This window comes from Calliphora vicina, chromosome 3 (assembly GCF_958450345.1).
Source record: "Calliphora vicina chromosome 3, idCalVici1.1, whole genome shotgun sequence".
NCBI lineage: Eukaryota > Metazoa > Arthropoda > Insecta > Diptera > Calliphoridae > Calliphora > Calliphora vicina.
In genome coordinates, this window is record NC_088782.1 from 35,386,571 (window position 1) to 35,458,659 (window position 72,089).

A 72,089-nucleotide genomic window follows, 5' to 3' on the forward strand; every position below is an offset into this window, starting at 1 on the left:
ACTATCTATTCGAGTACAATTATAAATTTTAGTTGATTCAGATCATAAATGGATTTTTGATTTTTTGAAAAATCCCTCAAAAGGTGACCAAATTTTAGGGGGCAACCCACTGGCCCCAATTCCACCTAAGAAGTTGAATAACTGCAAAGTAACTCGAAAACACCTCTGCTCTAACCATGTGAAATTTCGTTCGATATCTCCAATAGTTTACGAGACACCGAGTTATTTACAAAAAAAAAAAAAAAAGTTTCTAAACCACTGTGTGATCGCCACAAGATTGATTTTTGAATACAACTAATCTGTGTAAAATAAAATTTTTGTTCGATATCGACATTTACAAGATTTGTATTTAGTTAAAGATATTTATCGGAAGTGGTCCTTCATAAAATTAGGTACATTGATGATCAAATATAGACGGATATACACAAAATCCAGAAGATTGGTGTTGTATGGATACTGCTATTCCGGAAAAAAAATTTTCATGGGGGCTGGGAAAAATTATGGACCGATTCCTGCCATTTTCAATAGAGCTTTTCTTTTAACAAAAGACCAATGTGTGCAAAATGTCATGGTATTATCTGCTTTATAATTTAAAGAAGATAGCAAATAATTTGTTTAAAATATTGTCGTTATGACTTCAAAATGTCGGATTTATAATAGATGGCGTATCTTATGAAAGCGGTTAATGTTTCTAATAAATTATATATCATTTTGAAGGGTACACATCTGTCATATATTTTCACTTAGTCATTGAACATTATACTCTAAACGACAGAGTTTTTTTTTGTTTTGAAAATGTCGAATTTTGTGCCAACAAAACGTCATATGCCGGAAGTTTTGCTTTACTTCTTTAATAAGAAAACAAGTAAGAAAGCATGGTCGGTCAAGCCCGACCATATAATACCCTACACTAAGTAAAAGAGCAAAAACATTTTTCAATAATTTATATTTTTGAGTGATTTTCGGAAGTGGGTCTTATATGGTGGCTATGACCAATAATGGACCGATCACCATGAAATTAGGTCGTGTGATTTGTGTCTATATGAAAGTTTCCTATGTTGAATTTTGTGAGTCTACCAACATTTTTAAGCGATTTATGCACGTTAAAGTGATTTTCGGAAGCGGGTCTATATGGGAGCTATTACTAATTATGGACCGATCGTAACAAAATTTGGTAACATGAATTTTGTTTATATAAAACTTATTTGGAGCGCAATTTGTGGAGATACATTTATAAATTAAACATTTATGACCCATAAAGTCCAATTTCGGAAGGACATTTGTATGGGGGCTAGGTGAAATAATGGATCGATTTCAGTCAGTTTCAAAAGGCTTGGTCCTTGGGACCAAATTTTATCGAAATATCTTCAAAATTACAACCTGTACTCTGCGCACAAGGTTTATATGGACAGCCAGCCAGCCGGACGGACATCGTTTAATCGACTCAGAAAGTGATTCTAAGTCGATTGTTATACTTTAAGGTGGGTGGTTAGACTAATATTTTTGGGCGTTACAAACATCTGCACAAACGCATTATACCCTCCCCGCTATGGTGGTGTAGGGTATAAAAAGTGCCGCTGAAGCACACCGATTGCTCACCAATGCTTAGGGTGAATGTGTCCAACCAAAAAAGTTTGAAGATCATAAATTGGAGACGTTACTCCATGAAGATTGTTACCAAACTCAGCAATTTCAACAAGTTTTCAAGCAGCTGGATTCATACCATACGAATTGAAGCCGAGAGACCTTGAAAGTCGATTTTGCATGTCCGAATATGATGCTTGAACGACATAAAAGTAAATAATTTTTCCACCGAATCATTACATGCGATGAAAAATGATATCCAGTAAGTGATCGTATGTGAAGCCCGGCCAACCAGCCGAATCGACTCCAAAACCAAACATTCATGGCGCTAAAGTAATTTTCTGTGTTTGGTGGGAGCAAAAGGCTCCTATATATTATGAACTATTGAAATCTAACCAGGACATGAAAGGGAACCTGTACCCAACACAACTGATTTGTTTGAAGCAAGTATTGACCGAAAAACGTCCAGGCTACATGTTGCAATACCTGTTAAAAAGTATTTATAATGAAGTGTTTTAGAAGTTTTGCATCACCCACTTTATAGTCGCGATCGTGCCACGTCCGACTACTATTTGTTTCGATCGATGCAGAACGCTCTCTTTGGGATATGGTTAATTTTGGATCAGAGTATCCTATACTGGCTTGGTTCGTTTTTGGCCTCAGAAGATGTGTAGTTCTTTGGCTCGGAATCCATATGTTGCCAGAAAATTGAGAAAAGGTCATAACTAACAATGGCCAATACTTTGAATAAATTTATATTGTACAAATGTTTCAAACTAAAAAAATAAAAAATAAAAAAAATCCGTATTTTTAAGCACACCCTATATCACATTTGGGTCCATATTTTGATCAATAAGTCTGGTCGTACTTGACCGATCTCTCCAATTTTCAATACCAAAAAGTATAATAAAAATATTTGGGGAAAATAACATCTCTTATGCGTCCTTTACTCGAGGCCTTATCGTGCTAACAACAAACAGACGGACATAGCTAGATTGTCTTAGAATTTTATGAGTACCCAGAATATATATAGTTTTTGGTTTGATGACCAATATCTTGATATGTTACAAATGGATTTGCAAACTCAATAGACACATTGTTTTTTTTGAAAGTGGGTATACAAAACTAATGATGGGCTTATGTAGAGAAAAGGGGATGGGATGATATAGTTATAGTTTAAATACCGACAATATTCTCAAACATTTGAAACAGCGAAAAGTTTTAAACAAAACAATATCAGAGGAACTTCTAAAGTTTTTATTAAGTTAAATGATTTTAAATAAATCCATTAATTATATTCAAGCAATACTCAAAGTTTAAATTGAATCATTATCATAAATTAAAACTCATGAAAAACAAAAAATACTTATTAACAAACTTTAGCCATACCCTTTTAGCCATCTATCTTAAAATTTATTTACCTTAACAAATACTTAAACAACAACCAACAAAAAAGGACATCAATATTACCCTAATAATCTTTTTCGATTGACACTAACCATAAATTAAATCCTCCGTCTTAGGAGTAGGCACAAATTTTCAAATAATTTTCACTGCAAAGCTGTAAATAACACAACCTAAGTATGGTAAATATGGTCTTGTTAAATTTAAATTTCATTTGCATAAAACCTAACCCCACAATATTGAAAAATAAAATGAGGTTTTTTTTCCCAACTTTTATCTATTTGTTTCTATCGTAGATGGAAATAAATTTACAGGTGCTAAGTAATATAAATCTGTTTACTTGACCTACCTTTGGATGTTTTATATTGTCTTTGCAAATAATCAAATTCAGTTCGAAGTTTATTTGTACAACAATTCAAGCTTTACGTTTGTTTAACCTTTGAAAAAAAAGCACACACAAAATCTTTTACGTTTTTGTTGTATTTGATTTGAATTTGAAATGTTGGGGTTTGTTTAGCAAGAAAAGGAAGTTTTAAATAGCGTACAGAAGAGGATAACTACAAAGTTTTGATGTATATTTGTAGATAGACAGTTTTAGCAGATGCTACTGCTTAGTAATTTTTTCTGAAAAAACAATATAATCTCTGAAATAACAAGTAAAAGAGCTATATTCGGCTTCAAAATACAAATTCTAAATATTTTTAGGTAAACAAAATTTATTTTTTTTTTCAAAGTTGTTTTTTTTCATTTTTTAGAAAACAAAATTTTCGAATTGTTATTTTAAAATTTTTTAAATTTAAATTTTCTTTTTTTAAATTTAAAAAAAATATTTTGTTTTTGGTGAAAAAAAATTCGGGTTAAAAAATATTTTTTCCGATTTTGACCCATTGTAAGTCCAAATTACTATGGTCTTATATACGTCGTTGCAAAGGTCTTTGAAATATCTATCATTAGATATCCATAATGTCTATATTAATGTCTTAGTTATCCAGATAGATATAGGTCAAAAATCGAGGTTGGCCTGTTTTTTTCCTCATATCTCAGCCATTTGTGGATCTACAGATATAAAGACAGACAGACGGACATGGCTTAATCGACTGCGCTATCTATAAGGATTCAGAATATATATACTTTATAGGGTCGGAAAATTATATTGTGGAAATTACAAATGGAATGACAAACTTATATATACCCTTCTCACGAAGGTGAAGGGTGTAAAATCATAGTTTTAGTAATAGGCTTGGTATATGTTTCGTAATAACTTCAGACATGAAGCATATTACGGCCTTTGACCTCAACTATTTTAAGTTTAGGAAGAGGATATTTAGTGCGAGTTTTAAACCACTGTTTTCAACAATGCTTTAATTAGCATTTCTATTGATGGAATATATTTTGATATTGTCGGAATTTTTAATTTTGTTAGCACTGGAAATATATTTTTTGGTCATTAGCACCTTCTTCCCTTAAACAAATCTTATATCAAAACAAAACAATCCACAAATACAATACAATATTCATACCTTTTCTTCTCAAGTTGAAATGAAAAACTTTCGAAAAAACAAAACAAATAAAATAGTAAATAGCAACGTGAGAAAATTCAAAAATTTTTTTAGTTCAACCAAATCCTATTTAAAGTCAATACTTTGAGACATGAGAACAACAAGTTGCAGCGCATAAAAATGAAAAATGCCAGCAAGATGTTTAAAAATAAAAAAAGGCTATCAAGTCTTATTTTTTGTTTTGGGAAAATAATAGACTTGAGATATTGAATTTAGAAAGAATGAGGTAAAAACAGTTGAAATCCTTTAAAAAACAAACAAATATAAATGATTAGAGTTACATGAAAAAGTAATAAAAAACACATTTTAACAAGGTTCATCGTTTCTTCAATGTCCGGCATTTACATAGTCTTAGTTTTGCCTTAATTTTAGGTCTTTACACTCTCTTATTATAGCTTCTATCGTGGCCATTTATATGGTCTTCGTGTTACTTTAATCTCAGGCTTTTTAAAGTTTAAGTATAGCTTCCATCTCAGGTCTTTAAATTATCTTAGTATAGCTTCAATTTGTTTTTCTAATACAGTCTTAGTATTGTATCTATATTTATATTAATGCGGGATTTTTTTTTAAATTTTTAGCTTTTAGTTTGAAACATTTGTACAACATCAATTTATTCAAAATATTGATCATTGTTAGATTTCTAGCCAAAAGAACTGCACATCAAGCCAATATCGGACACTCTGTTCCAAAGTGAAGCTAATCCCAGAGATAGAGTTCTGCATCGATAGAAACAAATAGTAGTCGGACGGGGCAAGGTCTAGACTGTAAAGAAGCTGAGGAAAAACTTCACAACCACTTCATTCTAAATACTTTTTAACAGTTATTGCAACATATGACCGAGCGCACAGGGCTTTGGAAATGTTTTTTTTTTGGAAATTATTCGTTATCTCGGTAACAAATAGAGATATTGTTACGAAATTTCACATGGTAGGCGCTGAGGTCTCTTTGAGTTGATTTAGGTTTAGTCAGCTTCCTGGAGCTAATGGGGGTCAATGCGTTGCCCCTAAAAGTTGGTCACCTCGAGTCTCAAATTTGTTTAAAAAATCGCCAAAAATCCATTTAGAATCTTAAAGAGCTGAAATTTAAAATATAAATAGACCTTTAGAAGATTTATAGAAAATACTCTTACATATGTAGGTTATGTCTATTAGTTGAAGAGATATTTAGGTTTATTGATTTATTTTTTTTTTTAATTTTGCTAGATATTTTTATGTTTTTTTTAGATATAGCGGGAATATGGAGGGTCGAAATTTATTTTTAAAATATCAGCTATATTGGTGATAAAATTCTAAATAAAATAAGTAAAGCTTGGTAACATTTATCTCGTCCCTATAAAAAGTTACACGCATCCAAATTTGGAGCATGTAAAAAGGGCCGTAATTTTCTTTTGTAGAAACAAATTTCTTCTGGACTATATATAGTTTTTAAATGATTCGGAAATAGAACTTAATGCAAAAGTGTGTGAAGTAAAATTTTGCTCACTTAGAAGGACACAACACACACCAGACCTATCCAAACTTAGCCAATATATAAAAAAAATAGGTTTGAATAAAAAATTCTAAAAAGGCAAAGCATCGATCCTCGAAAAAGCTCCATATTTGTATAACCCTATATGTATCTTAAATACTGGCAAATAATTTGTTACTATCACACAGTTTTCTAAAAAAACTCAGTTTTTGGAACATATTTTCAACGTTTTAGGAATTTCGATATTTAAAAATTAAAAATTTAAAAATTTCTAATGCCTTTGATTTTAAAATTTTACGTTAATAAAAATTTTATATTTTTCTTCATGGAAAATCACCATATTATATATTTTTTTTTAGTTTTTAAGGTAAATAACGTCTCAAGAAATTTTAGAATTATTTAGTATTACTAAAATTTTAATATCCAAGTGCGAAGGTTTAAACCAATATTAAGCACTTGTATAAAAAACTTTTATTTACTCCTCAGAAGTTCCACAAACCTTGCCCCTTTGAAAAATTTGTACGTTTTTTCATATATTGTATGCTGAACAAACGTAATTTAAACGCCTCAGCTCTAATCACGTGATATTTCCAATAGTTCCCGAGATACAGAATTATTTCCAAAAAAAAAATCGTTTCTAAATCTACTTGGTCTGCAAAATTCATAAAACACATGAAAATCTATCATTAAATCCATGAAACAATTTAGTCTAATTAACGCAACAAAATCATTGAATTAATGAAACAATATCATGTTATTAATAAAATAAATTCGTTTGTGCAATGAACATGTTTTATTGCTTTCATGAACTATTTTCATTGATTTTATGACTAATTTCATTCCATTAATGAAATAATTTCATATTACAGCTAAAAATAAAAGTCCATGAAAAATTCTTCATTAATACTTTTAATGAAATGATTCATTAATTGATGCAATTACGAAATTCACGTCTGGAATGAAGGTTTTTCTATCAGTGCACAGTGGTATAGAAACTTTTTGGGAACTATAGGAGATATTGTTACAAAATTTCACATGGTTTGAGCAGAGGTGATTTCGAGTTGATTTACGCTTGTTCCTAGCGATATTGGGGACCTTTTTTAAAAAAATCGCCAAAAATCCATTTATGATCCGAATGAGCTCAAATTTTAAATATAAATTGTCCTTGAGAATGTCTACAAAATACAATTGTAGGTTATCTCTATTAGTTGAAGAGATATTCAGGTTTATTGATTTTGTTTAATTTAGCTCGATCTTTTTATGGTTTTCTAGATATGGTGGACCTACGGAGGGTCGAAATTTATTTTTAAAATATCAGCTATATTGGCGATGAAATTCTAAATAAAATAAAAAGAAGTTACTAACAGTTATCTGTTCCCTATAAAAAGTTATATGCATTCAAAATTATAACCTGTAATAAGAGCCTTACTTTTAACGTTTATTCCCAAAAAAGCTCATATATTTTTTCTTTTGTAGAAAAAATTTTTCTTCGAGACTATCTAGAATTTTTATAGGATCCGGAAAGATATCTTAATTCAAAAGCGTGTAAAGAAAAATTTGGCTCACTTAAGCGGACATATCACCCCCCAGAGGTATCGTGAAATAGCTCCCAAATGAAATAACTCCCAGTGAAATAACTCCCAATGAAATAATTCCCTTCAAAAATTAAATAATTCCCAAACTTGAAATATGAAATAACTACCAAAGGGTAAAATGAAATTACTCCCAATAATCGGCGGTTTCATAATTTTAAAAATATTAGTCCCAAAAAAGCGAAATAACTCCCAGTGAAATAAATCCCAATAGAAATGAAATAATTCCCAATGTAAAGCTATTTATTTATGCAATCTAAAAAAACGAACTACAAAAGTGAAATTATTCTTCGCCTATCAAACATTTTTTGCATTGCGGGCCTATAGCGTAGCGCAAAGTTTTACTCCTCTGGGATGTGTCAAAAACTGGCTTCACTCAGAGGAGAAAACCTTTTCGCCCGGCCGAATGTCGGCAATGCAAAAAACTTTTCTGAGTGAAGCCAATTTTTTTATATTTATGCGTTCTACTATTGCAAAGTAGAACCCAACAAAAATTAAATAACTCCCAATACAGTGAAATAACTCCTAATTCCCAAAATAAAATGAAATAAAACCCAACAAAAAATTCATTGGGAATTGTTTCATTGGGAGTTATTGCATTATGAAATAACTCCCAACAAAAAATTATGAAATAACTCCCTATGCGTTAGGAGTTGTTTCATAATGAAATAAGTCCCAAGTTGTATGGAAAATTTGTTGGGTGTTATTTCATTTTTTCGTGGGGAGTTATTTCATTTGGGAGGTATTTCACGGTACCCCCCCAGACCTATCCAAACTTGGCCATTTTTAAAAAAAAAATCTGTTTGAGTAAAAAATTCTAAAAAGGCAACGCACAGATCCACGAAACAGCTCCATATTTGTATAACCCCATATGTTTTTTAAATATTTACTAAGTGTTTTTACTATCACACGATTTCTGAAAAAATCAGTTTTTAGCACACATTTTCCCCGTTTTAGAAATTTCAGTATGTGAAAATAAAAAATGTCAAAAATTCTAATGCCATTGATTTAAGGACATTTGAGTCTATATTGGTTCCAAATTTTGTTATGATATCTTTAACTATTAAAATTTTACATTAAGTCAAATTTTATATTTTTATTCGTGAAAAATCACCAAATTATATTTGTTTAGTTTTTAAGTCCCAAAATTTTACAAAATTATTTAATTTTACTAAAATATCAATCCTCAAGTCATAATGTTTTCAACGGTATCAAATACTTATATAAAAGGCCTTTATTTACTCTTCAGAAATACCACAAAGCTTGCCCCCTTTGACAAATATGTAGGTTTCTTCATACCTAACACGTAACAATATATCCAATAATTTCCAAGATACCAAATTATATCCAAAAAAAAGTTTCTTAACCACTGTGCAGTGTACTGTTTATTGGATATCTAAGCACCTCTCGAGTAGTAGAACTAAGAACATAGAGACATTGGATATTTGCAGTAAGTATTATCGCCGATCATTGTATGAAAGGTCGCTCAAATAGCTTTTGCTTCCAAAAAATTAAGTTTAGGGTTTTAACAGCGTCTAATTGATAGTTGGTTTTTCGAATTGCTTCTTTTGTTTGTCCAACAAATTTTGTATACATTCAAAATTTTAAATTTGTCATGCGATTAACTTTATAAAAAACCTATCAAATCCCCTTAAATTACTTAACTATAGCTGTGTAAACTGTTTGAAGTATTACTATAAGTTAATATATCAATTTAAGATTTTCCCCACAAATCTCAAGAAACTGTAATTACATTTCCTACAAAATATTAACAAATTGCCTAATAACCCCTAAATACATTGAATTTTTTCTGTTTGCCTTCTTGTGTATTAAACAACAATTACTAAAGTTAAACCCGTAGAAGAAGAAAAACTACATTTAACCAAAAATTTCAAATTAATTAAATGACCAACAACATCATATTACTAAGACACATTTCTAAAAATCTTCTACTATGTTTAGTTCAGTTCAATTCAATTCGGTTTTATGTTTAGTGTTGTGTTTTGTTTTGTTTTCTTAAGGTTTTTGTTAAAATGCCATTAGCACTGAATGTCATAATCAAAACTTTCTTACAATTTTCAAGAATTTCCCTTTGTAAACATGTGTGTGTGTCAGATGTTTGAAGGAATTGTGTGTGTATTTGAGATATTTGTAAGTAATTGTGAAATACTTTTAGGGGACCAAAGTAATTAACGAAATTTTGTTGCAAAAAAAAAAAAAAAAAAAAAAATATATATAAAGTAAATGTATAATAAAATATTTATTGTACATGTATGATTGTAAGTGTATTTGTAAATGTTTAAATGGGAGTATGTGTTTGTGAGTGTTAAAATACAGTAAATGCTTTTGTGTATATTTTAAATTTTAATTACCACATTTTGTCAACTGTGTCAAAAATGAATCGATCGATACGAACAGCTGTGTTGGAGGTAAATAGCAGTGTTGGAGAATTCCTGCTATTTATATCGCTAAATAGTTATAATTCAGAGAAACATCATATTTTTGTTCTTCTTGAACAATCAAAAGGGGCATTCATCCCAACTCCAGATGAGATCTAGTCTGGTTTTTAGTAGATAAGTAGAGAATTATTCATTTATCCGTAGCCACTGACGATAATCCTGGAGGATTATGACTATATAGATGTTGCATATGCTGGTTTCTCTCTACTTCAGGGATATTCTATTGAATGAGAACAGTTCACAGCGAAATGATACTCGTTCTCTTTACGAGAACGCAATTGTGGCTTATTCATATAGACCTGCGAAAAGAAAACTCCACAATAAAGAAACAGTTCATATTACCTTGCCGCGAGATGACCTTGCCTTCAAATCGCTAGTGCAGATTGTGAAATGTGGCATCATGAGCTGAAACCACATGTCGTTGGTGTCTATATCATCCAATTCAGTTCAAAAGAAGTTGGTAATCATCGACCTATAGCACTTGCCGTTAAAGGAGATGGGCAACATCGTGGACAATTTAAGTTTCGGTGAAAATTTCCATTCCGGGGAACTTGCATTTAACCCAATATTTAAAAATTTGCTACAAAATCATCATTAAAAATATTCAGAATCAATTTTGAAACAAAATCCACTTTGAAAATTTAATTTCCAAAACTAATTGAAAAATCCCCAACTCTGGGGAACTATCATTTAAGCCAATTTTTAAAAATTTTATGCAAATTCACCATAAAAAAGTATTAAAATTTAATTTTAAGAATTAAATGTGTTTGAAATTTAAATTCCCAAAATTAAACTAAAAATCTCCGAACTGGGAAACTTTCATTTTAGCCAATATTTCAAAATTTTATACAAATTCATAATAAAAAATATTCAGAATTAATTTAAAAACAATATCCAGCTTAAAAACTAAATTCCCAAAATTAAACCAAAAATATCCATTCCCGGGAACTGCATTTAACCCAATATTTAAAAATTGTATGCAAATTCATCATAAAAAATATTCGGAATTAATTTTAAATAAAATCCAGTTTGAAAATTAAATTCCCAAAACTAATTGAAAAATCCCCACTCTGGGGAACTATCATTTAAGCCAATTTTAAAAAAAATTTATGTAAATTCACCATTAAAAAGTATTAAAAATTAATTTTAAGAATTAAATTTGATTGAAATTTAAATTCCCAAAATTAAACTAAAAATCCCCGAACTGGGGTTTTATATCAGGTTTAGTTTTTTTTAGGAATATTCTAAACAAAACATGTTAAATGTTTTATTAAAACTAAATGTGTTTGTTTATTGGTAAAAAAAATAAGTAATTTCTTAGTTTTTCCCGTTTTTGTGGCAACAAAATATATTTTGTTTTAGAAAACAAAACAGCATAAATAGAAAATCCAATCCAAAATTTATTATTATTATTTCCATTACTTAAGCACATATTGCTATGACTTTATGAATATAGCAATGAACTTTTAATAACCGCCACTTCAACGATCTCTAACCGCTGCTACTTTTAAGCTCACACTTATCCTATGTATGTGATGTGTATTGTGTTAAATATAAAATATTTACTTTGGCCAACGCCCAATACGATATGAATATAAAAAAAGCTGGAAATAAAGTGTAAAAAATGTCAAAGTGTTAAATAATCCAAAAAATAAAATACTATATTCGATACATACAGGCAGTCAAACGTATATAAAGACACATACGCATACAATAGCGCGGCAAGAGTAGCAATAAAAACAAATTTTATACATAAGATGAGTGTCAAAATTATACAGTCATTTAATTTAATATAATATGAAAAATCGATTTTTGGTACGAAATATGAGTGATCACAGATCGAGCTCGTTTTCCCGATTAAACGCTTATTTACAAAGTTATTAAGGATTTTAGATTTTAGGATTTTTCTTATGAAAAATCGATTTTTGGTACGAAATATGAGTGATCACAGATCGAGCTCGTTTTCCCGATTAAACGCTTATTTACAAAGAAATTAAGGATTTTAGATTTTTGAGTTTTTTGATATGAAAACTTGATTTTTGGTACGAAATATGAGTGATCACAGATCCAGCTCGTTTTCCCGATTAAACGCTTGTTTTGACTTTTGGTACGAATTATGAGTGATCACAGATCGAGCTCGTTTTCCCGATTAAACGCTTATTTACAAAGTTATTAAGGATTTTATATTTTAAGTTTTTTCATATGAAAAATCTACTTTTGGTACGAAATATGAGTGATCACAGACCGAGCTCGTTTTCCCGATTAAACGCTTATTTGCAAAGTTATTAAGGATTTTAGATTTTTAAGCTTTTTCATATGAATCGACTTTTGGTACGAATTATGAGTGATCACAGATCGAGCTCGTTTTCCCGATTAAACCCTTATTTACAAAGTTATTAAGGATTTTAGATTTTTGACTTTTTTCGTATGAAAAATTGATTTTTGGTACGCAATATGAGTGATCACAGATCGAGCTCGTTTTCGCGATTAAACGCTTATTTACAAAGTTACTAAAGAATTTAGTTTTTTGGTTTTTTCATATGAAAAATTGATTTTTGGTACGCAATATGAGTGATCACAGATCGAGCTCGTTTTCTCGATTAAACGCTTATTTACAAAGTTATTAAGGATTTTAGATTTTAGGATTTTTCACACCAAAAATCGATTTTTGGTAAGCAATATGAGTGATCACAGATCGAGCTCGTTTTCCCGATTAAACGTTTGTTTACAAAGTTATTAAAGAATTTAAATTTATGGTTTTTTCATATGAAAACCCGATTTTTGGTACGAAATATGAGTGATCACAGATCGAGCTCATTTCCCGATTAAACGCTTGTTTACAAAGTTATTAAAGAATTTAGTTTTTTGGTATTTTCATATGAAAAATCGATTTTTGGTACGAAATATGAGTGATCACAGATCGAGCTCGTTTTCCCGATTAAATGCTTATTTACAAAGTTATTAAGGATTTTAGATTTTAGGATGTTTCATCTGAAAAATCGATTTTTGGTACGAAATATGATTGATCACAGATCGAGCTCATTTTCCCGATTAAACGCTTATTTACAAAGTTATTAAGAATTTTAGATTTTAGGATTTTTTCATATGAAAAATCGATTTTTGGTACGAAATATGAATGATCACAGATCGAGCTCGTTTTGCCGATTAAACGCTTATTTACAAAGTTATTAAGGATTTTAGTTTTTTAGTTTTTTCATATGAAAAATCGATTTTTAAATATGAGTGATCACAGATCGATCTCGTTTCCCTGATTAAACGCTTATTTACAAAGTTATTCAGGATTTTAAATTTTTGGTGTTTTCATATGAAAAATCGACTTTTGGTACGAAATATGAGTGATCACAGATCGTGCTCGTTTTCCCGATTAAAGCCTTATTTACAAAGTTATTAAGGATTTTAGATTTTAGGATTTTTCATATGAAAAATCAATTTTTGGTACGAAATATGAGTGATCACAGATCGAGCTCGTTTTCCCGATTAAACGCTTATTTACAAAGTTATTAAGAATTTTAGATTTTAGGATTTTTTCATATGAAAAATCGATTTTTGGTACGAAATATGAGTGATCACAGATCGAGCTCGTTTTGCCGATTAAACGCTTATTTACAAAGTTATTAAGGATTTTAGTTTTTTAGTTTTTTCATATGAAAAATCGATTTTTGGTACGAAATATGAGTGATCACAGATCGAGCTCGTTTCCCTGATTAAACGCTTATTTACAAAGTTATTCAGGATTTGAAATTTTTGGTGTTTTCATATGAAAAATCGACTTTTGGTACGAAATATGAGTGATCACAGATCGTGCTCGTTTTCCCGATTAAATGATTATTTACAAAGTTATTAAAGATTTTAGATTTTAGGATTTTTCATATGAAAAATCGGTTTTTGGTACGAAATATGAGTGATCACAGATCGAGCAAGATTGCCCGATTAAACTATGGTTTACAAGGTTACTAAAGAATTCAGTTTTTTGAGTTTTTTCATATGAAAAATCGATTTTTGGTAAGAAATATGAGTGATCACAGACCGAGCTCGTTTTCCCGATTAAACGCTTATTTACAAAGTTATTAAGTATTCTAGATTTTTGAGTTTTTTCATATCAAAAATCGATTTTTGGTACGAAATATGAGTGATCACAGATCGAGCTCGTTTTCCCGATTAAACGCTTATTTACAAAGTTATTAAAGAATTTAGATTTTTGGTTTTTTCATATGAAAAATCGATTTTTGGTACGAGATATGAGTGATCACAGATCGAGCTTGTTTTCCCGATTAAACGCTTATTTACAAAGTTATTAAGGATTTTAGATTTTTGAGTTTTTTCATATGAAAAATCGATTTTTGGTACGAAATATGATTGATCACAGATCCAGCTCGTTTTCCCGATTAAACGCTTATTTACAAAGTTATTAAGGATTTTATTTTTGAGTTCTTCCATACGAAAAATCGATTTTTGGTACGAAATATGAGTGATCACAGATCTAGCTCGTTTTCCCGGTTAAACGCTTGGTTACAAAGTTATTAAAGATTTTAGATTTTTAGTTTTTTCATATGAAAAATCAATTTTTGATACGAAATATGAGTGATCACAGATCGAGCTTGTTTTCCCGATTAAACGCTTATTTACAAAGTTATTAAGGATTTTAGATTTTAGGATTTTCCATCTGAAAAATTGAATTTTGGTACGAAATATGAGTGATCACAGATTGAGCTAGTTTTCCCGATTAAACGCTTATTTGCAAAGTTATTAAGGATTTTAGATTTTTGAGTTTTTTTCATATGAAAAATCGATTTTTGGTACGAAATATGAGTGATCACAGATCGAGCTCGCTTTCCCGAATAAATGCTTATTTACAAAGTTATTAAGGATTTAAGATTTTTGAGTTTTTCCATATGAAAAATCGGTTTTTGGTACGAAATATGAGTGATCATAGATCAAGCTCGTTTTCCCTATTAAACACTTATTTACAAAGTTATTAAGGATTTTAGGATTTTTCATATGAAAAATCGATTTTTGGTACGAAATATTAGTGATCACAGATGGAGCTCGTTTTGCCGATTAAACGCTTATTTACAAAGTTATTAAGGATTTTAGATTTTAGGATTTTTCACACCAAAAATCGATTTTTGGTAAGCAATATGAGTGATCACAGATCGAGCTCGTTTTCCCGATTAAACGTTTGTTTACAAAGTTATTCAAGAATTTAAATTTATGGTTTTTTCATATGAAAACCCGATTTTTGGTACGAAATATGAGTGATCACAGATCGAGCTCGTTTTCCCGATAAAACGCTTATTTACAAAGTTATTAAGGATTTTAGATTTTTAAGTTTTTCATATGAAAATCGGTTTTTGGTACGAAATATGAGTGATCACAGATCAAGCTCGTTTTCCCGAATAAATGCTTATTTACAAAGTTATTAAGGATTTAAGATTTTTGATTTTTTTCGTATGAAAAATCGATTTTTGGTAGGAAATATGAGTGATCACAGATCGAGCTCGCTTTCCCGAATAAATGTTTATTTACAAAGTTATTAAGGATTTAAGATTTTTGAGTTTTTTCATATGAAAAATCGATTTTTGGACGAAATATGAATGATCACAGATCGAGCTCGTTTTCCCGATTAAACGCTTATTTACAAAGTTATTAAGGAATTTAGATTTTTGAGATTTTTCATATGAAAAATCGATTTTTGGTACGAAATATGAGTGATCACAGATCTAGCTAGTTTGCCCTATTAAACGCTTGTTTACAAAGTTATTAAGAAACTTAGTTTTTTGGTTTTTTCATATGAAAAATCGATTTTTGGTACGAAATATGAGTGATCACAGATCGAGCTTGTTTTCCCGATTAAACGCTTATTTACAAAGTTATTAAAGAATTAAGTTTTTTGGTTTTTTCATATGAAAAAACAATTTTTGGTACGAAATATGAGTGATCACAGATCGAGCTCGTTTTCACAATTAAACGCTTATTTACAAAGTTATTAAGGATTTTAGATTTTAAAGTTTTTTCATATGAAAAATCGATTTTTGGTACTAAATATGAGTGATCACAGATCCAGCTCGTTTTCCCGATTAAACGCTTATTTACAAAGTTATTAAAGAATTTAGTTTTTTGGTTTTTTCATATGAAAAATCGATTTTTGGTACGAACTATGAGTGATCACAAATCGAGCTCGTTTTCCCAATTAAACGCTTATTTACAAAGTTATTAAAGAATTAAGTTCTTTGGTTTTTTCATATGAAAAATCGATTTTTGGTACTAAATATGAGTGATCACAGATCGAGCTCGTTTTCCCGATTAAACGCTTATTTACAAAGTTATTAAGGATTTTATATTTTTGAGTTTTTCCATATGAAAAATCGATTTTTGGTACGAAATATGAGTGATCACAGATCGAGCTTGTTTTCCGGATTAGACGCTTATTTACAAAGTTATTAAGAAACTTAGTTTTTTGGTTTTTTCATATGAAAAATCGATTTTTGGTACGAAATATGAGTGATCACAGATCGAGCTTGTTTTCCCGATTAAACGCTTGTTTACAAAGTTGTTAAAGAATTTAGTTTTTAGGATTTTTCATATGAAAAATTGATTTTTGGTGCGAAATATGAGTGATCATAGATCGAGCTCGTTTTCCCATTTAATCGCTTATTTACAAAGTTATTAAAGAATTTAGTTTTTAGGATTTTTCATATGAAAAATTGATTTTTGGTACGAAATATGAGTGATCACAGATCGAGCTCGTTTTCCCGATTAAACGCTTGTTTACAAAGTTGTTAAAGAATTTAGTTTTTAGGATTTTTCATATGAAAAATTGATTTTTGGTGCGAAATATGAGTGATCATAGATCGAGCTCGTTTTCCCATTTAATCGCTTATTTACAAAGTTATTAAGGATTTTAGATTTTTGAGTTTTTTCATATGAAAAATCGGTTTTTGGTACGAAATATGAGTGATCACAGATCGAGCTCGTTTTCCCATTTAATCGCTAATTTACAAAGTTATTAAAGAATTTAGATTTTTTGTTTTTTCATATGAAAAATCGATTTTTGGTAGGAAATATGAGTGATCACACACCGAGCTTGTTTTTCCGAATAAACGCTTATTTACAAAGTTATTAAGGATTTTATATTTTTGAGTTTTTCCATATGAAAAATCGATTTTTGGTACGAAATATGAGTGATTACAGATCGAGCTCGTTTTCCTGATTAAACGGTTGGTTACAAAGTTATTAAAGAATTTAGATTTTTTGTTTTTTCATATGGAAAATCAATTTTTGATACGAAATATGAGTGATCACAGATCGAGCTTGTTTTCTCGATTAAACGCTTCTTTACAAAGTTATTAAGGATTTTAGATTTTTTGAGATTTTTCATATTAAAAATCGTTTTTGGTACGAAATATGAGTGATCACAGATCGAGCTCGTTTTCCCGTTTAATCGCTTATTTACAAAGTTATTAAGGATTTTAGGATTTTTCATATGAAAAATCGGTTTTTGGTACGAAATATGAGTGATCACAGAACGAGGTCCTTTTTTGATTAAACGCTTATTTACAAAGTTATTAAGGATTTTATATTTTTGAGTTTTTTTATATGAAAAATCGATTTTTGGTACGAAATATGAGTGATCAGAGATCGAGCTCGTTTTCCCGATTAAACGCTTATTTACAAAGTTATTAAGGATTTTAGATTTTAGGATTTTTCATATGAAAAATCGATTTTTGGTACAAAATGTGAGTGATCACAGATCACAGATCGAGCTCGTTTTCCCGATTGAAAGCTTATTTACAAAGTTATTAAGGATTTTAGATTTTAGGATTTTTCATATGAAAAATCGATTTTTGGTACTAAATATGAGTGATCACAGATCCAGCTCGTTTTCCCGATTAAACGGTTATTTACAAAGTTATTAAAGAAATTAGATTTTTGAGTTTTTTCATATGAAAAATCAATTTTTGGTACGAAATATGAGTGATCACAGATCGAGATCGTTTTCCTGATTAAACGCTTATTTACAAAGTTATTAAGGATTTTAGAATTTTTCATATGAAAAATCGGTTTTTGGTACGAAATGAGTGATCACAGATCGAGGTCCTTTTTTGATTAAAAACTTATTTACAAAATTATTAAGGATTTTAGATTTTTGAGTTTTTTCATATGAAAAATCGATTTATTGCACGAAATATGAGTGATCACAGATCGAGCTTGTTTTTCCGATTAAACGCTTATTTACAAAGTTATTAAGGATTTTAGATTTTTAAGTTTTTTCATATGCCAAATCGACTTGTGGTATGAGTGATCACAGATTGAGCTTGTTTTCCCGATTAAACGCTTATTTACAAAGTTATTAATGATTTTTGGATTTTTGAGTTTTTTCATATGAAAAATCGACTTTTGGTACGAAATGGAGATGGAGATCACAGATGGAGCTTGTTTTCCCGATTAAACGCTTATTTACAAATTTATTAAAGAATTTAGATTTTTGGTTTTTTCATAGGAAAAATCGATTTTTGGTACGAAATATGAGTGATCACAGATCGAGCTTGTTTTCCCGATTAAACGCTTATTTACAAATTTATTAAAGAATTTAGATTTTAGGATTTTTCATATGAAAAATCGATTTTTGGTACGAAATATGAGTGATCATAGATCGAGTTCCTTTTCTCGATTAAACGCTGATTTACAAAGTTATTAAGGATTTCAAATTTTTGTGGTTTTTATTAGAAAAATCGATTTTGGTCAGAAATATGGGTGACAACAGATCGAACTCCTTTGCTCGATTAAACTCCTATTTATACAAAGTCATTAGGGATTTTAGATTTTTGAGTTTTTTCTTAAGAAACGGCATCAAATATTGCCGGCTATGTTCTTTCAACAGTGAGAAACTGACAGTAACTCTACGTCATTTCTTTGTTAGCAATTGAAAATTATCATTTCAAAAAATGTTAAAAAAGTAAGTGGCCTTATAATTTCGACATTCACTTTACATGGCTTATGTGCAACACATACATACACAATATAAATGTACATATACATACATATATGTATGCATACGGTTACATATAAGCTCACTTATAAGCTCATGTAAATGTTGCATATATGTACGTACATAGACGTATATTATATACAAATCTACCCGTAAACATTTATATGTATGTTTGTTTGTATGCCTGTATAGTGGAACAAATATTTATTTATGAAAAACAGCGAAATAAAATGAATATGTATTTATATGTACATAAATATAAAAAATGCAAAAAATGTGCAATGAAATTAAATGCAATAAAAAAATCAATAAAAATATGTTATATACATTCATACATACATAATATGCACCATATACATATGTATATATAAACATACTTATGTACTTGATACAGATAAAAATTCGTACATATTTAAATAAAAATAAATAATAAAAACTAAATAAACCATAATAAAGGCGCAGTGATTTAACCACATTTGTATACATATATTGGCAATTACAATTAAAATGAAAAAAAAAAAACAAAATTATTAAATATAATAAAAAAAAAAAACTCATTCAGCAAATTAATTGAACTTTAAAGCACACTGTACACTGTACATTGTACAATGTACATAAATATTTTAAATAAGTTTGACCTGCTATCCTGGGCGTATAAGCAATATTTATTAATATGCTTAATAATCATATTAAGTATACGTATAGTGATGCTATGTGCTATTTTATTATTATATTTTCTCCGTAAACTACATGTTGTTTTCGCTTTTGTATTGAAGGACTGTTAATATTATTCGCCATCTTTGTATAATGATGTATGTAAATACACAATAGTGAGGTATAATTAAATGAAGATACACATTTTATTCATTTTAATTAAGTACTTCAAAATATGTATGGAGGGCAAATGAGGTCAGCAATGTGGTACAATATATGTGGTCGAAGGGTTTTTGTTAATATTTAAATTTTTTTTTTTAATAATTACACCCATCGAAAAACTGCACTCTGCCTATATCAGTACAACCTTCTGGTATGTATAATTTTATTGGTTAATGTTACATAATATGTTATCTAGACGAACTATAACTTTATGTCCAGATAGTTAGCTATCTACAAATCTTTATCTATATATATGAGTAAACTAAAACAAATTGTGGAATTTTGCTAGAAGTATTTTCAAAATTAGTTTTATTATGAACGCCATTTGGTAGTTTTATACGCCGATAATTTATTATGCTAAATCTGTTCACATTAATTAGACTAGTATATATAAGGTTTTTGATCATGCTATGAAACTTCAGGCTAAATATTGAAAACTGGTTTTGATTTATTTATTAGGAAAGAAAATACTAAAAATAATATTAAAATTTAAACAAAAAGTTAACAATGTTTATACTTTTTTTATAAATATTTTAATAAGTCTCTCGTACAACACTCCAACTATAACCTGCTTGCATATTCTGGTCCCCAAAATCTTAAAAAGTCCTTTAAAATGTGGCACACTGGGTTCGATCGGAAAAAAGTGGAAATAAATCATTCCCTTCTGAACTACTCATCCGATTGCAAAATGATTTACAAACATTTCGTACAGGAGGACACAGACTTTAAGACTAGAGGTGTATTCTAAACACGTTGCACACATTTTACGAAACGATGAAAATATAAATCGTCTAAAATTCGCAAGAATATATATGAAATGGACAGATGAGTGGAAAAAAGTAATTTTTTCTGACGAAAAAAAATTTAATTTAGACGGTCCTGACTCATACTCATGCTATTGGCACGATTTAAGATCAAACGATGTTCGGATGTCAAAACGTAATTTCGGTGGTGGCAGTTTTATGGTTTGGGCAGCGTTTTCTGCAGTTGGCAAGTCGAAAATATGTTTTATTCCGACAAAAATTAATAGTGCGATTTATAACGAACTGTTGGAAGATGCTCTCATTTATGGATGAAAAAATGGATGAAGATTGCATATTCCAACAAGATAATGCTGCAATCCATGTTTCTAAGCAATCGAAATCTTGGTTTAATGAACATAGCATTCCTCTGTTGGACTGGCCGGCATGTAGTCTGGACTTAAACCCAATGGAGAACTTGTGGGGATACATGGACCGTAAAGTTTATGCAAATAATGCCCAGAATGAATAATGACTGTGACAGAGCTGAAACTAAAAATTAAACAAGTCTGAGAGAAAATTGATTCCGATCTGCTTAAAAAATTAGTGGAATCAATGCCAGACCGTATTTTTGAAACAATCCATAACAAAGGTTCATCCACACATTATTAATAATGCTACAGTGGCCCATAAATTAAAGAGAGTTTATAGGAAAATACCCTTAAAAATAAAGTACAAATGATTTTTTTTTGTAAACAATATTTTAAGTGAAGTCTTAACTAATTTAATAAACAAATCTGTATCCCCCTAAATATGTTCTTGTTTAATTTTTACAATTTTTTTTTAAAAAAAGTAGTGTGCGTTTATAGGAATATTGAGAGTTACATATCTCTGTAACAGCTATTGTCCTAGGAGGGGGAAATTCAAACCTTTTGTATACTCTGTGAAAGGTCTCGGAAGTAACCTAAATGAACAAATTCTATTTTGAATATTAATTCATAATGTTTTTTTTAACATATTTGTTATACATATTTAGTTTTTTTCCAATAATTGAACATCACACCGTTGTATGGCATTTTTATCTCATGCATCATGTCACGCCTTTCAAGTGCCACATGATACCATATATTTAACAGCTTAATTTTACTGCACAACATTGACAACTTTTGTTTGAGACCACCCAATAGAAAACCATTCTAACTGAACTTATAAAAACCATATTATGATACCTAGTAAATAAATTATTTTCACACTCACTCATTTTGTGTGCAATATGGTTTTAAAATTATTATTATGTTGGTCTACAGTTATTTAGAGTTACATGTGTGTAAGCAAAAAGAAAAAATAAACTAACTTGTATTTTCCTCCTGCTATAAATATGAAAAACATTGTGTGTCTTGTTGTGCCTGCTAAGAATGAAAACCTGTAGAGGCAAAACCAAGAAGACAAGCAATACCACTAATGAGCTTGAAAATTGTGCAACTTTGTCAAACTTATATTCAGCCATAACTAACCAAATACACACACTTACACACAATCATTTTCTCACAAATAATAAAGTTTTTTTGTTGTTTCTCTTTCTCTCTCCCCTGCTCCTGCCTTACATTTACACAAATGCATACAACATTGTTTACCAAATATTATGAATTTACTAGACACGATACGACACCCATGCTTACTCGTAGAGACATGTTTTTATTGTTATTATTATAATAATATTTTAGTTTAGGTTGTTCTCTTTTTTCATCTTTTTATTACAATATCAAATGATGCATTGTTAGAAGTTGTAACATGAACTTTGTCGTAGCTGTTTGTTGCTACTGTATTTTTTATTATTATGGTAAAGCATCTGCAACCTGTCCACAAAAGTGTGAAGACACATTTACCCAAACAAAGTGGCAGTTTATTATACCAAACATTATAATAATAAATGTTTTCTTTGGGGTTCCTCTCTATACCCCTTCCTTTTCATTTTCTATTCCATTGTATTTTATTAAAAACAATTATTTATTTGTGTAAAATTGTTCTTGGTATTTTTTGGTTAATGTAGACTTTTTTGTTTCTATGAAAATTAATGTGTCTCACATTTTGACATTTTATGTATAGAATGTAAAAAGAGAAGCATAATAAACGACAAAAGTTTGTTGCAGAAGAATAGAATCATGTTGGTTTGTTTAGAGATCAAGGTCTTTGTGGTTAGTCATATATTGTTTTATGTTGGTAAGTAGTTATAAGGTCATATACATATATTGTTTAACTTAAATATTGTGAAAGAAAGAAGTAAGTAGTAAAATTTTATGATAATTTAGGTTGGCAAATCAAAAAATATTCCGATACTGATAACAAAAAATAATTGTGTGGTAAAAATAATGTGATAGAAATTAAAAAAATGGATGTACATACTGTACCGCAATTCTGTAACTTTTTAACGACAAAATTTTGTCGTTAAGTAATCAAAATTCGTTAGTTAACAATATTTATCGTTAAGAGATATTCCGAATTAAATTTTACCGATTATTTTCGTTAAAAATAGTCGGTAGATAACGACATTTGTCGGTAGGTTAACGACAAATAAAATGATCTAGTTAAGCCCTAGCGATAATTGTTTAGGAGTTAGTTTTGTAACATAAATATTCGAAATAAGCTGTTCTTTGAAAGAACGACTGGTCAACCCTTTTGTGTTTGTTAGATACGGACTGATTTGAGTTTTAAATATACAAATTAACATACCTTAATTATCATTTTAAGATAAATTTGGATATAGATTATATTGCTTTTAGAAAATAGTATTCGAATTTTAGGAGCAACTTTTATATGGGGCATAATATCCATATTTAACATATTTCTGGAGTGTATAATGTTTATCCCTATATTCAATTTCCATTTTTGACGATTATAGACTTATATAAAAGTTATAAAATCGTTTTTAAAACAGTATTCTAAGAAGGAAATTCATCAGAATTTGTCGACTGTCCTTAAAACAATCAGTGATCACTTGTGGTAGCATAGACATATGGATTACACTGGGTTACTTTTAAAAAAACTCTTGTTCTTCTGTTTTCAGTAGGTTTCGCGACCACATTTGGGGGAGCTGGTGTTTGATTTTTATATACAAATGCGATTATTTATTCACACTACTACGAATTTATCTGCAAACACGAACAAATAATAAACATTATAATAAACAAAAATAATTTTTTTAATTTTAAAAATATTGAAATTTATATTCATTGTTAAAATGTAAAGCAACCGATATTTTTCGTTACTTAACGACATCGGTAGGAAAGTATAAAAAGTTACAGAATTGCGGTACTGGAGTACTTAATAATCTCGTTTTTGAAAATTGAGGTCACCAAAAAATTACTAAAAGTACTGGACATTGTTAGCTATGACCTCTTCCCATCTTTCTGGCGATATATGGATTCCGAGTCAAAAGAAATGCTCATCTTTTGAGGCCAGGTATGAATCAAGGTAATTTCGGATACTCTTTTCCAAAGTGAAACGTATCCCACAGAGAGCGTAATGATTCGATCGAAATAAATAGTAGTCGGACGGGTCACTGTCTGGACTATAAATTGGGTGAGTCAAGTCTTCCCATGCACTTCATTATAAATACTTTTTTACAGGTATTTTAACATGTGGCCTAGCGTTGTCATGATGGTCGAATACTCTAAGCGTTTCTTGGCCAATGCTCGCTTCAAACGAATCAGTTGTATTCGGCACAGGTTCCCTGTGAGGGTCTTAATAGAAAGTACCCTTTTGCTCCAACCAGATACAAAGAGTTTACCTTAGAGCTATGGATATTTGGTTTTGGTGTCCGGGCTTCATATACGATCTCTTACGCTTCGGGTCATTATAATGGATCCATTTTTCATCGCATATAATAATTTTCAAGCGTTATTCCGAACATGCAAAATCGTTTTTCAATGTCACTCGGCTTCGATTCGTATGGTACGCAAATTCCCTGCTTTTGGATGAATCCTGCTGATCGTAAACGTTTGGAAATTGCTGCTTGGGTAGGTCCCAATAATTTTGCAAGCTCTTGTTGAGTTTGATAACAATCTTCATGAAGTAATGTCTCCAATTGTGGGACTTCAAACATTTTTGGCTGGCTTGGAAGATCTTTATCTTCGAACAAACCATCTGTTGCTCATTGATACCGATGGAACAAATTTATCATGAGCTTTGGTGAGCAATCGGTGTTCTTTTTTGGTACCAAATTCGATATTTTAGAAGCAAAAAAAATTTTTGCTTACACTATAATGCACAGTGGGGCAGAATCAAAATTTTTTTGGAAATAAATTTGGCATTTCTAAATGGTTAGTCCAATCAGAATAACGTTTGAAGTGGGTGTAGCCAAGGAGTATCAAATTAGGGTACCTTCGACATGTAAAATTTTTAAACACGTGGCTTTTTTTTGTTTCTCATCCTATTTCAAAGATTCGGTTTGGTCTTGTGCTATTTTTCTCTTATAATTTCCGAGTTATAGGCATTTCAAAATTTAAATTTTAAAATTTTGCCATATAGGGCGTACTTTGGGACTGAATTGATAGTTACACAACTCAATTACTAATAACCAGGGAAACCAAAATATGCAAATGCATGTTTTTTCTGGTGAGTCTAATGAGCACATGGATAAGATATTTACACGTTTCAGAACTATTTAAGAATTTTGGCATCGATTTGTTAGTGCATATTTTTGCATATTTTACCCTTAAATACATATTTTTGCATATATTTGTTTTAAGAGCATATTTATGTCATATTTTGCGTTTTTAGAGCATATTTTACTGTTTAATAGCATATTTTGAGTTTATCAAAAACAAATTTTGTCTTACTTATTTTTCGCTGTTGTGTTACAGGTTTTTACTTCCTTTGTTTAAAATTCAAAATTGAAAAATAGATGGCTTTTCACCAAAAAAAAAAATTTAAAAACAGAAATGTTTTTTTAAAATTTAAAATAACAATTCGAAAAATTTTTTTATCCAAAAAATGAAAAAAATGTTTACCTAAAAAAAAAAATTTTTCCAAAATATTAAAAAACTGAAAAAAAATGTTTGTTCACCTAAAAATATTTAAATTTTTTATTTTGAAGTATAATTAGGTGAAGGGTATATAAGATTCGGCACAGCCGAATATCCCAGCAAAAAATTGTGCTTCCTCGGAAGCAGGTTTGTAAGGCAGAGAGCACTTGTATACTGCTACCACTTCGCATGAAAGATTACATGATTTTTATATGGGATTCCTCGCATAGAGGCTCTGCATAAGGAATCCAAAATAGGCATATTTCACAGCTTTAAAATAACCTGATTTCATCGAATTAAATATGTGCAAACAATTGTGCGCATAGATTTTAGAGCTGTTGAGAAGCAATAAAATCTTACAGACCCAGTGATTGCCTAACAAGAAGCGCTGATTTTGTCTAAGTTCTTTACGAATAGCTTAATGTATGCCTTCCAAAATCATTTTTGTAAGGCAATAATTTTAGGATGCAATTAATGTAGCAGTAGAAGATGCAGTAATCATTTTTATTGCTTCCAAATCCGAAATATTTTTTGCTGGGATAGCTCTCTTACTTGTTTTAATATAAAATAAGCACTATTTTAATAATAGCTCCATCTAAATATCAAATTTTAGTTCTAATTCAAACTTAACCGTTCTAAGTGTTAAAGAAATATTGTCTTTTAAATTTGCTCCTGTAACATCAGTTGATTTCGAAAGAACATTTTCTATGTATAAAAATGTTTTCAGATCCAATAGACAACGATTTTTATTTGAAAATTTAAGTAAATTTTTTTTGGTTAAAAATTATGTAAAAGTTTGTTTTTTTAAGAGCATATTTTTTAAATTTTAAGAGCATATTTTAAAGTTTTTACTGCATATTTAAAGCGCCTAAAACGCTTTTTTTAGAGCATATTTCCGGTTTCCCTGCTAATAACATACAAAATATTTCAGAGCAATATTGATTTTCAATTTAAAAATTCAAAAAATAGTATATTTTTGCTGTTTTTTGGGCGAAAAGGTGATTAAACTCTTTTTCTTATTAAAATAAACTTTCTTTAAAACCATATAACAATTTTATGGTTTTCTGTAAGGTATCTTTACGGAAAACATTCTGGTATAAAAAGCGTTTCATATTTTTGGAATATGTCGCGTCTAAGCCTTTCGGAATTTGACCTATTCTTTTTTACCAAAATTTCAATTTTGGGCCACATGTTCTAAAATCTCAAAGCTGCGATCAGAAAACGGAAATCAGCTTTGAAAACCTTGATGTGTTCCCTATTTATCCATAAAGTATTTTCCCTGTCCAATATTTAGGATTTGCTCTCAAAATTTTAGGAATTGCGGGATTCCCTTTGACCTTTTGAAAAGTTTTTTTACACACTGTTATTTAGAATGGCAAATTTAAACAAATTTTGAAAATTTCATTGAGTTTTGTTAATAAATGAAGATTTTATTACATATTTATTGAGTCTCTCCAACTAAAATTTGTATCAAAATTTTAATAGGATTGAAAATATTAGAAACAATTTGATCTACATTTATGCCAAACCAATTTTTTTTTTGTTTAGATAAGTTAATTTTTAGCTGTACAAAAAATATTTTAAGTCAATATCTCAATTAGATTCAAAAATATGTCACTTTAGAACTCCGTCCTTCAAAAATATTGCACTTTTTCATAATAAAAAATGTGTTTTAATTGTCTTAATATTATATTCAACTGCAATCATACATAAGACTCCTACAATCATTATTATTGTAACTTTACCATATTATGGTTACCGCAATCATATAAATAATTACAACGAGCGTAATATTGTTTAAACATTTGTAAACATGTTATATTTTTTCTCTGTGTGCAACATACACACAGCCCCAGAAGTGAGTATACACCAGTGAATTTTTAGATTTTTTTAAGATCACAAAAATCATTATATTCCGACTTAAATCTTAAATTTTAGGATTTTCACTATCTTAAAAAAAATCATATAATTTTTGGTGTTTACTCACTTTTGAGGCGCACTGTATTTATAAAATCAAATACCAAATATTTTGCTCTTTAATTTGTTTATCAAAACATGAAAATTTTATTTCGCCCATAATCCTTAAGTTTACAAATATCTTAATATTAAACCATTTTAGATTTAATTTGGCATTTAAGGGGAAAAAAGATAAATATATCGCTGCTGCAGGGCAACATAAACAGACAAATGAACGACGACGACGACGACGTTAAAAAATAAAAGACAACAACTACCTACACACAAAGTGAACGCTAACAACGAACGTTATTTAATTTAGATTTCCCTCCATTTTTAATTTAATCTTTAAGTCTGGCAGAAAGAAAACAGTTTTATAGTTAAATGCTTAAACAGTCGTTACAACATCAAAATATTATTATCTGAGTGTTGTTTTTTTTTTCTAAAGAAAAATACACAGGTTGGTAGTTATAACAAGGGGAAACTATAAAATAATTACACGGTGCTACGATGGAAAAAAACTTGGAAAACGACCTAGCGTGGGTTATAGAGCTTGCTGAGTACATTAGAAATTGTGTCTAAAAATTTCGGAAATAACCTCAAATTCAGTAGTTATTCTAAAAAAACATTTTCAGTGATGTTCGTCAACTTATAGACATTTAACTCAGTCAGTTTTTGTCCGACTTTAAATTTGTAAACGTGTTTGGAAAGAAAACTGACTACGCTTTAACACCATTTTTAGTATTTTCTCCCCCAGCGCATATGAATAAAAAAAAACAAAAAACTGTAGAAAAAAATATATTTGTAAAATTTTGAATTTTCAAGGTAAATTTTTTTCGAACTTTTTTCGAAAAAGTTTAATAACTTTTGCAAATATAAACCGATTTTAACAAGTAATATCTCATTTTTTGCAATATAAAGTTGTCTTTAAAACACTGTGCAAAAAAGAATAGGTCTTCATAGAAAAAAATTTAAATAACTATTGTTGATTTTAAAAAGTTACGAAAAATATAAAAAATAAAGCGAAACTTTTTATAAAAACTTACATAATTTATGCAATATACAGTTTACGAAAGCTTAATTCTTTTGCTATCCATAATAGTTTCAAATTTGGAAATCGGTATAAAAGTATGTGAGTTAGAGGTAATAAAGTACTACGACCTACCCTAAAACAGTTTTTTCAAAATACCTCAAAATTTTGAGGGTGTTTCAAAATCTTTGAAAACGGTTTTAGTATGTCCTCACCTAGGCGTATAACCCCCCTTAGGTCGTTTTTCAAGTTCTGACAAAAAGTGTCATTTTGTAGCAGAGTATAATTATTAAAATTAGATTTGTCATTTAAGCTACGTTTACAATCATTTATTTATTTGTATTTATTTGATTTCGAATTTGGCTATATCTTTTTTTTCCACCCCAGAGTAGAACAATTTCTACATCAGAATAAGAAAAAAAATACAACTAAAAGTTTTTATGGAATAAGGTGGTTAGTTTATTAACCACCATGGCGGTTGGCATTAAAAATAATTATGATAATAATCTTCGTTGAGTATAAATTTGTTTGAAAGCTTATCATATTGACAATACTTTCTGAACAAAACAAACGAAATAGCTGTGTTGGTGAGATATTCTCCAATTATTTTATATCATTTGGTACACCTACCTACTTTGTAATCAACCGGCTCTTCCAATCGTAAATTTTTTCAGCATTTTGGTTTCACCACAGCAGTTAGGGCATATAAGTCACTAACAGAAGTATTATCCAAATTTTATACAAGTATGTCATCATCCGAATCAAAATCTTCATCATATTTTGACTGGAGCCCCGAAGGTATGTCACCGAGCACCAATCGACTTGCTCCTAATAATTCAGTTCTTCGTCGGGTTCAATACTGCAAAATATCTTCAATTTAATGTTCATTGAATACACTCGTCATCCTTACAAAATAACATAATATTATATAGATAAATACTAGGGTAATCGATTTTTCTCTTGTTCGAATAATTCGAATAACAGATTTTAACTTGTTCGAATAATTCGATCACACATTTAAAATTAATCGAATTATTTGAATAATTAAAATTTATTTTTTTTAAAAGTGAAAAGAATGAAGTTTAGATGTGGGTTTTTTAATATTTCATTGTTAAAGAAAAACAAAAAATAATGTTAAAGTTAACAATTCAAGTATTGATAATGTTAAAAAATATTTGAAAACAAAGTCCATCATTAAATTTTCATCAGAAATATTCTGATAAGATTAACTCCCGAACAATCTACAAAAAAATTGACTAGCAAAACCCCCATTAGTTTCCGTTTTGCAGCTATGCTTTAAAAACTTTGAGCTAGTTGGATATGATCCTGAATTCAAATACAATATATATGTATTAAGAACTTTTTTAAGTTGTTCATTAATTCGGGTTTTAAATTGAGTAACTAATTCTTTAGTAAATTAATTATTCACTATTTCTAAATTATCTATAACAAATTGTATTATACATCAAGCTCTATCAACTTTGCCGAATCTTTGCTTAATAAAGTGGTCTTGGGAAATTACACAATAAAGAGAATCTGTCCAAAGTTTAATATCATTGTCAGTGAACGTGGCTAATTTGAAGTCAGGCAGTGCATGATTGACTCATTTACAAATACGCAAAAAGTTTATTACCATGTTAGACAAAGATGTTCAGAATCATGTAGAAGACTCCATGATTTTCTTGCAACAAAAATATTTTGCACCACTTACGTACGCGGTTAATAACATCACTTATATACATATATTTTAAGATGATGGACTATCTATTTCAATGTAATCATTATAAATGATATAATCAATATCACTTTCGCCGACCGTTTCAAAATCACATTCTCCATCACATTCAACTCTACTTTAATCTAAGTTAATATTTTGATTATTAATTGCGATTTTTCTAATATTTCGCCAGCTAAATAACAAATATTTTATTTCGTACCTTTTATTTTCATTGGTTCAAGTCCTAAGTTAAAAATGTTGAAAGTAATATTTATATATTTAAAGAAGGAGCTATCGGAACACTCATCTACAGTGATCGATAGTCTCTTAGTTATTTGTCGAATTTTAGAAACAATACAATTTTTGTGAGTAATATTATTACACTGTGCAACAGTGTTGGTCTCTTTCCCGAATGAGACCAACGGGAAATGAAAGTAGATAATTAGTATACCAAAACCCCCAAAGGGTTTTTAAAAGTTAGCTCGTGTTTTAAAGTTATTCGCCTTTAAAGTTCAGCTTTTTTGAATAAAAATTTTTCATATATATTTTATGAATAATCTATTGAAGTAAGTCAATATTTATATAAAGTAATTTTAGTTGAATGTTCTAGTCCTAATATACTTAAATTCATTAATTTTAACACTTCTTGCAGATTTATTTTTTTATTTTTATTTTTATAATTTTTGGAGAATTGCTGAATATTGCTGTAAAAGTATTGAGTAGTAGGTATAGTGTATCGAGTATTTGCCATATTGTTTGAGTACTCAATACTCAAAAGTAGTTACTCAATACTTTAAATGAAGCTTTTTCTTTATTTGCGCCAGAACCCTCAAAGTCAAATGATCCCATTTTGATTACACAAACCAAGCTAGCCTGCATTATTGCAAAGCTTGGACTTTCACAACGTAAGTCCGAAGAACTGGCTAGATTTTTATATTCAAATAATCTCTTGGCCCCTGGAACCAAAATATCAGCCTACAGACATCGCCAAGCAACACTGCAAGAATGTTTTTTTGCAAATAACGAGCAAACATCTGCTTACTGCAAGGATGTGGACAAACTAATGAGCCAAATGGACATTGGTTACAATGCGGCTGAGTGGAGACTTTTTATTGATAGCTCCAAAACCAGTTTAAAAGCAGTGTTGCTCCATCAAACAAAATCAAAACCATCGGCACCAATTGCCTATAGTGTAGAAACGAAAGAGACGTATGACTCATTAAAAACTATTCTTCAAGAAGTAGACTACAATAAACATCAATGGAAAATATGCTGTGACTTGAAGGTGGTAGCAATTCTTCGGGGATTGCAATCTGGATACATTAAATACATGTGCTTTCTATGTGACTGGGACTCCAGATATAAGGGTGATCAATATGCAAATCATGAATGGAAGTGTAGGGAATTAAGCAAACATGCGAATGCCAACGTCATTAAAGATCCCCTGGTACCTCAAGACAAAGTTTTATTACCACCATTACATATAAAACTCGGTATAGTAAAAAGTTTTCTGAAAACTGTGGTTAAGAGGGATGAAGTTTACACTACTGTAGCAAAACTTTTCCTCCGACTCACTGAAAGTAAATTGAAAGAAGGTAAAACATTTAAAATAAGTATATTTTTCTTGATTAAAATATATATTTTTTTATAACTTTTCTTCCTTTAGGTGTTGTGAATGGTCCAGACATTCGGAAGCTGGTCAAAAATCAGGAATTTGATAATATTTTAAATAAAAACGAATTGATTGCTTGGCAATCAGTCAAAGAGGTTATTGGCGGGTTGTTGGGTAAAAATAGGTCTGACAGCTATCAGAGATCTGTTAACGCAATGATGAATGCTTTTTCTAAAATAGGCGTTAATATGTCGCTCAAAATTCATTACCTAGATCATCATCTAGACTACTTCGGTCAGCAACTAGCGAGAGAATCAGGTGAACAAGGTGAACAGTACCACCAAATTGCAATGCCATTTCAAATGAGGTAATTTTTAATATACAGGTAGGCCTCTATTTACGCGGTTTGATGGGCCCAAAAAATAGCGTGTAAATCAAATTCGCGTAAAACGAGGTTCTAAGTTGGGGGTTCTAGTTACGTCCATTTGCATTTAAGGCGACGATATATACTTTAAGCAAACTTATTTTATTTGTACTTTTAAAAACTTACTTAAAACAAAAATAAAGTAAAAAAACTGAACTAAAAAAATTATTTCTTATCGAAAATTAAAGAAAAAATTTCAATTAAAAAAACAAAATATTCTAATACATAAAAGAGATCAAAACATAACTAAAAATTCATAAAAATTAATGAAGTTTTCAAAAAAGAAATCTGTTATTCGCTTGTGTTTTTTTTCGTTTCTTGTTGTTTTTTGCCGCGTTATATAAAAGTCTTGTAAAAAAAGTCGCGTATTTGAAAAAAATGGTTGCTAATTTGAGTTCGCGTTATATCGAATTCGCGTAAATAAAGACCGCGTAAATCAAGGCTTACCTGTACATATATTTTTTTCCCAATACATTTTAACACAAATTTTGCAGATATCGAGGAAAAAAGTCTCCCGATGCTGTATTAGCGGAAATTGGTTGGTGGAGCAAGAACTTGTATTATGATGATGAAGGAGAAGAAAACACAGGAAGTGAACTACAAAATTTTTCTACTTCAAATTCTGGTTCTACAGAGCAACCACCAGAGCAGAAAAGACCTCGAACTATATATGTAGTTCATTTTCATATAAACTATGTAAAAAAAATACAAATTAAATATATATGAAAATTTTTTACTCAAAAAAGCTGAACTTTAACGGCGCATAATTTTAAAATACGAGCTAACCTTTGGGGGTTTTGGTCTACTGATGTTCTACTATCACTTCCCGTTGGTCTCATTCGGAAAAGATTTAATGACCCGAAATTTGATGCACAGTGTTATTATTATTGAAAATTTTTAAGCAATTTAATATATTTATATATATATGAACATTTATTCGTTTTTTTCGATTATTCTACATAAAATTGTTCGAATTATTCGTTATTCGAAAATTGCCATTTTTAAATTGTTCGAATAATTATTCGTAAGAAATTATTCGATTAATCGAATCATTAGTCGAATGAATACTCTAATAAATACATTATATAAACCCTATTTCAGTCTTAGAAAAACTGCGGTTTACAATATTTTCTAATTAATATATTAATCTAACCAGAGCAACATGACGACAAAGTTTTGCCAAAAAACTTAAACGCTGACATAAAAGGATTTAATTATTTAGCAAAATGCCAATAGATGTCACTAAAAATGGTTTAAAGACTCTAGAAAGGGTGGTTAGAAAAGTGACCACTAAACCGGAAAGAGTTAAGATTTTTAACTGGAGGTAGGATGCAGCAAAGTGCCAATATATGTCACTAAAAATTGTTTTAAGACTCTAGAAAGGGTGGTTAGAAAAATGACCACTAAATGGGAAATAGTTAACATTTTTTACTGGAGTGCAAGGTGCAGCATAGCTTACGCTGAATACCAGCAATATTGAATCTATTTTATCAAATCTTAATATTATAAAAATAACACTGTTCTCTTTAGCTACGTTCTTATTTTTAAATTTATTTCCATTTGTTTGTATGTCTGCAAATGTACTTAAAAAAAGCACAAATACAAACACCCACATTTACACTCCCCCTTTAGCTGCAAATATCACATTACAAACAACATCAGTTTTCATATTTTTGCCTTGAAGTGCTGAGTTAAGATTCTGAAATGATGATAATCTCTTTACACTGCACAGAGTAATTTCAAATTAAATTTATAAAATTTTCTATAAACTAATACGAGTATATTTCTAACTTTATGTACATATAGATGTAGTTTTATAGGAGACGTTATTTAAGTGTAGAAACATTGTAAATATAAATTGTAAAATTGTATTTTAAAAGCAAAACGATTAAAATTTCAAATGAGTTATTTTACTTAATAGTGTTTGTGTTTTGTTGGAATAACTATTGTTGTTGTTGTTGTTGGTGTAATTTAACAGATACAAATAAATTCTTGAAATTATAGATAACTATTTTGAAAAGTAACCAGGGAGTTTTAATAAAATAAGTGTTATTGTTAAAATAATGTGGTAGAAGTAATTAAATGTAAATATTTTGTTACAAAATAAGAGATTGTTACAATGTTTGCTCAAGAATAGATTTTCTAGGAATCGTAATTATTTGTGGTTTAGACTTATTTGAAATAATGTTTACACAATATCTCGTTTATTGGGACAAAACGAGAAACGGTTTAGAAATATTGATATTGATACGGAAGACAAAGATCGCTCAGGCCAGCCAAACAAGTTTGAAGACCAAGAATTACTCCATGAAGATTGTTGTCGAACTCAACAAGAGCTTGCAAAATCATTGCAAGTTACTCAACCGGCAATTTCTAAACGTTTTCCAACAGCAAGAAAATTGGTTACCATACGAATTGAAAGCGAGAGACCTTGAAATACAAGTTTGCATGTCCGAAATGCAAAATTGTATTTCAGATGACTCTATCTTTTGGTGTTCGGACTGGCTGGCGTTGAATTAGTCAATCACTCAGTAACTTTACTCTGACAAAAAATGTTTTATATTGAATTTTTGCATAGATAAAATTTTTCGAATTGAAATAAAATTTTTATTTATAAATAGTTTTTAATGAAATTTCCCAGTTATGTAGATTTTGCTATTGAAAATGGAAAAATAAAAACGAATTTTGAAATTTATTATCACCAATCCCGCAATTCCCAGAAGTGTTGAAAAATTCCAAAAATGCTAATTTTTAGTTTTTTGGATATAATATCCATACCAAGGTCGGGGTTATCAGGACCCTTTACAAAATAATTAGAAAAATATTGAGCCAGCTATAATCGGTTACTATATTTTGATATCGGATACGCGATTTGAGAATTTTTGCCCTAAAGTTTTATTTTACATAAAATATAGGTGTTTCTTGAAAGGACCTGGTCCCCTAGGTAACAACAAAAAAAAATGGTTTTCCTTTAAAATATTTTATCAAAACTTAGCTTTCAGAAAGTAGAAATTCCTTATACATCCTCTTAGAAATTTTTTGCGATAACTTAAAAAGAAAAAAATTCTTTTTTCCAAAAATAGCGAAAAATCGCTTATTAAATTTTTTTTAAATTCAAATGCATATAACTTTGGAGTTAGTCATTTTTTTTAAGCAGTTCTTTTTCCATTTGACACATACATGTGTTGTTAGTCCAATAAAGGAAAACTGGAGAAAATCGGGAAATATTTCGATACGCTGTTATCAAAAAACTAGAGTAGGGTGGGTAAAAATTTTGAAAATTTAATTTTCAAATGCGAATATCTCCTAAGCTATAATAGATAATTGATAGCTATAACATTATAATTGTAGTGCTCGATGAGAAAATTCTACGTGTATAATGTTTTTGAAATCGGAACTCAAACCAAGAAATAATATCGTTTTAAAAATGTAACATACCGGAGGTGTCCTACTTTGAGGTCCACGTTTAAAACTTAAACTCGACAACACTTCTTCTTTGCGCATGTGAAATTTCATTCAAACCAATCTAACTATTTAAAAGTTTTAGATTTATTTCCCTTAGATTTAGATTTATTTCCCTCTTTTTTTTCTATACCACTGTGTGTTGCTTACGATAAAATTTGTTTACTGCAAAATATAAACATTGACTTACAATAAAATCTTACCCCCTATATTTTTGATGTGATTAACAATTTTGATATCCTGAGAACGCTAAAACATCAGTCGGTCCATAAAATTTTAATTTCTGCAATAAAACAAAAATTTTAAAAATGTCGCTTACGATAATTTGTCGCTAAGGGCTCGATATGTACATGGCATGGGGAAAATGTTTACATAATCCAATATTTCAAAAGAAGAATATTATCTACACAATTTTATGTATATCAAACAAAAAACTAAAATTTTGTCAAAATGAGAGAATTCACTTAATTGTAAATTTTTTAAAATAAGAAACATTTTGCTATTTTCACGAAAAAAAATAATTTTTTGCTTAAATTTGTTAGTACAACTCCGAAACTATTGTACCGATTACAACGCAATATATAAAAGGATAATAGGATATATAAATTTAAATTTTTGTGAGTTTACTTTAATAATATCGGACTAACCGGTTTTGAGTAATCATTAATTACACTCTGCTACAAAATGACACTTTTTGTCAGAACTTGAAAAGCGACCTAATGGGGGTTGTAGGCCGTTTTCAAAGATTTTGAAACACCCTCAAAATTTTGAGATATTTTGAAAAAACTGTTTTAGGGTAGGTCGTAGTACTTTAGTACCTCTAACTCACACATTGTTAGACCGATTTCAAAAAATTGCGTAAGTTTTTATAAAAAGTTTCGCTTTATTTTTTATTTTTTTTCGTAATTTTTCATATTCAACAATAGTTATTTTAATTTTTTTCTATGAAGACCTATTCTTTTTTGCACAGTGTTTTAAAGACAACTTTACATGGGAAAAAATGAGATATTACTTGTTAAAATCGGTTTATATTTGCAAAAGTTATTAAACTTTTTTGAAAAAAGTTCGAAAACATTTACCTTGTAAGTTCAAAATTTTACAAATATTTTTTATTCAACAGTTTTTTGTTTATTTTTATTTATATGCGGCGGTGGGAGAAAATACTAAAAATGATGTTAATTAAAAGTTAAATAACTTTTAGAATTTTCACCCGATTCGAATAATGAAAACCATGTTTTGTTAAGAACTAAATTTTCAATATATGTGGGTATAAATTTTTATAAACTTTCATATCAAAATAAGCAATGAAAAGCGACTAAAATCAAAAAAGTTGATACATTTTTTTTTTTCTTATACTTATAACTTAAATGTATAAAAAAACTGCACGTCATTTTAAAGCGTAATCAGCAGGGAAACCGGAAATATGCTCTAAAAAAAGTGTTTTAAGCACTTTAAATATGCAGTAAAAAGTTTAAAATATGATCTTAAAATTTAAAAAATATGCTCTTAAAAAAACAAACTTTTACATAATTTTTTACCAAAAAATTTCTAAAAATGTAAAATAACATAAAATAACAAGAATTAAAACAATTATAACAAAAAATAAATACAACATAAAAACAATAGGAACTTAAGTTATGAAAAGGCTTTGAGAGGTATTTTTTGATGATTTCTTTATCATTATCTTCTTTATTTATATAATTCTTCTGTACGTGTGTTAGTAACTGAACTCGTTCTTAACGGCTGGGCCAATTTTGATGAAATTTGTTGTGTGTGTTTGAGTGGGTCCCTGGATGGTTTAGATTCACAATTGACCTATATAGGTACAATGGGCATGGCACCTCCCATACAAAGTAAAAATTTATTAATGCATATCTTTAGTACTATTATAGTGGAAGTTTTCAAACTTTGTGTGAGCTATGGAAGAACAACGTTTGCCGGGACAGCTAGTTTTATATAAATATAAAGTCAATTTTTCAATTAAGGTTGTTTTTGCAATAAATTATTATTAAAATAGTGCTTATTTTATATATTAAAAAAAAACATCTATTTTTCAATTTTGAATTTTAAACAAAGGAAGTAAAAACCTGTAACACAACAGCGAAAAATAAGTAAGACAAAATTTGTTTTTGATAAAGTCAAAATAAAGTTAAACAGTAAAATATGCTCTAAAAACGCAAAAATATGACATAAATATGCTCTTAAAACCAATATATTCAAAAATATGCATTTAAGGGTAAAATATGCAAAAATATGCACTAACAAATCGATGCCAAAATTCTTAAATATTTCTGAAACGTGTAAATATCTTATCAATGTGCCCATTAGACTCACCAGGAAAAACATGCATTTGCATATTTTGGTTTCCCTGGTAATCAGTTTTCTTTCCAAACCCGTTAAAAAATTTAAAGTTGGACAAAAACTGACTAAGCTACAGGTCGATAAGTCGACGAACATAACTGAAAACGGTTTTTTCAGAATAACTTCTGAATTTGAGGGTGTTTCTGAAATTTTTAGACACAATTTGTAGTTTACTCAGCAAGACCTATAACCTACGCTAGGCCGTTTTCCAAGTTTTTTTCCATCGTAGCACCGTGTTGTGTGGAGAAATGTATGAAAAAAATCACAATTTTGCTTAAATTTTTTTTAAAAAAACCTCTTCATAGAATTTAAAACACCTTTGGCATCTATATTATAATTTTTAACTTTTTTTTCGCAAATATTTCTATAAATATCTAAAGTTATTTGAAGCAAAATGTTTTTTGCCCCACGTTCATATTTCATTACCCACATAAGCGCACATCTCTATACATTTAGTAGCAGAATAAGCCAGAGTATATTAGATACACATACACGCCATTTGACAGTTTACGGGTATGTATAAGGAAACAGTTGAACGTATACCTGGTGGGAAAGGTCACAGGGCTTTCAATTTTTAAGCCTTTAAAGTGGTATATTTGCGCTTTCTCCCGGGCCAAGGAATTAAGGGACCAAATAGTAAAAAGTGTAGAAGTAAATCAGTGTTTTTTCTTGAATAAGTAGTCAAATCAGTGGACGTTTGCCCTGTTGGTAACGTTGACAAGGTGAGTGAGTAAGACCTTTTAGGGAACTGGAAAATCGGCTGTACTTACTTATATTAAGCGTTTTGCTATACAAATGTATTATATGAACAGCCAGTTGGCTTAGATGGCATCCTCATTATCAGACTAGGATGCAGTAGACTAATTTGCTCATCTGAGATATTGTGATTAACGAAACATTGATGCCCTATGCTCCTTAGTCTGCCTTTACACAGGGCTACTTTTCTTGCGCTAGTCTAGAGTTTATAGGAGAGAGAGGCAAGAGGAAAGAAGTACTGGCAAGTCTCTCAATTCTCTTTCGTTTTCTCATTTTCACTATGGCGTCTATTAGGTTTTGACATACAAAATTGAACACAGACTTGCTGTGTGTAAACAGTCGAGCAAGTTTAAAAGGGAATCGAATAGACTAGCTTCAAGTAAACTTGCTGTGTGTAAAAGCAGACTTATAAAATCAACGGTAACATACATATACAGTAGTTTTGACTTACCTGCCTTTCACTTAAGAGCATTTTGCATATAAGTGGACAAAACTTGTGTTTTGTATATTTATTTACCAAACTCCATATAAGTTCGTTAATTTAAGTGCATTGTTCATACCTGCATATGTAGGATAAGTGCATAATACTTTTGGAAGCTATAACTTTTTTTCATGAAAAAATTTACAAAATTAAATCAAAACAAATATGAAAAATACGATTTTGAATGAAAAAATATGTTGTACACTTCTTAATAATTTTAAAAGTAGTTAAAATATCAACTTGACGTTATTTTTAGACGGAAAAATCACAAAGCTTCGTGTAAATTATTTGCCGTTAGCTGCTTTTTTGGGCAGTAAACTGTAAATGCACTTACCAGCATCAATGAGCAGGTAAGTGCATTGAGGTTAACTGCATTTTTAACTTACCTGCACAAAATATCGTGCAAAGTTGATTGTGCAGGTATGTCAAAATTACTGTATTTGCACTTTGACAAACATTTGTAGAGCAAATATTCTTTAATACGACCTTTCGAACGCGATATATTACACATTCTTATCCGACTTAGTTTTGAAAATATTCTAATATGTCTTCACTGAAAGATCTTGCATTTTGAAAACTTTGATTTAAAAAACAGTAGCCCGCCCGTATCTTCAAAATAAGGCCTTCTGTTAGGCCTTTTTAGTACACCTCTTTTCTATATGGCATGTAGAAATGTGTATGTATAATTTTTCATGTTTGTCAAATGAGAAGTATAATGTTTTAGTGGTTTCACATGCTTTTATGTAGAACGAAAACCAAAGGTTTAATTAAAGTGCCAACAATTTGTGGTTTTACCATGTTGTGTTGTATTTTGCTATGTTGTTTGTTTCTTGTATAAAAACGAAAAAACTAAAAAAAAAAACTAAATGAAATCAGCCGGGGAAATTCATTTTTAAACAAGTTATTTAATAAAATTAAAAAAAAAAAGTTTTGTTAAAGTTTGTTGGCTGCAGCATTACTAAAGTGGAATCAAATAATTTGATTTTTAATTTAAAAGTGGTTACAATTTTCATAGAAAAACTATAAAAGAAGTTAAATTTGGAGGGAGTATGAAACATAGTCCATACGTATGGGGCGTATGATGAATATTTAGTTGTGATATATAAATTAAATATTACGTATACGTACAATGGCTAGAAAAAGATTGATAGTATCGTTTTTATTCACAACATAAAAAAATGTGGGGGGTATATTGATTTTGTCATTCTGTTTATAACAGAACAAAGTATATCTCGCACATACCCTGGGTCCTCGTACGAATCTAAGATGATCTATGAGCTATGTCCGTCCATCTGTCTGTCTTTTGGTCTGTTGAAAATACGTCAAGGCCCAAACGAAAGGAGCTAGTAGGCTGAAAATTTCCACAAATACTCTGTGTTGATAAGGTTTGTTTGGTATTGAAAATGTGAAAAATCGGTTAATGATTTCACTTTCCTCCATAGAAATGTCCCGCCGGAATGCTGTTTGAGTAGTCATAAATATGCGGCATTCCTGATAAAATTTTGCACAAATTAGTTTAAAGTTCTCTGAGATTATACTGTAAAGTATGGCGAAAATCGGAAACAACAATTGTCAGAAAAACGTGACAGGTATTCAGGATTTAGTAAATCGAAACCCCGGCATTTTTCGGGCTTCCGAATTTGTTGGGACTTCGGGATTTTTATTGCACATTAAATTCAACAATGACTATTTTTTTCATAAATATGTATATTTAAGTAAAAATATAACAAACAAAAATTAATTCATTGAATTGAAATAAATTTTACACACAATTTAGTTCATATTTACCTCCATTTTCTGAGCTTAATGACAGTGGGAAATTTAAAACAAACCTGAAAATTTTATAACTTTGGTATTGAAATTGATATTAAAAACCTTTTATTATAATTTTGTTATTATCATAAAATTAAAATATAAATATATACCTCATTAATGCTCGTAATAAAAGCATTTTTATATATATTGAAACTAGGGTATATTGACATTGCTATGAGAACAACAGTGTAATAATTGGTTAGGGAGTTTAAAAGTTATTTACAATTGAAAATTTTTGTAATTCAAAAATCTGGCTCTGTTAGATTAGTATTATAAGTATGCTGAAATTTTGATTTTTAGGTATTTTGGACAGGGACCGTAAATAACAGTTATCCAGAAAATTAAAAATAACTGTGTTAGAGTCAACGGAGATACTGTTATATACCAATAGATTCGTTTTGACGTGCTCTTTCAGAATCTGTGGTGATATTAAAAAAATTATCCCAACTCGGGACGGAAAAAATAAAAGTCCTCAAATGAGTTTTTTTTCTGACGGAAAAAATAAAAGTCCTCAAATGAGTTTTTTTATGACGGGCATTTAAAACACTTTTTTTAAGATTTTCATGCGAACTTTTATTTTTACGTTGAAAAATAACTGTTTTAGATGGATTTTTATTTTTAAATTCACAAAATAACTGTTAAAAAATTACTTTTTTGATATCACTTACAATCGATACGGTCCCTGATTTTGGAAGCTTCAAAAATCACTTAATTTCGGTATCGGTATTGTCGGATTCGGGAATTCGGTATTGGCTTCCCTAGTGAGTTCCGAAAATCGTAAAAAATCCATTATAAGGGCCATGCTTAGATATACATTAGGGGATAACTTTTTAAATTTTTTTGCAAATATAAAAATTGGCATAGTATAGTCGAATAGGCCATTGAAAATTATGAAGAAATAAGTTTTCAATTATTTGCTGGAGCCAAAAAAGGTCATGCACCAACAGCGATAAAGTTTTAAATTTGCAATTTATTTTGATAACATGCATATATTATTTTTAGTTCTTTGGCTTTGGCTAGTGCAAAAATAACCAAAGATAATGTGTTTCGTTAATAAAAGAACATTGCCCACCTCGTGTTACTATGCGAAAAATTTGGTTATAGCACTAATGTACATATGTGGCGTATACTAAATATTTAATTATAATATGAAATATATATTACGTATACGCGCAATGTGCAGAATTTATTTTTATTTTTAACTTGGTCATTCCTTCTGCGTACAATAAATCGCTTCATACGTTAAATTGTAATTTTGCAGTACAGTGTTATTGGAGCTAATAAGGTTCGGTTAAATTTCTTATTATATTCGTTTAGTAAATTAGTAAACGATTAATTTTCTGAAAATTAGATATTGCTAGAATAGATTAGTCAAATTTCGCAAGATGCTTACTAGTGATATAAATGTATTGAGTATTTTGGTATTGTGTATTCAAAACCTACTGTTTTTCTTTGAGTACTCTATACACAAAAATCTGGCTGGCTGGCCGACTATATATTTTTAATTTTTTATTTTTAAACAAAAAGTATGGTTGAATCAGTTCAAAAATTTATAAAATACATTAAACATATTATGGTAATATTAAATATGTCAATATAATTGATTTACTCTTCGTTCTATAAATCAAGTGATTTCAAAAACATGTGATTTTCAAATTTGCCAATGCAGGTGTGTTTACTCGAAAGGAAAACGATTTAATTAGTAGAACACCAAAATAGGTGAATTCGTTTTAAAAACGGAAACGTTACTCGGATTCGGTTTACGAAATTGTATTGAATGTTGCAGGGTACACGTAGAAAGGTGACTGCATCACTACAATAAATAAAACAATACAAAAACAACATATATTTTGATTTTTTTGATAAAAACAAAATATGCTTTTGTTTTTTCTATCAACAAATTTTATTTCTATTTTATAACAAGTAAGAGTGCTATATTCGGCTGTGCCGAATCTTATATACCCTTCACCAAATTATACTTCAAAATTTTAAATATTTTTAGGTAAACAAAATTTAATTTTTTTTAGTTGTTTTTTAATTTTTTGGAAAAAAAATTGTTCGATTGTTATTTTAATTTTTTTTTTTAAATTTTATTTTTTTTTTTTTAAATTTAAAATTTTTTTTTGCTTTTTTAAATTTTTTTTTTTTTTAAAAATTCGGGTTAAAAATTTGATTCCCGATTTTGACCCATTGTAGGTCCAACTACTATGGTCTTATATACGTCGTTGCAAATGTCTTTGAAATATCTATCATTAGATATCCATATTGTCTATATTAATGTCTTAGTAATCCAGATATAGGTCAAAAATAGGTCAAAAATTGAGGTTGTCTTGGTTTTTTCCTCATATCTCAGCCATTTGTGGGCCGATTTTGCTGATTTTAAATAGCAAAATTCTCGAAAGCATGTCTGACAGAATTATTGAAGATTTGGATCCCGAAGATATCTGGGGTCTTCAGAAAACTGATTTCAACAGACAGACAGACAGACATGGCGTAATCGACTCCGCTATCTATAAGGATCCAGAATATATATACTTTATAGGGTCGGAAATGAAAAATGTAGAAATTACAAACGGAATGACAAACTTATATATACCCTTCTCACGAAGGTGAAGGGTATAAAAATGGCATAATTTAGATATTAGTTTATTTTAATAGTGATAAAAAATTTCCTGCACTATTTAACTTATTTAAGTGTGTCTTGGAATGTTGTTTATTTTTTGAATAAAAAACAAATTTTAATTATTGAGTAGTATTGGGTGAATACTTGCAAAGTATTGAGTAATATCAAGTATTGAAAAGTATTAGATTTTACAACACTATTTCAAACACAGTAGATGTAAATGTATGTGGCGTATGATGAATATTTAATTATGACATATGAAATCAATATTACGTAAAAGCACAATGATAGAAAAAGGTGGATAAAGTCGATTTTAAAAACTTCGTCGCACGGCTTAAAAAATATTTTTTGTTTACCCCGATTTCTAAAATTATAATGCCATTCAATAGTAAACATATTGAAACTATGGTGGTCAAAAAATGATATCAAAATATTGGCAATTGTAATTTTTTTGTTATGTTGGTAGGATAATAGTCTTTAACAAGTTATATGATGTGTCACGATAACGTTTATATCTGCTGCGTTATTAAATGTTTTCTCAGGTACTCTATTACAAACAAATTTGCATTTTAGTGGAATACAACTTTTGAGGGTTCAGCAGAAAGGCGAAAGTGTCCCCTTTAACCCCATTTGAATAAAATAATAATAAAAATTTAAATATTTTGATGTTTATTTAACAAATGATTGTCCATAAATAACCCATAAGATTGGAATCTTGAAAACAAAAAAAAATATTTTTCTATTTTTGACTCATTTGGAATAAATGGTCTTTTGGCTATATTTATACCCTACACCACCATAGTGTTTTTAACATTTTTTTCGATTTCAGAAAAGTGAAGGTTCAAGAAATAATTTTTTTTTTATCGAAATTTTTCGTTTCGTCCCTTGCAGAAAAAAATCTGATTTTTTTACAACAATTAAAAATAAATATAACCATAAATACTAATAATACCCAACTTTTACAACGTTTAAATAACTTAATAGTAAGTGTTATAAAATAATAACGAGAAAAAAAGTTTTCGCAAATATCATTATGAAATTACTACAACTGTACTAAAAGCATCATTATAATTTCGTAGTTTCATTAAAAAGTATTTACAAGTGTGTGTATTTTTACTAGTGCTCACATATGGGTAATTCCATGTCAACGTACGTGACATTTGTATGGCTATGGAAATATAATTTGGTCTATATGCTGCTTTCAGAGGATACTCTATTTTATGAAAAAATAATAAGCACTTCCGAAAGCTTGTTGTCCAAAATATCGAGCGAATTAAGGGTGACGTACGTGACATAAAACGGAAGTAATTTTGAGGTACATATAAAAATATGCTAAAATTTCCGAAGTAAACAAAATATTTTTCTTCTGCAATCCGTCATATTTAAATGAAAATAATCATTGGATGATTTTATAATAAATAAAATTGAATATAGTACATGGCATAGAGTAAAACAATATATATTCTGTAAAAAAAGTATGTATTCAAAAGCTAAAGAATATAGTATATCTTGAAAAAAGGTTTAAGGATTTTTGTTTTTTCAGTCATCGTTGTCATTCTCATGGAATTGCCCATATGCACGATAATATACATATGTATGCGTAGTAATGCATGTTGTAGTTTTACTCTGCATGTACAATATATTTATAAATCCCTACAAAGGACAAGTACAACTGCAACGTGTATAGAATAATTTGTTAGCTAATTTTAACATCTATGTCGTGGTGTTTCTACTAGCTCCTCTCTCTTTCGCTATCATTTTGAAATACTTACATTCATGTCTATATACAATTACATACTACAGCGTGTATTAGCTGTGTGTTAAGTTCTGAGGCATGTTACAACATCTGCTTAAACTATAATTGTACTTAAATGTAGATATACATGCAACTAGAATTCTTACATCTACATGCATCTTAAACTTCATTACTACATATAGCCATGTTTGTTTGTTTGTATGTACTTTTGTATCCATGTTTATGTTTTCGTGTGTGTGTTTGTGTATTTACTGCACTTGTATTTGTACAAGTACAAAAAAAACAAATTGCAAGATTTTAAGAAAAACAATATTACGAAACCTTAATCGTTATACATGTTAAAGTAAGTATGTCTACAGAGATTTTAAGACCCAGTAGTGAATTAACATGAAGCTGATATGGTTTACAATGATTTGTAGTCCTAATCACAAGTTGTATGTTGTGGTTGGGGAAATTTGATTTTCTGAGAAAAACTGATGGATTAAGAAGAAAAGAGATTGATTTTGTTGCGAAAACGAAACATTGCAGATAGTGGTGGAATGTTATACTATAACTTACTCGTATTTCAATGATGAAGTTTTGTGTATTAGAAATGTTGATTTAAGCTTAAAGGGTTTGCTTAAGAAAATGTAATTTTTGTTTAAGATTTAAACTATTTTTTTAGCAGTTTATTTATCATCTCAAACAAATTGACCTTGGATTTCTAAAATTTCCATTTCAAATTGTTGGGAGTTTCGAAAAACTTGGTGTCAGTTTTTATTGATTTTTTGATGCTTTTGAAAGATAACATTGAAAGATTTTTGTTCATTATATAAAACTAATGATGGTTTGTTATTTTAGGTCGTCTAACATCTTTCGAGATATTCATTAAGAAAGAAAATACAAAAAATAACGTAAAATTTGAACAAAAAATTAATAATTAATATTAAAAATTAAATTTTTAGATTTTATTTTGAAATATTTGAACAAAACAAATTTATTATATTGATTCCGAGGCAAAAGAACTGGTCATATTTTGAGGTCAAGGACGAATCAAGCCATTATCGGATACTCTGTTCCAAAGTAAAGCGTATCCCAGATAGAGCGTTCTGCATCGATCGAAACAAATAGTAGTCGGACTGGACACGATCTTAACTGTAAAGTGTGTGAGGCTAATCTTCCTGATTGTCATGATGGAACATTACCACGCACACAGGGATTTTGGTGTCAAAAAGTCAATTTTTCAAACACTCAATTTCAAAAATCAGATCTATAAGTCTCTAAAAAATATTTTATTTTTGATTTTCCATGGAAAATAAAAAAAATCTTTTTTATAAATCCTGCAGGTCGTTTTGAAATTGCTGCTTGAGTAACTCCCAGTGATTTTGCAAGTTCTTAAGTTTTACAAAAATATTAATAGAGTTATGCCTCCAATTCTTCAAACTTTTTTGGCTGGACTGGACGATCTTTGTCCTTCGTGTGAAAATCACCACTTCTGAACCTCACAAACATCTCTCGCACATTGAAACCTGCAAATTCAAAGCTTAGGAAGTGATGCCTATTGTCCCATACACAAGTTACTGATAACACCGGCCTGCGCCAAAAATGACACCAGGAAATCTCTGGCCTTTCTAGCTAAGATGGAATAGAGAGATCCGAAGACCAGCAGGTGGTTGCTGCTGTGGACCTGGATAACACGGTCGACAGCACTAGCTACAAGCTGCAGCTAGCGCTTCGGTTAGAGATGCGGATGGTACTAGGAAATCACCTATAAGTGTGTCAAGGAACCTTCCGGCTGTTGCCCTTAAGGGTTCTCGTATGTGTGCTAGTCGTATTAATATGATGTAAAAGGGTATCCCAAAGCTAACGTAAGATTTGATTTTGCCGCCATTTGCATGTAAATTGGTGATGAAGAAGATTTATTTCTATATGAAAATAATTCGTGTTGAATTGAATTTACAATATTTTGAAGAGATTTATGCACGTTAAAGTGATTTTAGGATATAAAACATATTTGGAGCAAACTTTGTGTATCTATATACAAAATTAAACATTTATGATCGTTGAAGTCCTATTTCGTTAGGACATATATATGGCGGCTAGGTGGAATAATCGAATGATTTCAGCCAGTTTTGACAAAGCTAATTTATCAAATTTTATATGCTAAATTGCATTGAAATATCTTCAAAATTACGACCTGTACTTTGTGCTCAAGGTTTAGATGAACTGCCAGACGGTCGGACGGACGGACGCATTATATACTCTCCACTATGGTGGTGTAGGGTATTCAATAGTTTGACAGCTGAAACATTTTCATCTTGATGGTTGAGTTAATTGGCGTAAGTGCTACATTTGGGGTCCAGGAAACCTAAATTTGATTGACGTAGAATAAATACTTCTATAAAATATCACTGTTTGGTGGGAAGTTTGGTGTGGTGCATCGTTGCACCATACTTTTTCGTAAAATAGGCTGGCCTGTCAGTGACTGTAGGTGACATCCCGACATGGTAGCAGATATCCTAAATTTGATGATGTACAGAATTTGGATGCATCAACAGGGTTATTATAAACAAATTCTAATCAGAGAAGGTTATCATTGTTTTTATGAATTTAAAAACATGGAATTTGTAGATAACATATTTAAATTCCTACTGACTGTTCCTTACCAATTCCCTATTATTCAAAATACTCTCACCTCCCTTCTGAAACTACAAAACATATAAAATGATACTCATACAAGTGTGAAGCTAAATGCAACCAACAATAAAGTTATAACATCTAAAACTGTTAGAAAGTGTTTTCATTTCTCTCCCTCTTTTTCCATCATGCAACTAAACCAAGAAAAAAAAACAGAACTTCTAAAAGATTTTGAGGATTTAATTGTTACTTTTAATAGCTGTTGGTTTTTATGACACTTTAGATTATACCAACAATTCTTGCTGTTGTTATTTGATTTTTTTTTATATTTTCTGTTATTTTTTCAAAGTTTATCTTTAGGAAAAAGTTTTAACAGTTTGGTTTTTTTTTTGTATGGATTTATTTTTATTAATTCTTCGTAAGACTCATTTATATGATGATGACATTATGGTGGTCAAGCAGAAAGGCAAGTGAAGCGAAAATAAATCTTCTTTTTTGGTTTATTTAAACAAAAAAAATAAATAAAATTTAAACAAACTGTTGGGTATTAAAATATAATATTTGATATCAGGTTTAGAGGTAAAAGATGTACGTTTAATAAATGTAGATTTTTATGTGCCGGCACAATAATTAATTGTAAAAATTTTACAATTACAAGCTACCCATAAAATCATTTATAACTGTCTCAAAGGAAACATAAAATAACCTCAGATTCTTTGTGGTTAGATGCTTGGTCTAGTTAAGGTAATCGATGTAACTGAGAAGTAGAAGGTATATTAAGTTAGGTCAACTGATAGGTAACATGTCGAATTTCGGTTACAAATTTCAAGATACTGATCCCAACTTCTCCTAAAATTGTTTCCTGTATTGTACAAATCATTAAAATGGTCAGATATCGTTAAACCTTACCACATTGAAAAGGAACGATTCAAGCTCAAAATACCATATAACAATAGTTAAAAAACATCTTCGGAATGTAATAAAATTTATTTATTTGTTATACCTTTTTAACTTATTAAAACACAACCTATCCAAATCTCTTAATGTCCATTTGAATCTATGCAAACCTTTACTTCCGGCCGAAATTGCTAATAGCGGAAATAAACTATAATAATAATCTCCTGTGCTTAAATAGAAAAATAAATAAATAAAAGTTCGCCACTGCTGCATGTAGCAGACTCTTACCTTTGGCCATTTATTTTTACAACTACTAATTTCATTTTTATTGCAACTTTTTTATTACACTTTATGATCCAGTGATACATAAAATGGCTTATAAGAGTAATAAAAAGACTCATGCAACCCCTGTTTAGTATTTTTGTTTTTTAATTATATTTCAGATACATACACACATATAATTTTCTACAATTACAATTTATTTGGTTCTTTTGACCTTTTGATTTATGATCACTATATATTCCATAGAAAGTTCAAAGTTGAATCAGTATATACACCCACATATACATAAAGTTCTTTATAGTAGTAGGTGTCTATATGTTTGCATGTCTACACTGTAGATTTTTATTGTCATTTTCATAATTACAAAATTTTGCAGATGAGGAAGAAGCACTACACTTCCTGTTTGTCTGTTGTCATGCAAATTAAGTTCCTGTATTTTGAAAATCATTTCCGTTCTAGGTAAATATACATGTATTTGTTAGCAATATAACTAGTACTCTTATAGGGAAATAAATAACATTGTTTTCAGAGTGATAGTTTAATAATAATACTGTGCTACAAAAATTATTGAAATTTTGTAGACTAAAGTTAACTATAGATGACTATAGTAAACACTAGTCGACTCTAGTCTACTATAGTCGACTCTAGTCTACTATAGTCGACTCTAGTCTACTATAGTCGACTCTAGTCTACTATAGTCGACTCTAGTCTACTATAGTCGACTCTAGTCTACTATAGTCGACTCTAGTCTACTATAGTCGACTCTAGTCTACTATAGTCGACTCTAGTCTACTATAGTCGACTCTAGTCTACTATAGTCGACTCTAGTCTACTATAGTCGACTCTAGTCTACTATAGTCGACTCTAGTCTACTATAGTCGACTCTAGTCTACTATAGTCGACTCTAGTCTACTATAGTCGAACCTAGTCTACTATAGTCGACTCTAGTCTACTATAGTCGACTCTAGTCTACTATAGTCGACTCTAGTCTACTATAGTCGACTCTAGTCTACTATAGTCGACTCTAGTCTACTATAGTCGACTCTAGTCTACTATAGTCGACTCTAGTCTACTATAGTCGACTCTAGTCTACTAAAGTCGACGCTAGTCTACTATAGTCGACTCTAGTCTACTAAAGTCGACGCTAGTCTACTAAAGTCGACGCTAGTCTACTATTCGACTCTAGTCTACTATAGTCGACTATAGTAGACTGGAGTCGACTCTAGTCTACTATAGTCGACTCTTGTCTACTATAGTCGACTCTAGTCTACTATAGTCGACTCTAGTCTACTATAGTCGGCTCTAGTCAACTATAGTCGGCTCTAGTCAACTATAGTCGGCTCTAGTCAACTATAGTCGGCTCTAGTCAACTATAGTCGACTCTATTCTACTAAAGTCGACTCTAGAAAACTATAGTCGACTTTAGTTTATTATTCTCGAATATAGTCCACCAAAGTCGGCTCCACTCTAATATATAGTCAAAATTCCAATATCCTTACTCAGAAAAACTACCACAACTATGATTTTCCAATGGATTTAAGTGAATAATGCTGTAGCACAGTGCAATTATTACTTTTTTTTTGCTGTTATCTATTGTAGCAATATCAAATTTTCAATAGCTAGTCATTTGATAGTATGTATGTGTGTGGGTTTTCAAGTGGACAACTTAATTTGATGCAGGATTTACATTGTTACAAAGTGTTTTTTTGTTTATTTATGGCTAACTGATAATAAATTAGTTATAGTTAATGAAAATAATATCCGGTATATTGTCTAAATAATTAATGAGTATTTTGGGTGAATGTGCATGGAAATATAGATGAGGACAAATTTAAATAACTTTATAAAAAAAATTCCCCAAAAAAATAAATGGTATATGATTTTGATAAAAATGCAAAATGTTGTAGAACAAATTTTCATTTATTAGAACTTGTAGTTAATGGATAATTTAAATAAAAATTGCAAAGGGGTGTGGACCACAAATGGTGTGAGTAATAATTTTATGAATATCAATGTGGGGTTTTCTTTAGAATAAAATTTTAAACAGTTTAACTACAACTCTGAAATTTATAATTCATTTCATTTTAATTTAGTTTAATAAGATTATGTATACATTAATATTTTTGCATTAATAGAGTAATATAGTGTTGCATATAATAGTAAATAAATGAATGAATGTCTTTATAAAAATTTCATATCAGTATTTAATCAAATGTATTTAAATTATCTTCTACAAATAGAGGTTTTAATTTATGCAAATCCTACTTTTGTTTGCCACACAGAAAGTATCAAACTAATTTATAGTATTCTATTATATTATTAAATATAGTCATAATTTCTTGTACGTTTCGAAATAATATCTCAATGTAAACAACCAGCATAAGATAAATGCAAATAAAATAACTTCCATCAAGTTATGACTATGATTCATTCAGTTAATCATTAGATTATATGTTCTTGATTGCAAAAGAATCTTAATAAATAAAGTTATTTAGTTAATCTTTGAGTTACACATGGTCCATTACACAAATTAACATTTATTAGCTTTCATTGATACATTCCCATTCCCTCAGCACACTAATTATGGTGTATGGTGTGCGTATTGATGATATGGTTTGGTTAAAACAAAATATATAATCAAGAAATCAGAAATTTTCATTTAATAGCATTTCTTTACTATCTATATTCTTTTTTGTTTTCTCGTTTTTATGTCTGCCTGCCTGTGTGTGAATGTATAGTTTTTTGTTCTTTGCCATAAACGAAAACCATTTGAAGCAAATTAATTTGTAACCACACGCATTCAGAAGTAAGCAAGTAGAAAAACTTTGAAACATGGAACTGTTAAATACTACATACCATACAAACTCAATTTATTGGATGGGGGAAAAGGTGATTTTGGAAAGAAACTGAAAAATTATTGTAATGGCACTTAAATGGCTCTCAGTTGACACTCGACAACTCAAGTCGACTATTGGCAAGTCAACTATAGACGACTAAAGCTAACTCTAGTCTACTATAGTTAACTGAAGTCAACTATAGTCGACAATATTCAACTCTAGTCGACTATATTCAGCTCTAGTTGACTATGGTCAACTCTACGTCGAATATAATCAACTCGAAGTCAACTATAGTCAACTCTAAATCAACTGTAGTCATCTCTAAGTCAACTATATTCCACTCTAGTCCGCTATAGTCAACAGTAGTCGACTAAAATCATCTCTGGGCGACTATAGTCAACTATAGGCGTCTATAGTCAAAGCTAAGTCAACTCTAGTCAACTATAGTAAACTCTAGTCAATTATAGACAACCCTAGTCGACTATAATCAAATCCAAGTAAATTATAATTAACTATTGTCGACTACAATCAACTATAATCAACTCTAGTCGACTATAGTCAACTCTAGACAGCTATAGGAAACTCTACAACACTTTTGGACTACAATCAACTCTAGTCGAGCATAGTCAACTTTACTCTTTTATAGTCAACTCTCGTCAACTATAGTCAACTCTAGTCGACAGTAGTCAACTGAAGTCAACTTTAGACGACAGTATTCAACTCTACTGGACTATAGTCAGCTTTAGTTGATTATAGTCAATTAAGTTGACGACAGTCAACTCTGGTCCACTATAGTCAACTCTAGCCGACTATAGTCAGCTCTAGTCGAAGACAGTATTCAACTCTAGTCAACTGTAGTCGACTCGTTTGATCCTAAATGTGTCAACTTTAGTCGACTGTAGTCAACTATAATCGACTGTAGTCAACTCTGGTCGACTATAGTCAACTCTGATCGTCTATAGTCAACTCTGGTCATCTATAGTTAACTCTGGTCGTCTATAGTCAACTCTGGTCGTCTATAGTCAACTCTGGTCGTCTATAGTCAACTCTGGTCGTCTATAGTCAACTCTGGCGACTGTAGTCAACTCTGGTCGACTGGAGTCAACTCTGGTCGACTGTAGTCAACTCTGGTCGACTGTAGTCAACTCTGGTCGACTGTAGTCAACTCTGGTCGACTGTAGTCAACTCTGGTCGACTGTAGTCAACTCTGGTCGACTGTAGTCAACTCTGGTCGACTGTAGTCAACTCTGGTCGACTGTAGTCAACTCTGGTCGGCTATAGTCAACTGTCTAGTCGGCTATAGTCAACTGTCTAGTCGGCTATAGTCAAGTATATTCTACTAAAGTCAACTCTAGTCGACTATAGTCAACTGAAGTCAACGTTAGTCGACTGAATTCAATTCAACTCGACTCGATGACAGTATTAGACTCTGGTCGACTATAGTCAACTTTGGTCTACTATATATAACTCCATTCAGACTGTAGTCAATTCTCGTCGACTATAATCAACTCTAGTCAACTGTAGTCAATTCTAGTCAACTCCAGTCAACGCTAGTCGATTATAATCAACATTAGTCGACTATAATGAACTCTAGTCGACAATAGTCAACATTAGACGACCTTAATCAACTATAGTCAACTTTAGTCGACTATATGTCAAATCTAGTCGACTATAGTAAGCTATAGTGAACTACTGTCAACTCTGCTCTAATCGTGTAATGACTCGAAATGGAAGTTAACTTTTTGGAGATATCCCTAGGTATAATTTTAGAAAAATTAAGAAAATGTGCGTTTTTCACACCCAATTGAAAGTTTATCCGTACGCTTGTGAATTACTCTCATGAATTTTCTATAACGTGACTTCCTCCTGTTGCGTGATTTGACTGTATAAGGATAGGAAACAAACAAAAAATGTGAATATTATCATCATAAAATATACTCTCGCACTTACTAACTCTCTTTTGTCTCACAGATACATGTATACGTATACAAATACTTATACATGCAAGCTAACATTTTATCAATTTATAGCATTGTATAGATATTTGTGAGTAGTCGTAGTGAGTATTTGAAATATGCTTTTAAAGACGATAGTTTGGGGAGTAAAATGTGTAGCAAAATGAACTTGCAACTGGTTTGCAAGAGGTTTGAGAATACGTATTCAGCATTTGTGGGTACTTCGTAAAATATGTTGGTAGTTCGAGAAGATTTTTGTGAAAAGCTGATATAAATAATAAATTGCAGTTTTATATTTTTGGAAAAAAGTGAACTTTTTTAACAAATTTTCAAATTTTTTTAAAACAACGCTTAATGATAAGATTTTTCCTACTCTTAAAAGGAATATCGTAGTATAAGGGTAGTCCTCAAGTTCTTTTCCTCCTGCCCCATTTTATTGTTACAATTCCGTTTGTTTGATTTACTCTTCTGCTCAGCCTTTACATGTTGGATTAAGGTAATCAAGGTGTTTGTTTAAACTTGCGTCTAAAGGAACATATTTGAGTTGGTACAAGACCTTGTAAGAGCACTGCAACTACATACAACTTGTGTGTGAAAGTTTTCTAATAGAAAATAATTTAGTTTATTTTCTTTAAGATTTATACAAACACACACACACAATCATACAACATTCTCACGTACTCGCATTCACATATCCATACTTATATACATCTAATGCATTTATTCATTCAAGCAGGTTGTGTATTTTGTTGTCTCTGTTATTAGATTTCAAGTGAAAATTCAAGATTTCTTTATCCGGAATTCGTGTATGCGAAAACGTATACATTTGTATATATAAAGTTTCAAATTTAGTTTTCTTAAATTTCTATAATATTGTCACGAGTTTGATTGCAATCTTCATGGAAAATTTATTGAATTTATATTTTCTTTTAAAAGGAAGTTTGTAGAGAAATAAAACTGGGTTTTGGTTTTAAAAGTGGCAAAAAAAAAATATCAAGAATTACTACATGAAATAAAATACATATTGTCATTTTTAAAAATGGGAATAAAACGGAAATATGCTGAATAAAATTTAAGAATTAATATGTACTCTATATGAAGTTATCTTTAATCATATGTTATCTTTTTACAATGATCCAGATATTGGAGAAAACTAGCAAAAATCAATTACATTTTAATTGAAGTTTCGAGTTGATGGTCGAAGTAGCTATAGTTTCCAAAAAAATACAATTAAAAGTAGATTTACAATTACGCATACCAAATGAAAAAAAAAAATCATAAAATTTTATGTTTATCTCAAATCCAAAATTTTATAAATTCAAACATTTTTTAAAAGAAATGAAAAAGATGATGGGTACATTGATTTTGTCATTACATTTGTAACACATCAACATATCTACATTCGTTATATATTCTACGCATACCAAATGAAAAAAAAAATCATAAAATTTTATGTTTATCTCAAATCCAAAATTTTATAAATTCAAAAATTTTTTACAAGAAATTAAAAAGATGATGGGTACATTGATTATGTCATTACATTTGTAACACATCAAAATATCTACATCCGTTTATATATTCTAGGTCCTCATAAGATTCTTAAACGATCTAGCTATGTCCGTCCGTCTGTCTGTTTAAAAACGACAGGGCCCAAACAAAATAAGCAAGCTGGCAGAAATTTTCCAGATATTTTCTCTGTTGATAATTTTTTTGGTATTGAAAATGGGCTATATGGGGCCATGATTTCACCTAGTCCCCATACAAATGTCCTCCCGGAATACCAAAATCGGAAAGAGTTGAAAAAACCCGGACTAAAATTAAATGTTTATTTTCAAATGCGAATATCTCGTAAACTACACTGTGTGTAATTTTTTAAGTCATGGAAATATAACCATATACGGACACCAATACGTGATAAAAGACCCAGTTTTGCCCAAAGTCAAAAACATACTTTTTTTATGGGCCCCCAAAAATTTGGGGCCTCGGTGTCACTTTTGAAATAAAGTGATCATATTCTCAGGCTCATATCTTGCAAACAGTTCGGAATATTGATTTACTCTCTGAGGTAAAGTTATAGCCCTTATCATAAAGAACAAAAATCAAAAAAACTTCATTTTAAAGATCAAAATCGCAAAAGACTTTAAAAATTTTGAAATAAATTTAAAAATAATTTTTTAAAGCTGCCTAAAAGTATGCTTTAGTTTATAATAATTTAATAAAAACACACTTAATTCCTTTAGTTTTTTCTTACTAACTTATATTGACCTACGTAAACGGTGTTAAGAATCATTCCTAGTTCATAAGTTCTAGAAAGTTGTTTATTTAGATCTTAGGTACATTTTTGTAGTTGATTGTTTCCTTGAATTTTTAACGGTTTGCTACCTATGGACCTGAACAGGTGAAAACTGGTAAACAAAATCAAATTTTTTAAAGTTTTTTTGCGTTCACAATTTCTGTTCATTATGACAAGGGCTACAACTTTTCCTCAGAGCCTGAGAAAATTATCACTTTTTTCCAAAAAAGACACCGAGGCCCCAAATCTTTGGGGGCCCATACAAAAAGTGCATGACTTTGGACAAAACTGAGAGACACGGGTGTGTTTTTTTTGGTCTTTTATCATATAGTGGTCCGTATATGGTTATTTTTTTTCGTGTTGCACTGCACAGTGGGGCAGAATCGAAATTTTTTGGAAATAAATCAGGCATTTAAAACGGCTGGTCCGATCGGGATAAAATTTGACGTGACCGTGGCCAAGGTGTATTCGAGTTTAAGTTATTAAAATGGATCCTACAAATGCTCCAGAGGCGGCGCTATAGGGGCTCAAAGTAGGGTACCTTCGACATGTAAAATTTTTAAACACACATGTTCTAATTTTCGAGTTACCCCCAGTAACACGAAGTCTGGTTATGTATTAACTAATGGTTAAACTGACAGTTTTCATACAAAAATATTTTTAACCGACAGTATAACTATTAGTTAGGCCATAACCAGGCTTTGTGTTAATGGGGGTTATAGGTATTTAAAAATTTAAATTTTAAAATTTGGCCATACCTTGGTCCGCTATTTTAAAAATATAGGCCGTAATTTTGGATCGAATGGACTCGAATTTTTTTTGATAGTTAGACAACTAAATTACCAATAATATACAAAAGATTTCAAATCAATATCTATTATGGATCTAAAAATAAATGATTTTCAATTTAAATATTAAAAAAATAGTAGATTTTTGCTGTTTTTTTTATTAAAAAAAAACATTCTTTAAGAACGTATAACAATTTTATGTTTCTCTGTATGGTATCTTTACGGAGAACATTCCGATATAAAAAAAACTGTCCCATTTTTTGAATATGTCGCCCCTACGTCCTTCGGAATTTGACCTATTTTTAATCAAAATTTCTACTTTGGGCCACATGTTCTAAAATTCCAAAGCTGGGATCAGAAAACGAAAAGCAGCTTTAGAAACCTTGATGTGTTCCCTATTTATCGCCAAAGTATTTTCCCAGCCCCGAATTAAATGTGGACCCTATAAGCAAAATTGTAAAAAATACCATTTTTGGTATTTTTCGACAAGTTTTTTTAAAACTTGTTATTTAGAATAACAAACTTTAAAAACATTGAAAATTTGATTGAGTTTCGTTAATAAATAAAGATTTTATTACATATTTATTGAGTCTCTAAAACTAAAATTTTTATCAAAATTTTAAAAGGATTGCAAATATTAGAAACAATTTGATCCACTTTCCTCCGATCTTTATTTTTTTGGTTTAGATAAGGTAATTTTTGGTCTTACAAAAAATATTTCAAGTCAATATCTCAATTAGGTTCAAAAATATGCCACATTAAAACTCCGTCCTTCAAAAATCTTGCACTTTTTCATACTAAAAAAATTTTCACGACCTAGCAGAGCGCTTTCCAAAAATATAAAAATCTTTGAAATCGGATGGGAAACAAAAAAATGGCACGTGTTTAAAAATTGTACATGTCGAAGGTATCCTACATTGAGACCCCATAGCGCCGCCTCTGGAGCATTTATAGGATCAATTTTAATAACTTAAACTCGAATACTCCTTGGCTACCGTCACGTCAAATTTTATCCCTATCGGACCAGCCGTTTAGAAATGCCAGATTTATTTCCAAAAAAATTCGATTCTGCCCCACTGTGCACTGTGCAATTAAAGATAACATATAATTGTAGCAAAGTTTTTTGTAGATCTCTTCTGTAAGATTACATATATACACAAATCTTTTTCCTTTATAGGTTATTATGATTATGATTTTCAATAAATTAAAAATATTTTTATCGCTTAAACAGTAATTGAGTATAATCCTCGAACATAAATAATAAATATTTTAATAAATTCACATTAAATATTATAAATCAGCAACTTAAATCAATGCGAATTCGAATGTGTCTTGCAAATGGACAAGTTAAGTAGCAATTTTGAAATATACTCACGTATTCAGTGCTAAATAGGAAAAATTGCTTAATAACGCATAAAACAACAATATCAGCACAAACAGCAGCAGCAGCAACGACAACAATTTGATTACTGTTCTGCTTCCGTTTCCTAAGAGGCTTTACATACTTTGTGTTACGTAAATGAATAATTTAGTTGCTGATGCTGGGGCTCTTGGTTATTGAAAAAAATATTTCAGCAAAACAACAAAATTATACAAACTTATGATTTCAGTTTAAATGGATTTCAGAAAATTTATGTTTTCAACACAATAGAAATAAGGATAAACTTTGTTCAATTGTATTTATAAATAATCGAACTTTTGCTACAAGACCAACAATATTTTTGAGAGGGGACAAAAATCTGAAGTAAAAATTGTTGTGTTTATTGTCCTGCACGTACGATTATGAACACAGTCGACACAAGTTTTTCCATTAGCTTTTATAATGTGGAAAAAAAACTTTATTTTTATGTGTTTCTGTGACCAATTTTTTTTTTCGTTTCTTGCTTCACTGGTAGTCAATAAAGACTGCTGCTTGAGTTGTAACTTTTTTGAGGAGTGGAGGGGAAATTGTTGAAGTATGTTGAATAAGTATTGAGTTGTCGAGGGCAGGGAAAAGAAAAAAAATAACAAGAACGTATTGTAATTAGTTGTAAAAGTTGAGCAGGTCAAATGCTGTGGATGGATAATTAGTCATCTTACTAATTGTTTTTAAATCAAGAACTAGACAGATTTCCGAGAGATTTCTGTTTCAATCCTATTTGTTTTAAACTTAAATAATAAAATAAACAAAAAAGGTCTAATATTAAAAGTAATTACTTTCTTATTTAGTTTCTAGCTTGAAATTAAGACCCCTTTTTATATTTTCATTACCTTCCACTAAGTAATCAATGTCAAATTTTCTGACTATACAAAACGAAAAAGATTTAAACCAGCATCACAGTATTTTTTAAAAATTATTAATCTTTTAAGGTCTTTACTGTTGCACATTTTAATTAAAATAAAAACAGTAATCCTGATTCATAATTTCTCATGAGCAGGTCAAATGCTGTGGATGGATAATTAGTCATCTTACTAATTGTTTTTAAATCAAGAACTAGACAGATTTCCGAGAGATTTCTGTTTCAATCCTATTTGTTTTAAACTTAAATAATAAAATAAACAAAAAAGGTCTAATATTAAAAGTAATTACTTTCTTATTTAGTTTCTAGCTTGAAATTAAGACCCCTTTTTATATTTTCATTACCTTCCACTAAGTAATCAATGTCAAATTTTCTGACTATACAAAACGAAAAAGATTTAAACCAGCATCACAGTATTTTTTAAAAATTATTAATCTTTTAAGGTCTTTACTGTTGCACATTTTAATTAAAATAAAAACAGTAATCCTGATTCATAATTTCTCATGTCAGACATTTTGTTTGCTTGAACAGCCATCAAAGCAAAAATGTTCACAAATTATTTACAAGCGAATTGTTCGTTAAAGGTCGTTTGTTTTAACGTGTACTCATACGTGTAAAATGAGTAGAAATACTCGAACACAAAAAAAAAGCAGACAATGACTTCAATATTTCTGCCAACATACACAAATTGAAAAAAAGAGGAAAATATTTGAACATCATTTACCTTTCAAATGAAGATTTACTGAGGTACTCTTTCGTTTTAGAGTATTTGTTTGTGTTATTTAAAACAAATATTATTTGTGTTTACATTATTGAACTCTTGCCATAGAGATAGACATGATAAGGACTTTGTTTTAACATCCTTTAACAGTGGTTGATCATTGTAAAAGAAAATTAAGTTTATGGTATGTCATCCGTAATATAGTAGATGTCATCCGTAATATCATGATTAAATCTGCATATTTTGCGATGATTGCAAACTCTTTGCTATTCATTCATATAAATATGTAGATGATATTGGTTTGTGAGACTATAATGGGCACCATTAAGGATACCTTTATGAATGAAACAATCACGGTCCGTATTAATATTGGTGAAAACGACGGGACACAGATTTCTTAAATTAGCAGCAATTTTGGTAATACTGTTAAAAACGTGAGGAAACAAAAATGTTCCACAAGTCCTACAAATCTATTTACTTCATTTATAATCGAACAACGTGTGGGCCAAATAATGAACGAATATATCATCGTTCAAATTTTCCATGACACTATGTGTAATTTTTTGAGTCATGGAAATATAACCATATAAGGACACCACTACGTGATAAAAGACTAAAAAACAGACCCGTGTCTCCCCGTTTTGCCCAAAGTCATGCACTTTTTTTATGAGTCCCCAAAGATTTGGGGCTTCGGTGTAATTTTTGCAAAAAAAATTGTGAACAAATAAAATCAAAAAACTTTATCTTCAAAATCGAAATCGCAAAAAACTTTAAAAAAATCGAAATAAATAAATTTTGTTAAAGCTTCCTAAAAGTATGCTTTAGTTAATAATAGTTTAATAGTTTATGGCCCAAAACACATAATTCCTTTAGTTTCTTCCTACTAACTTATATTGACCTACCTAAACGGTATTAAGAATCATTCCTAGCAAGTTCACATGTTCTAGAAAGTTGTTTATTGAAATCTTAGGTACATTTTTGTAATTGATTATGTCCTTGGATTTTGAACGATTTGCTACCTACCGACCTGAACAGGGGAAAAAGGTAAAAAAAATCGAATTTTTTTAAAGGGATACAACTTTGCCTCCGAGACTAAATAAAAATTCCAAACTGTTTGCAAGATATGAGTCTGAGACAATTATAATTTTTTTTTTGCAAAAGACCAGGCCCCAAATTTTTGTGGGCCAATAAATAAAATGCATGAGTTTGGACAAAACTGGGAGACAAGGGTCTAGTTCGATTACAACTAGTTCGAATACAACTAATCACATTGGAGGATATGAGCTTTCAAAAAATTACATTTGGGACTACGCTGTTAGAAAACAAGGTGAAATATAGGATTCCAAAGTAGACCACCATGCTTTTTTGTGAACACAAAAGATCATTACTTTATTCATATGTTCAAAATACGCTATCAGTAATAATTTTAATTATATCCCTGCAGTTCATTGAACTAGTTCCTCCGCGTCGAATTAGTAAGCCACTGAGAACTACCAATAGTGAATTTTCAACCCACGTGCAATGTTAATGACTGGTGAATTTAATATGGAACACTCAGCATTACAATTCACTATTAAATTCAATAGTACGAATCAAGGCGAATTCATACAAGGTGGTGGAAGTTCTGCAAAAACAACAATTGGCCTTAACAAACGTCAAAAATGAAAAATTGAACAAATAAGTATTAAAACTTAATATAGTGTAGATAATTGAATAGTGAGCGCTTTACTTATTTATGTAAAAAATAAATATTTTGTTATTAAGCTTAGAATATGTTAGAACCAAAAAGAGAAATAAAAGTTATCAGCTGTTTGACTGACTCCACCTTGTATAAATTCGCCTTGGTACGAATACTCCAGCATTTGAGAAATAAATAAAAAAATAGATTTATGCGGAGTCGATTAAGCCATGTCTGTCTGTCTGTTGAAATCAGTTTTCTGAAGACCCCAGATATCTTCGGGATCCAAAACTTCAATAATTCTGTCAGACATGCTTTCCAGAAGTTTGCTATTTAAAATCAGCAAAATCGGTCCATAAATAACGGAGATATGAGCACAAAACCGGGACAACCTCGATTTTTGACCTATTTTTGATCTATATCTGGATTACTAAGTCAGTAATATAGACTATATGGATATCTAATGATAGATATTTCAAAGTCCATTGCAACGATGTAGATAAGGCTATAGTAAGTTGGACCTACAATGGGTTAAAATCGGGAAAAATATCTTTTAACCCGAATTTTTTTTTCATAAAAAAAATTTTTTTGTCATACATTTTTTTTCCAAAAAAAAAATTAAAAACTAAAAAAAAAAAATTTTAAAAAAAATTTGGAAAAAAGTTTTTTTTTTTAAAAAATTTAAAAAAAATTTGAAAAACAATTAAAAAAAAATTAAATTTTGTTTACCTAAAAATATTTATAAAAATTTATTTTAAAGTATAATTTGGTGAAGGGTATATAAGATTCGGCACAGCCGAATATAGATCTCTTACTTGTTTTATTAAGAATTGCATGTGAGCCTACTCATAATTTTTGCATTTCTGCATCATCAGTGAGAATGATAACACGAACGGCCACATTCAGCATTACATGTGGCTATAGAAGTGGTATATTTTTAATAATTTTATTTTACTTGAATTTATTTTCAAAAACTTAAGACCAATATCAAACTAATGTTTATTCCTGAATATGCATGCAATATTGTGCTCTTACGGATAAGATACTTCCAATATTTATCAGTTTATCTAAAACTAAATCGTTTAGCTATATTTTTAGTATGTCCCAAAATATTATTACATCAATTATTCATCTTCCCGGCCAGCACATCAGAACACTAATAAGATTATGTTAATACCCCATAATCCGAAAAATACCACATCTAATTTAATGTCTGTCAAAATTGTATTAATACACCCCCAGGGATAAAGCAATGTTAATTTAATTCGTTTTAACAAATCTAAATCTAAACAAGCACTTTCTAATATTAAAATTCATTTAAAATGAAACAACACAAAATAACAACAATTCTAATAATATGACATGCAAAATATTTCTAAATCCCCCATTATATTTGTATAGTACTTTGAAAGGAACACACAAATAAACAAAGAGAGTAAAGAGAGTAAAGAAAATGTAAAACCAACACAGAATCACACCAGATATTCAAATAAAACAACAATTTACAAATGCTGCTGCTCCCCATGCAAAATGTGTACAATTGAATTTTTACGAAATTTACATAAATTACTTAAGCAAAACCGAAATAAACACAAAGCAGATTTGTCAGTGATATAACAAAAATACACACATATACATGCTTACTCACTTACTTATGCACACACACACACAAAAACCACCAAGGAAAACACTTGTTGCATGTGTTGGAGTATTTTGGAAATGAAAAATTTATTAGGGAAATAAAATAATTTAATGTATCTACATTAAGTATGTGTGTGTAAGCAGGGTGCATGGAATATTAGGTTGGCCCATATTTTGCACTTTTTAGATTTGTATGCTCACAAAGTCTAAAATTGTTCTCTATCATCTTACGACAAAATGCTGAAAATTTTAGCCATCTCGAAAAATGATTTGAAATTAGAAATGCTTTACGGCCTTGAATGATTGTGATTGGCATGTTATTTTAAAGTTTCTCACGTGACAAGCTAAAACTATTAGGAACTTAAAGACCCTGGTAAAATCAGGTAACAATTGAAGTACGTATAAAAGGACACCAACTGTAAAATAAAGTGGTGGAATTAGCTGCAACTGTTTGTAGGAATAAAATCAAAGGAATTTTAAGCAGTGGCATGTCACAGTGTCCATTGACATAATGTCCATTGACATTATGACACCCCATAAAGTGACATTATGTTCATGGAAATTATATCATTTCGGTAGTGTCATAATGTCCATGGACACTATGTCACTTTGCTTATGGATATTATGACACTTTTTAAAGTTTTTATAAAATTTTTGGAACAAATCAAGATCCTGGTAAAAGTTTATATTTTCATATATTAAAAAACTTCATGCAGCGAAGCCGCCTGCCGCGTTCCATGGAGGAGAAGGCGCGGCTGTAGGCCGCCAATAAGAAAAACCTTTTTCTGAGTTACCGAATAGTTGCTCGAGTGCAAAAAAACTTGTCTTTGCAAATACAATTTTTCTGCGTGGCGTCCTACGGCCATTCTTAGGGACTTTTTCCTCCATAGAACGCGGCAGGCGGATTCGCTAAATAAAGCCCTTCTTGTAAATAAATTATTAAAAAATATTTTTTTTTAAGTGAAAGTTCTTAAATTTTTGATTGAGATTTATTTTTTTTTGGACAAATTTGTGACGTCTGAACTCCACAAATTCAGATAATAAATAAAAATCACAGCTGTCGTCTTATTACTACTTTAAATTTACAACGGTAAATTAGATAGAAGTTAAATTAAAACATAAATAAATTATTTTTTTAAATATCATCAACATTATGTCACTCCAAAAGTGTCATTATGTCCATGGACTTTACGACACATTACACATGGACATTATGACACTACCGAAATGATATAATGTCCATGGACATAATGTCATCTTTTGGAGTGACATAACGTCCATGGACATTATGTCAATGGACAATGTGACATGTCACCTTTTAATCATTAGTTATTAAAACCACACAGTGTAAAGTTCATGCTAAAGCGGTATTTATAAAATTAATTTTGGTTTGGTAATTTTTTTAGTTTCCATAAAAGTGGGTACTAGATTTTTATAAAAACAGTTGTAAAATATTATTCTTTATTTAAAATAATATTAATGCATTTTTCAAATTTCCTGAGGTGTTTATCTTTATAACAAATTTGCAATAAATATTTTAAATTTTGAAGCATACCAGAACCTAGGCATCAACATGGTTTATAGAAGCTGGTTAGTTCTAATTTTTGGATGTATGACTTAAAAATGCTAATTTTTTTTTCCAGTTTTTAGCTTTTATTTTGAAACATTTGTACAATGTAAATTTATTCAGCGTATTGGCCATTGTTAGCTATGAACTTTTCCCAACTTTCTGGCAACATATTACCTTAGCAAAGAGTATTACCTTAGCGCCATAAATATTTGGTTATGGTGTCGATTCGGCTGGTTGGCAGAGCTTCACATACTATCTCTTATGTCACGAGTTATCGATAGTATGGATTCGGTGGAAAACTGATTTTCGTTTTAGCATTCAAGCTCATTTCGGACATGCGAAATCGTCTTTCAAGGTATCTCTTCTTGGAAATGTTTTTAAATTGCGTATTGAGTAACTCCCAATGATTTTGCAAGCCTCTTGCTAAGTTTGATAACAATGCCAATTCTTGGTCTATAAACTTTTTTGGCTGGCCTGGGCGATCTTTGTATTCCGTGTTACAATCACCACTTCTACACCGAACAAGCCATTTCTCGCACTTGATGAGCAATCGGTGTGCTTCAGCGGCAATTTTTTTTTCTAATTAAAGAAGTAAAGCAAAATTTCCCGCATATGGCGTTTTGGTTGCGTCAACATTTTCAAAGAAAAAAACTTTGTTGTTTACATTATAGTATTCAATAACTAAGTGATAATGAATAAAAGATATGCACCCTTCAAAATGATATATATATGTACGTTATTAAAAACAAAAACCGCGTTCAAAAGATACGCAATTTATTGTAAACTTATATTAATTTAATACTAAATGCATTTATTTATATTTTTTTAAAATGGAAAATTTTTGGAAATATTAAAACTAAAATTCTATTGTATTTTAAAATTTTAAAAAATCTGCTAAACTTTTTTTCCTTGGAAAGTGATATAAAAAACAAGTAAGAGAACTATATTCGGTTGTGCCGAATCTTATGTACCCTTCACCAAACTAAACTAAACAACATTTTTTTTTTAAATTGTTTTTGAAAATTTAAAAAAAATTGTTTTTAAAAAATTTGTAATTTTTTTTTTAAATTTTTGGCGAAATTTTTTTTTAATTTAAAAAAAAAAAAATTTTAATTTATTAGTGGAAAAAATTAGTGACAAAAAATTTTTTTTGGTAAAAAAAAATTCGGGTGCAAAAATATTTTTCCAATGGAGGTCCAAATTACCTTATATACATCGCTGCAATGTACTTTGAAATATCTATCATTAGGTATCCATATTGTCTATATTAATCCAGATTTTCCAGGTTTTTTCCTTATATCTCAGCCATTTGTGGACCGATTTTCTCGATTTTAAATAGCCGAGCCGGAAGAATTTCCGATATATTGGTGCATCAATCATGTTTGTACGTTATTTGGGGGCTATTTCAACATACAGACGGATAGACGGACATGGCTATATCGACTTCGCTATCTATAACGATCCAGAATATATATACTTTGTAAAACTTATATATACCCTTGCCACTCATGGTGAAGGGTATAATAATGAAGTAGAATTACAGTGATACTATTTTTTGATGTCAACAAGAATCCGTTTTCCAAATTTGACAAACACCTTCAAAATCTTGAGTTATTATTTTAAGTTTCTCAGCGGATTTAGATTTAGAAAGAATAAACTGAGTCCTTTCCATTGGTATATTTTCCATATTGAGAAATCTGTGTATATTTCTCCAGCAAACATATTTTTTTTCACCGATTTCCGAATTTGGAAATGTTTTTACTTAGTATTTTATGAAGGCATCGTACAAAGAATATGTTGTAAACTATAAATGATTTTATATAGCTACTTTATTTAAATCGGAATATCCGTTTAGAAGTTTCAGATTTATTTAAATTTTTGTTTTAGTTCCTCCTACTGTGCGATATGATGTGAATAAATTAACTTTAAACATTTGTGAGTTTTAAATTATATTTAGCTTTAGTTATTTAATTTTTATATTTATTTAATTAATTAATGAATATTTATACAATTATTGTTTTATTTAATTTTATATAAAAAGTCTTACAATCTTTAATTATTTACAATGGTTTTAAATATTTTTATTTTTGTTTTATAATTTTGTTTTTTCATTTATAAAACTAGTAGTTTATAAATTATATTTCTTATAAACTTTCGCTGATAATATTAATCCTTAAGATATTATTCCATGTTTCATTTATTAGTCATTTCTCCTGATTGGTACTTTCTTCAGTAGTTTATGTAAATTATTTCTCCAAAGAAACTGTGCCTTTACCAATTACTTGCTGCTTTTCCAATACCAAATTATTTGGTTAGTGATTCCTCGTACTCAACTCGTACTGTTTCGTGTTCACAGATCTGTTGATGGTAGTTTATTTGGATTTACATTTTTCATGCCCATCTTTTCCAATTCCTTGCTACGTCTTATGTCCGATTTCAATTGCTTTTTGTACTCAATTTCAGTGTTGATGGCTTTCAAATCTTCGATTGAACACTTTTCCAACTTACGCACGCTTTTCGAAATTAAATTATCGGTAAGAGAAATTTTTGTTTTACTCAAATTTATAAAATGAGATTCAGTGCGGCGTAATTCTTGACGGTAGAGGAATAAGATGTAGTTGAAGGTGGTTTTTGATTTAGATTCCATTTTTTTTTCTGGTAAAGTGTGATTAATATTCGATGTTGTCGCTTGTTTATCTCAATGGAGAATGATGCTTAAGTACACAAAATTGGGTCTTTAAATACCAGTTACATGTAAGTAGATCTAGGGTAAAACAGGTAGTCAAACACTTTCACATGTTTTGTGGTACCTATTCACTTACAGACCTGCTATACATGTAACACTCATGTTTTGTTTTTAATCCACTTTTTTATTATTATTTTTTTTAATCCTTTAGTTTAACTAATAGTTTGTTTTAAAATTAATCCATGTTGCTTGTGCGCTGTATTTAAATGATGGGTTTTCCCCGTTTTCCGAACATTCGTTGCAAGATTTGAGCGAATGTGTGTGCAAGGCGCGCCTCGGCGACAAGAATAAACGCTAATCCATTTTTTAAGTCAAGCTTGACAATATAATATAATTGACTTGACGTACATACATTATTAATATATGAACTGATCATAATTTGTGTAATGAGCTGACAAATATTATACAATGTGAATAAATATTTGAGGAATATAGTCAGTTTTTAAACTGGCGAATAATGATTTACGCAGCTGTTGTCAAATGTTTACAATGAAATGAGTTTTAGAGAAAACTATACTGATCTATTGATAAATATTACAACGATTCTAAATATTGCTATTGTAATATTTTCTCCCTGAAAAGTGTATAGAAGTTATGGTCAAATTGCATAGAAGAATTATTCTTTAATGTAGAGGTCTAATTTTGCTGTTTTGAATTGAATCCAATATTTTGAAATTTTGTTTAACAAAATTTTGAAAATATATAATCTGATAAATTTTATTATGTAAAGTTACAATAGTGTAACGTGCAGTTACTAAAGCATACTAATATTTTTTGTTAATAACACTTTATGTGAATTTTAATAAGAAAAACATGACAAGCATGCTAAAATCGATAACCCATCAAGTTGTACTTTGCTTCCGTGTAATTAGTCGAGGTCAAAATTTTTTATTCGTACTAATATTGTATATAAAATGCGTAGTTAGCCGACCAAGAGCCGTAGCTTTTATCTCGTCGGATTGTACTCATTAGCTAGTCACAGCCAAAAAGTTGTAGTTAACCAATTATCTCTTCGGATTGCATCCTAGAGACTAATAGCCGAAGCACTTACCTCGTCGGTTTGTATTAATTAGGTAGTCTTAGCCAACGAATTAATTTCCTCGGATTGCATACGCATCATTAACATTATCTTAATAAGTCGTTAGCCAACCGAAAGCCGAAACGTTTATTTCTTTTAATCCTCTATTAAAAGCTTCATCCATTGACAATCATATCCTCAAGATACAAGACAGCTTTTTAAGGAACCTGGACAGACTAGACCTACCCCGGATGGGAAAAAAACTGCATCAAAATGGGTTAATATTTTTGAATTTTTTTATATTAACAGATCTATGTTGCAGCTTAATATTTATACCCTACACCTTCATAGTGGGGAGAGTATTATGCGTTTGTGCAGATGTTTGTAACGCCCAAAAATATTAGTCTAACACCTACCTTAAAGTATACCAATCGACCGATCGATTAAACGATGTCTATCCGTCCGTCCGTCCGTCTGGTTGGTTGGCTTGCTGTCCATGTAAACCTTGTGCGCAGGGTAAGTTTTTCGGGCCATGGACGGAGCCTATTGAAACTGACATAAATCGGTCCATTATTTCACCTATCCCCCATACAAATGTCCTCCCGAAATTGAACTTTATCGGTCATAAATGTTTGATTTATATAAGTATATCTACAAGTTCTGCTCCCAAAAAATCTTATATATAGTGAATTCATGACATCAAGTTTTATTATGATCGGTCCATAATTAGTCATAGCTCCCATATAAGATCCGCTTCCGAAAATCACTTTAACATGCATAAATCTACTAAAAATTTTGGAATGCACATAAAATTCTACATAAATAACTTTCATATAGACATATATTACACGACGTAATTTCATGATGATCGGTACATAACTGGTTATAGCTCCCATATAAGGCCCATTTCAAAACTCACTCACGAATATAATTTTTTACTTAGTTTAGGGTATTATATAGTAGGGCAAGCCCGACTATACTTTCTTACTTGATTTTTTTCCAACCCTAATTTTTTTGTTTTTTTGGAAATATTGCTACTTTGCCACAAAACGTCAAATAAAACGTTCAGCTTTTTTACCCGATTTGCTTAAATATTCAGCATTTGAAATCAAAAATCTCAAACTAAGGTCGACATATCGTCACATAAAATACAAAATGAGGTAACAAGACTTTTCATAAGTTTATAGGAAAAAAAAAATGATATAAAATTTTAACTTTTTGAGATATTGAAACAAAATTTTCAAATATAGATAACAATGAAACTAGAAATATATATTTTTATTTTTGAATCACACTTGATGTGTTATTTTGAATTATTGTTTTATGAAACCAAAACAACGTATCATAAATATACAGGTTTTTGGATAAAAAATCATTTAATTTTTCAACATAGTCCCCTTTTGAGCTTATACACTTTGTCAACGTTTCTAAAATTTTCAAAAAATAATATTTGTCGAGGTTATCAAAATAGCTATTTGATTGTAAGATGATTTTCTCTTTATAGTAAAATCTCATTCTGCTGAGCCATTTATTCAGTTTCTTGAGCTCCGATTAACCCCGATAAACCCATTGTTTTTGTGGTTTTACCATGCTTCGTCAATGGTTATGAAACGGCAGTTGAACAACACCAAACACTAATGCGATGTGGTCACATGATTGTCATACCCAACTGAGCTTTCAAACTGGAAACCACTGAGCCATGTTAGATGTCCATGGCTTTCACAATCTCTCGTACTTTCAATCTCCGATCGGCCAAAAACATATCGTGAATTTTTTCAATTGTATCGGATTTAGAGACCTCAACTGGGCGTCCAGAACGTTCGGCATCTTACGTGCTTTTACGGCCATAGCGAAATTCAGTAAACCACTTTTTATGGGAATGGTCATCTCACGTGGAGGTAATGTGAACTGGTCACCGAGATCGTGCTATGTAATTCCATTATTAATTTTCTTGTCGAGTTTTCTTAAGTCACAGGTCTATGCGAATGTGCCACATGCCAACATAGCCCATGCCATCGGTCAGATTTATGTGTCAGATTCATAGACAATTGGAAATTTCTAATGTGCGCCTCCGCCGAAGCCGCGGAGAACATTTTCAAGTTATCACTTAAATCAAGGTACTCGTACATATGTTAAATTTTAAGAACCCATGACCTTTTCATCAAAACAAAAAGCGTAGAACACATTTCATTGCTAAAAATTAACTACAGCTGCGTGAATCATAAAACACTCAGTTTGAAACTGTTTTTGTTACTATAGTCCTCAATATTTATACACAATATTTGTCAACTAATTAAAGAACAAGACCAGTTCTGCTTTAAGTATGTAGGTTAAGTCAATTATTTTGTTTTGGTCAAATTCACTTAAAAAAGGATTAACGTTTATTTAAAGTCTTCATGTCCACACGTACGTTCATTTGCTGCAGCGAATGTTCACAAAGCGGGGAAAACCCACCATTTAATGCACACAAGCAACATGGATTAATTTTAAAATATAGTATAAGCTAAACTAAAGGATTAAAAAAATAATAATAAAAAAGTGGATTACAAACAAAACATTTTTAAGCCCTCTGAGGGGTCATGAGTGTGTCTGTGACAGGTCTACAAGTGAATAGGTACCACACAAATTTAATAGGTACCACACAAGTGTGTGACTGCCTGTCTACCTGCTGCATCCTGCAACTATGTTTTCATAACTGGTATTTAAAGTCCGGAGTTTGTGTATTTCATTATCATTCTCCATTGAGATAAACAAGCGATAACATCATACATTAATCACACTTTAAAAATACCAGATAAAATGGATTCCAAATCAAAAACCACCTTCAACTACATTTTGTTCCTCTACCGTGAAGAATTACGCCGCACTGAATCTCGATTCATACGTTTGACTAAAACTAAGATATCTCTTACCGATAAATTAATTTCGAAAAGCGTGCGTAAGTTGGAAAAGTGTTCAGTCGAAGATTTGAAAGCCATCAACAGTGAAATTGAGTTCAAAAAGCAATTGAAATCTGACATAAAACGTAGCAAGGAATTGGAGAAGCTGGGCATGAAAAAT